The sequence below is a fragment of the Numenius arquata genome, chromosome 12, assembly GCF_964106895.1.
Source record: "Numenius arquata chromosome 12, bNumArq3.hap1.1, whole genome shotgun sequence".
Taxonomy (NCBI): domain Eukaryota; kingdom Metazoa; phylum Chordata; class Aves; order Charadriiformes; family Scolopacidae; genus Numenius; species Numenius arquata.
The window spans coordinates 5,912,900-5,984,007 of NC_133587.1; the positions used below are offsets into that span (position 1 = coordinate 5,912,900).

The window sequence follows — 71,108 nt, forward strand, 5'->3', positions numbered from 1 at the left end:
TAAACCTTCTCCAAGGATAGAAAACACTGTCTGTGGCTAAACTAAAAGGACAAACCCAATGACAAGCCCAGGATGTGTCAGGCTTTGGGAGACTTTATCAGTTACCTATCAATGATATAATTGATTTTTTTTCCAAGGGGAACAGATAAGGAGCTGCACGAGCCAGCGTGGCCTGAGAAGCTGCCTGAGGGTGTTGCTCAAAACGCTGCTCAATTTACCCCGGGGGAAGGCAGCAGGCTGGGAAAGCACAGGGAACCGAGTGCTTTCCTCCAGCATCACCTGCAGCCCGAGGAGCAATGGCACATCCCGCCGGCCTCCTCCTGACCTGCCTCTCAAAACCAGAGACTTCATGCAAAGGTGGCCCTGCTGCAGGAGCTTGTGCAGGTTTCTTGTAGGGCACTGTGCCTGGGTGGGGACACTCCAGGTACCCTGAGGTGTCACGGATCCACTGCCCAGCCTGTGCAGCAGTGCCAGAAGGATCTGGCCTCACTAACATGTCCTGGAGATGGCTTTTCTATTGCCAATGGTGATGCTTTGCTGGGCGTAAGCAGGAATTATCCCCCCAAACCACGGTGCTGGGGTTCTCTCATGCCCTATATCGTGGTCCTCTAGCCAGGACACAGCTCTCCCCCACCACTCAAGGCCAGGATGTATGGATGTCCTCCCTTCTGCCCTGCATAGCCTATGCTAGAGCTTGGCTGAGAGCCCTGCAGACCCAGGCCCAGCCTGCCCAGAGGGGCTAGCAGAGCCAACCTGGGGACTACAACTCCACACACCCCTCCAGCATCGCTCCCCAGCACCGCGGCTGCTCCATGGCTCAGGCCACAGCACCGTGCCTTGGCAGCAGGCGGGATGTCCCCGTCCATCGCCAGGGCCATGGGGCACATCAGGACCTCGCAGACAACATCTACCATGCAGGGAGGGAGAGTCCCTTCAAATCACAAGCATCTCTGATAACCACAAGAAAGGTCCAAGAACTGAGAAGTGAAGCAATTGCAGCTTAGAGGTGAGGTGTGTTTTGAAGGGAACTCTAGCGCAGCGGTCCCTCCACGCAGGATGTGACCCCGGAGCCCGCATCCAGCAGGCGCATCCCCACCGCCAATGCCACCGAGGAGCCCACGCGCAGAGAGAAGAAGGACTCCATAAAGCAAGCAAACCTAAGGGAGAAAAAGCTGAACAGAAGTTAAAAGCTTGTTTCCCTCTGCAAGGAAAGCTCTTAAAGAAATCAAAGCACTTCAAATGCTCTGACTCAAGTGACAAAAACAATTTAGACGACAAAAGGCTCCCGGTTTGCTCTTCCTCTCCTGAACTGGGCTCACTGAACAGATCTATTTAAATGATAATTCATGGGGGAGAAACCCCCTCCAAACTCTCTTGAATTAGATTTTCTCTTTCTTAAATTAATGTGTAGTGCTTTAATGGAGACTGGTATTAAGGAGATGACGATGGCCACAGTGGCTCTTTTGGGCACCCCGGCCTCGCCGTGGGGGTGCTGAGGTGCCCCGAACAGGAGGCAGCTGCCAAGGACCACATTGCCTGGTGCTCCCTGGCCCCGTGACACAGCCCCTCTCCGGTGGCCATGGAGCCCGGCCGGAGGCACACACTGTCCCTATGTGGCACCTTGTGGCACCTGATGGCACAGAGCCCCGGTCCAGGAGGTGCCGGGAGCCTCGCGAGGGGTTGGTGGGATGGCTAGGACTCCTCGCTGTCCTCCTCGCCCCTGCGCCCAGCGTAGAGCGCTGCCAGCTGCCGGAAACGTGGCCCCCAGACCCCCAGGTAAGAGAAGTCCTGCTCCGAGCCACTGGACCAGGTGTTGATGGAGCTCAGGGAGGGCACGGGGGAGTCCGAGCCCTCAAAGGCGTAGGTCTGGAACGAGTCGTAGGGTGGCACTGAGAGGTCCTCGTCCGCCTGCTCCACCTTCTTGCAGATATAGTCTCTGAATACGGAGAAGTCCAGGTCTGGGCTCTGCACCCACTGTGGGAGGGCATGGAGCTCGGAGGCTGGGTTTCCACTCGGGACCCCCTCTCCCGGCCCCCCGCCTCCGTCGCCGCCTTTGATCTCACTGAAGTCGTAGAGGCTGCGAAGGGCTGACATGTCATAGGCCTCTGTGTCCTGCTCGCCACCTCCTTCGTCGTTGTATTTGATGACATTGTCCCTCATGTCCTCGTCATCCTCGGATGTCAGGTGGCTTTTGTGGTGCCGCTTCAGCGTGAGGATCAGAAGGACCAGCACTGGGAAAGGAAGAGGTGGTCAGATGGGTGTAGGGTCTTGGGCAAGCTGTGCTCCCATGGGGGCAAGGACCAAGACCACCAGCATGCCAGCCGGCTCCTATCAGCCGCTGAGACAGGAGGGACAGATGGATGAAGGCACAGCTGGACAGACAAACGGATGGATTCTGCAGAAGATGAGGAGGAAAAGGGGGTGCATGAATCACAGCAGCAGCCAAATGTTGGGAGGGTGAATGTGGAGCAGATGGCACAGAGCCTGAGCAACGAGCCGCATATGTGTCCGAGATCATCATCCATTCATCCCATCACCTTTAAAGCACCGATGTGCACTTTATTCGTTTGGGCAATTAGGCAGAAATTTGTTTGCTCTGCGTTGGAAAATGAAACCAGTGTAAAGTGCACCCTGTGGGAAAGGGTTTTCTAAACAGAGACACAGCAGGAGACGGGGAGCCAAGGAAAGGAGACTTCACTCAACAACGCGCTGGCTTCCACAGATGTCCGGACAGCCCTCGGGAGCCAGCTGTGAGCCCGCACCGGCGCCCGAGGACTTTCAGCAGCATCATCCATCAACTGCCCTATGCTAAACCTGAGGGCACTGCAACACCCCTCTCTCAGAGCCCCTTCCCATGCACACACAAGCCCACACCTCCCTTGCACCTTCAAACCGTGCCCCGGTGGCCCAGCACAAGCTTGTGGCTGTGTGTCAGTGGTGGATGAGGATGGAGAGGAGAAGAGACAGGACAGGAGGAGGCCGGGGGGCAGGTGGGCACTCACCAACCAGAATGAGGATGCAAACCAGCAGTGCGATGAGGGCACCGGGGCTCAGCGTGGCTGACACGACGTAGGCTGTGCTGTTGCAGGACTGGATGGCCCCGTTGCTGTCACAGCCACAGATGCGGATGGTCAGAGTCCCCGTGCTGCTGAGGGCCGGGGGGCCACTGTCCACCACCAAAATGGGGAGCAAGTACACGTCCTGCTCCTGGCGATTGAAGCCCACTCTCTGCGTGTGCACAGCAGCCGTGTTGTCTGCAGGGAACAAGTAAACCCACAGCAAAGTCACTCCCATACCACAACCAGCAAGACTCGCAGCGAGGTCCTCCATGCTCTAGACAAACAGGGGTTGATCGTGTTTCAACTCCAGCAACCACACAAAGAGGGAACGGGACCTCCCTCCTCTCCATCAGAGGGGAGCCAGGACCCAGCTCGTGGCTCCCCTGCACCGCAGCCCCACTGCCTGGAGGTGGCCAGCTCTGCTCCAGCACATGCCCCTTCACCAGGCACCTTGGGCTAGCCCGGCGTCTCCCCTGCCAGCTTGCCCAGGGCATGGTGAACCCGACCCAGGAGCAATTGCACATGAGTATCTGAGCTGTGCTGACAAACAACGCAGTTGGAACAGAGAGGAGAAAAAACCTTCCAGAAGACCCTCTGAGAGTGGCACAGAGCAGGAATCAGGATAAAAACCAGTTGCTGACATGGAGACCAGAGTGAATGGGGGTCTGCAGGTGGCACTGAACCTGCAAGAGCACTTACTGCTTCCAAACCCGAGAGCCGCAGGTAAAGGGTCCTGCCTCAGCCGGAGAGCCAAATACTCCCAGGACCCTCTGTAACTTCTGAAGGAGCAGTCAAGAGCTCCTTCCAAGCCTCCCAGCCATCCTCCTCCCCATCTGCTCAAACCCTGCTGTTTCAGGGGCTCAGCCGGCACAGCATAACCCATTACCATCCCATTAACGCGGCCACTTCATGGGCCCCTCCAGGGCCCCGGCGCCAGAGATGAACCCAAGCAGCAGCTGCGTCCAGGCGACCTGGAGGAGGGAGGGGAGGAACAGGGGCTGAAAATCAGCTTGGCTCCCTGCTCCTGTGGGCTACTCGCTGCCAGCCAGCAGCAGAGCCGGGAAGGGATTGAACAGTAGCTCAACGATTGCGGCCGGATGTCAGAAGTCGCTGCCGACTGTCTGCAGTCTTTATCTAATAAAACATAGATTGGCCCGCTCACAGCGAGGTGCTGCTGTCTACAGACTCTCTCCTTATTGCACCTGATTTATGCTGGACTGGCCCCTCTCTGTATCAATCAGCTCTTCGATCGGAAAAGACATCTATTCTAATTCTGGCTCTCGGGCTGCCTGCCACCACGGAAATTGCCGTATGGATCGGGTGCTGCATGGGAGCACACGGGGCACGGCGGGGACAGGAGATGAGCCAAGAGCAGAGCAGAGGGGCAGGCACACGCTGAGCCGCGGGACGGGGAAGATCCACCAGCCAGATAGGATAGGTGACAGATCCCGGAGATGCCACACAGCTGCTCAGGGCTGGGGGCAATGCAGTTGATCTCCCCCCGAGCTGCTCAGGGCTGGGGGCAATGCAGTTGGGACAGAGTCTGCCAGAATGCCAGTGCTTAGCCCTCGCCCAGCTCTGCCAGTACAAACGAGAGGCACAGAGGACATCAGGACTGCTGCAACTGACCCCAGCAAAGGCCAAGCAAGGGCAAGGCTGGTCTCTACTTCAGGGCAGACTGGAAGAGGAGCTGGGGCAGAGGTAAAGCCCATCCAGTGTATGCTGGTGCCAAGCAAGGCAAGGTGCAGCAAGAGCGAGGAAGATGGGCTGTCTGTCCCCAGAAGGGAGGCAGCAGTGCTCAGGCTTGTGCCCAGAAGAGCTCTCAGAGACCAGATTGCTCCTTCCTATCATCAGGTTTCCGGACTCAGCCCACCAGAGTTTTCTATGTTGTCTGAATACAGCCAGAATGGGGAGAACGGAGCCTTTGGCACCCTAGCTGGCGAGAGCTGGGATTCCAGCACAAAGGAGACAGGGAGAAAATCATCTCTCCCAGTTCACCTCAGAGCACAGGTCTGCCTTGAAGAGCTCAGGGCAGGAAAGGCAAGGACACCAGAGAGAAGACCACACCAGCCAGTATTCGGAGGCTGCACTGAATGCCACAAAGGCGATATTCAAAACTAGACCTTATACATCTACACAGAACTGTGCTGCAGGTCACTAGAAAAAAAAAAAAAAACAAACCCACCTCTTCTTTTGTATGTAGCATCTTTTATCCATTAAGGGAATTTTCCAGGTAACTTCACTCATCCCTGCTCACAGCAGCAGACTTCAGGCAGGCAACATCCTCAGGAGCTCAAAGCAAATGCTTGTACCAGTTGATCTGGGGACAGTTTGCCTCAGAAGGAAGATACTGCATGCAATGCCAGCGCTCTGCCTGCAAGGCTGCAGCGCTCAGCACCGACGCGTGCTTCGAGTCAGACGTGACCCGAGTGCCACGGTGTCACCAGCCCGTGGAGGGGGTTGCCCACAGCGGAGAGCACCATCCTTCTGCCCCACACGCGTCACCTGGCTTCTCTGTATGCGAAGCAGGGACCACCGACCCTCTGCCTGGGCAGCCACCCAGTCCTGCATGACATCTGCCACCACGGCTGAGACTTCTGGAGCGGCACGTGGCCCCAGCAGAGAGAAACTCAGTAGAGCTGTCAGGAGGAGCAGGGGAGCACCAGTCCCCTGGGAGGCAGAGTGGATGAAGCAAGTGTGGCAGCCTGCCGGCAGCAGGAGCTGCCTATTGCCTACCAAGGATGAGGTAGGAAAAAAAATAATATTGTTATGCTAATCCTTTGCACAAAGGTAACAAGATCTCATTTGGTGCTGCTCCCTCAGCTTGCTGCAGCATAGCAGGGAGATATAAATAACATTAATGGCACTGTCTCAGCAAGAGGCCAGGACTAACTCCTAGATAGCCCAGCTAAACATAAGCCTCGGGCATCTGGACGCAGTGGAGATGAAGCCACAGGACAAATGGGACAGACCCACTCGCTGTTGAGCACGCAAGGCTCTGGCCCTCAGCCCAGAAAGGTCGTCTTTGCTGGCACCATCACACCAGTCGAGTAACCAGCCTGAGGTCGTGGTCGGATCCTGGCTCGGAGGGTGCCCATGCACAGCCCTGTACCTCCACGGGCTGCTCAGCCCATCTCTGGCCCAGGTCTGATGAAACACAGTGCTTGGGAGCTCCCCCAGCCGCCCGGGCGAGCACCCCTTTAGTGCTACGTAAATACAGGCGTAGCCCCAGCTCCTCACCTCTCTGGAAATGCAGCAGAAGGCTGGCGATACCCTCCTGTTTACAGCCAGCTCCAGCTCCTCTTAGGGACCTGCCACAAGGCACGCTGTATTTTTAGAAGCAGTCTCTAGAAATCAAGGGGAAATACATGTCCAAGTCGCAGAGAGGCAGCCACTGACCTCAGCTCAGTGGAGACTGCTCAGCCAGCATGTCGCACCGCTGAGCCCCCTCACCGCCGAGTGCAGGAAGGAGAAGTATTTCCACTGCTGAACCCACAAAGTCAAAATAAAGCAGCCAGTACTTAAATATAACAGCAGCACGACAGCCAGCTCTGCTCTGAGAAACCTCAGCTCAGGAAGGGGCTGAGGTCTTGCTCTGTAACCCAAAACTCGGCGCTGGGGACAGAGACAAAAATCACAACTACAAAACACTCTTTCAAACATCAAGAAACTACATTTTCTCTCTCGAGCAGCGTGACGTGAGCACTTCCTACAGGAGGGAGATCCACAGGAATGTCATGACTACACCTATGACATTGCTCACCGGGGCTGGGCAGCCCAGACCCCTCTCTGGCAGAGATCAGCCCCCTCCCTGCTGCCCACCCGCTGTGCCCACGGCTCCCCAGGCACCCTGGACTGCTGGTTTCTCTGTCGGGTGTTTACGCCCCTGTTACTTGCAAACTTCTGTGTTCCCTTCTGAGATACTCCAGAAAAAGCAGTGCTGCTACCACGCAATGTACTCTGACCATAGAAGTGAAGAAAATTCTACCCGGATCCAGGAAATTGTATCCTGGAAAATGCATCCAAAGCAACTTCCTGCAAAACGACGTAATTTCTCTTGGTGCAGTTGTTTCTTTACACACAGCTGACCCAAGGCAGTTGCTTCAGGATGCGTGCCTTGGCGTAATGTGTTTGTATCGGCACAGCCTGAGTCGTAGCAAAGAAAAACCAGGCAGGCCTGGCCCTGCAGCCTCTCGTGCCTCTTCCTCTGTAGCAGCTTTCTGCTAAGTCCATTTTTGGGGTCACAATGGAGCAATGTTTCCCAGGAGGTGGTAAGGAAACTTGAGCAGACGTTAATCCACAGCTTTCCGGCACAGACGGGTTTGGATCTCCACACTTATCTTTTCCTGCCCAGTCCTCGCAAGGTTGCACTTCGTGCTGGGGTCACACCACTCTAAGGCTTGTGCCATGTGTTCTCTGAAGCCCCAAGCCAAACCATTTACCATCATTGCCGTCTTGCTACACAAACTGACATCTCCTCCGCAGGTTTCCTATGCCACCCTCTCCCTGACCACAGTGATGTTATCCTGTGTTGGATCATCCACCTTGTGTGTGTGATGGCCAGGAGACAGCACCTCTGCCTGCTTGAGGAGCAAGTCACCAGAAAAGGCAGAAAACAACGTGGAACCAGTCAATATTGCTCTAAGAGGAAAGTTTTGGAATGCAATATACTCTGGTAGCAGTGTAACATCACAAGGAATAAAAAAATAATTAAGTCTCAGACTCCCTCTCCAAAGAGGATCTTGGCAGCTTCAAAGACAGAACTAATAAATCCTTCTCATAACTCAATCTTGAACAGTGCTAGGAGAGCAGAAGGGAGGAAGCTACCTCCAGTTTGGATTTTGACATCCCTGCCCTCTCCCACACTCCCAGGGCTACACAAGCATCTGCTTTTCCCTTCTCTGGCAGTTGTTCTGCAGCCCCGGTGCCCAGGCACACCAGCTCTGGGGAGGTGCAGATGGTTCCTGGCCAGGCCAGTGGCCATGCTGCTGCTAGAGCTGCCCAAAAGGAGCAGACGGGCCCCAGACGGGTGCAGCTGGTAGGAGAATAATCCCATTTTTCCCTTTTTCCTCTTCCTTCTCCCAAGTTCTCTGGGTCCCAGGCCATGGCACCACTGCTGCTCATTTACCTTTCGCTCAGCCCCCGCGGAGATTTGATGCTCTTTTTCACCCCCTGTCAGATCAGCATCTGGGCTGCTTGTGCTGAGAACGGCATCTCCCTGTGGGGCTGGAGGAGGCTTCCTCTTATCCTGAGGCAATCCTCAAATCCTAACATTTTGCTTTTGATTGTTACGATTTTCAGATCTTCTATCACCCATTACATGCTCTTAATGAGACCTGCAGAGAGTTCAGACATCTGCTTGCCTAGCCCTTGAGCTCTGGAGTCAGTAGCTCCATGTGTCGCTCCATATTATCTAGCACCCCTTCCAGGTTGCTGGGCTTGGATGCTTTCTACCATCCCTTCCAACACAATTAGCATTTATTGGAGAACATGGTTTCAGGCTTTAATTGCCTTTGATCCTTCTGTAATCAATTTTCTCAGGCCAGAAAGACCCACAAAAAGGTGAGTTAGGAGGCAGAGGATGGTGAATGCCTTTGGAATGGCACCAATTGGACCTGGGTGAGATCAGCTTTTCCAATTCTATCTCTTCCTTTAGGCACTTCATTTGCTGGGCATCTCCCTTCTGGATGGGGGTCGTCGTTACCACACATGACATTTATTCCTTGTCTGATGAATTAGGAAGTGCTTGAGCACTCCCTTGGACAGAACAAAAGCAAGGCAAGAGAGATGCCAGTAGGAAACAGCGCTGTTTCCAAAATCCCAACTCCTGCAAAGTAGCTATAATTCAGCTAATGCAAGGTCTCCTGCAGCGTCACCTTTTGCTCTTGTAGCTCTGACCCAGAGCATCAGAGCCCGGGCAGCGCTGTGTGCCGCTGGGAGCTGCCGAGCAGGGCTGCAGGTGTTAACTGCAGGCCCTTGGCAAGGGCCAGCCCCACGCCGTGCAGTTTTGGCTGCGAAGGGCGCTGACCCAGCAGCGTTTGGGCAAGCGGCAGCCTCCTGACTGTGTCCTGGCAGAATTCGGCTGCAGCAGACCTGCCCTGTCACCATACGTCCACTTACTAGGAGGTACTCACTCCACAAGCTCTTCATCTGATGGACGGGCTGCCCCATCGAGCACCCTGGGCTTTCCCTAAAACCCTCACAGGCTTCCTCCATGCTGCCCAGGAGGAGCCCTGGAAGAGCCTGGGAAGCACTCGATGTCCTCTCCTGCCTGGCTGTGCTCCCACCCGTGCAGCAGGGCTCTGTACTTTAACACTTATCCCACTTTCCTTCTGCTTCTCCAGCCTCCAGCAGGGTCAGTTTTGCCATCATGGTGCCTGCTCAAGCATCCGAGCCCTCGGACATCTCATCCATCTCCGTAGCCACCAGGCACCCCACCTACCAGCCCTGCCGCAGCCGGGTGCTCTTGTCCTGCCTGATGAACTCTAACGGGGGCATTCCCGAGGAGATGCTGGTCCCTGCCATGCTGAGGACAAGTCTCCCTCCTGAGGTGGCTTTCTCCTGCCTTGCAGGAGCCGAGGGAAGTAGGTGCGAAGCAAAAGAGAGAAGAAGGATTTAAGCAAGAGCTTAGTGAATCCATCTGTGCTGACATCCATCAGTGTCACTCCTTGGCTGCAAAAGCAATATTTATAAATCACGTTTCAAAACTGGCTACAAATTTGTACAAAGAAACAGATGGGCTGGTGGTAGCAGTTTGTCACCACTGATATTTATATGGAGGAGTAGAGACAAGTGTGAGAGGGGTGAACGCACGTGAGGGAGGCAAGGGGGGGACAAAGGAGGATGCAGCAAGGGAACCCAGGGGAGCAGGGGGCGAAGGTGAGCCCACCCAGGGTGCTCAGTGGGCTGGAGAAACCGTTGGGAGGGAGAAATCAAAGGAAGGGAGATGACACCAAAACGCACACCTATATTAGAAATGAGGGGTGCCTCCATCTGCACAGGCAGCCGCCTCCTCTCGCTGTGGAAGACAGCACTGCTTGGCAATTGGGAGGGTCTCCAAACACCCTGGGAATAACCCTGCAGGAACAGCATTTGTTTTCCCGAGAACAGAAGGCGGGAGGGTGATGCCAGCTTCTACTCATTTTATGCAGTGTTGCACCACATGCAAAGTTTGCGAGATCGTTTAGCAGGAAGGATTACCCCGTGCAACGGGAGCCTCGGCCCACTCAAGAGAGCAGCAGCTCTGGAAGAGATGGCGGTGTGTGAGGCTACGTCCTGCACCCTCCTGCAACCCCAGCTCTCGGGTTGCTGCTGGTGAACCCCGGCTGAACAACCAGGGGGTGACCCCCACACAGCGCCGGGCAGCGAAGCAGCCCCCCCTGAGCTCCAGCCACCCTTGCCAGACAGGAGGAGGAGCAGTGATGGCTCTGGGATCACAGCCCAGCCGTAGAAGACATCCCGGCTCAGAGCAGGGACGGCCACAGGGCCCTCGGAGCTTCTGGAGAGGACAGACACTGGGGTGTAACTCAGCACGTTCTTATTGGGTCCTTCAGAGGAAGCGAAGGAAGTTAATCGCTGGGCGTGGGGCAAAATCTTGCAGAGGATTAAAGCTTGCTTACATGGTAAGAAGCAAAGGTCTTGTGAACAGCTGCCCCATGAGTGCAGGGGGGGGACTCGGGTCAGGGACAGCTGCACTTTTTAGGACACACAGCAATATCCGTCCTTCTACGGTTATATCTGAAGCTTATTGCTGCAAGGTGCATCCTGACTATCCCTAATAACGCTGAAACAAACTGAGCAAGCAGGATCTTACATCAGCAGAGGGTTCCTCTGATAAGCTCAGAACAAACTCAATCAGACTTTTGACAGATGAAACTGCAAAAGCAGAGAAAAAAATGATTTAAAAAACCCCAGAAAATAAAGCTAAGAAGCATTTCAATGTGGTCTGCTGGCTTCCATCTGTGCTGGCCCCTTTGATAACACATCTGGCTGGAGAAGATTCCAGTATCTGCAAGGGTCCCTGCTGTACATACCACTGCAATTAGCCCCTAAATTCACCCAAAGCACCAGTCAAAAATAGGAAGCAGCCTGATAACTATCTCTCTGGGTTGTTAGTGCCCACACAAATGCAGCGTGACCTTCCAGTCCGCAAAACCTGCACCCTGGTTAGAGCAGCAGGTGGGGACCGAGTCCTCGGGAGCTGCTCAGCCCAGAGGTACAAAGAACCCCAGAGCTTCCCAGAGGAACAGACAGGCCCTGCCCAGCTGCATTTCCCAAAGGATAGGATGAGCCTCAGGAAGCACAGAGGGATCCAGCTCTGCTGGCCACGTCCCAGGTAACCCTTACTGGCTGCTGAGTGGCTCTGCCCACCCACACGGCAGCTCCAGGATTTACCTTGGAGAGGGATAAATCCTAATGCTCAAAATGGGAGCGTGTTCATCTGTAAATCCACATCATCTCCTTGCCTGCGGGCAGGTTGAAGATTTCACATCAAGAAAGAGACCGAGAGCCCTGAAAACATCAAAGGCTAACCAGACAGCATGAGAGGAGCTTTGGACCTGTCTGCAGCAGAGAAGAAAGCTGGCAGAGCCTCCTTGAGGAAATCCAAACTGCTAGCTGACCAATTCCACCATTTCAGGTTGACGAGGAGCCTTGCAGGGTGCCCAAAGCATCCTGAGCTCCATCCAGCACAGATGGACCGTAAGCCCACAGCCCCATCTGCCTCCCCAGGACCAGCTGTGCAGCTCAGCCTGGAGGCTGCAGGACTTACCCTTAATATCCAGCAGAGAAAAATGGTGGTTGTTGGTGGCTTCAGGTGCCAGCGTGAAGTAGAAACGATGGCCACTCTGAGGCTCATCACGGTCCACAACGCTTATTGTCTGGATCAGCTGTAGGGAGAAAGGAGAGGTGAGAATCAGTCGTGCCTCTGCAGCTCCTTCACAGAGTCTGGGCCAGCAGAGCATCACCACCTTCTGCCACAGTGAGGGATGAGCCTTTGCCCCTGTAGACAGGCTTAGCTGTAGGACACCGGCAAAGTGGCTCCCAGTGTGATGGCAGCTGCGTGGGAAGGTGTTCGGGCAGAAGGGGAAGGTCAGGCAGGCTGGCACTGGTCCAGAGCACTGCTCGCAGCACGAGACGGCTGCAGGTGCTGATGGACACTCACAAGAAGGGCTGGGGGACACCCGCTACCTGGCCTGGCTTGGCATCCTCACACACAGCAGCTTCGTAGGGGGTGGCAAGCTCGGGTGGGTTGTCGTTCACATCCAGGATACGGATACGGAGAGAAGCTCTCGATACCTGTGAGTGATTATCTGAAACAAAAAAAGAAGCAGAGCCTCAGCAGGAAGTGCCATCTGCTGCTAGCAGGGAGCAAACCCTCCTTGACTTTGCTTGTCCAGAGGCCACCGCAGCTCCACACCTCTGCCCACCTGTGGCACACACCGTCTGTGGGCCTGTGGCACCCACAGAGCATCGCTCAGCCTCAACACTCTTGTTTTCCAGTAAAGAAACCCAACTGCTGGGCTGCGTACCAAGGACTCCCAAAACACTGCTGTTGGTCTGATCTACCCCTGGGAAAGCTGAGCAGCCCCGAGCAAGTCCCCATGATCAGGGTCAGTCACCACCGACGAGCATCCATGCTACAGCTAGAGAGCATCAAGAGGGGACAAGCAAATTCAGATGCAAGAACATCCCACCCTGGCTCAGATCCTGACCCTTACACCCCAGGGGCTACCAGCAACAGCTGAGAGGCGAGCCAGCAGAGCCAGGGGGTGAAAGAGCTGGGACCAACTAAGAGCACAGGGTGGTGGAGAAATCTGCCACCTGCACCTCCACTGCACCCAGGTGAGGTGGGGCTGAACGCTCCCTTGTCAAGGCAGGAAGATCTAGGGCAGCTCCATCAACCCCGCACTCGCCAGGGGGGCTCGCAGTGGTCCAGGGGGCTTGCAGCCCACTCCCCTCCTTCAGGGGCACGTGGAGCCGCTGGTGATGCTCCAGGCTTGCTCTGCACATGGGACGGAGATTGCATTTACAGCTCCGCTCACTGCAGTGCCGCTCTACCCCACAGCACGCACCGCAAAGGTACATTGAGCTCTCGCTATAAGATTATAAATCGCTCTGGAGGGCCTAATGTTTTCTGAAGCACCTCGTGTGCTTCCAGCAATGAGAACTCCCTCGTACTCCATCTCCTTTGTTTTACCCAGAGGTTGCAACTGTGACAGACCCGATGCCTCTCTCCTCGCTCGGGCAGGAGCTCTGCTGCCTGTTTGTCTATAAAATTAATGCTGGCCCCCGCAGATCAGGTGGGGGAGGACCCAGGGGAGAGGAGATTTAGCGTTCCTCCATAATTAGCTAGGAACCTAAGTCCCCTCCCCAGAGCTGCCTTCACCCCATTCTCGCGTTATCACTCCTTCTCACCCAGACCAGCTGCTCTGGTGATTAGATGGTTGTTTTCGGGGGAGGGAGGCAGAAGTCGTGACTAAAAGCCTAGAACGATGTGTTATTTTAAAAGGCATGTTGGTGCAGTGAAATAAACTGCAATTGCTTTCGGGGAGAGAGGAAAGGGGAGGTAGCAGGGAGCCCAAGGGAGATGGAGGGGTGTGCTTGATGCCCACTGGGGCCACAAACAGGAGGAAAAAGGGTTCAATTCCAGCAAGAAGGAGGACGACAGCATCTCATTACCCCCTCCTCAGCCCACAGAAAGATGGATAACCACCCCTGCTGCTCAGCTCTGAAGCAAGCTGGCATTGCCCTGGAGGCACTGCCAGAGAAAGGGAGAAAAAGAAGGGAGGAAGAAGCAGCCAGGACCCCATCTCTTCCCCTTCCTAACTGTGACCTGGAGGAGTGGTTCCTTTCCCAATGCCTGAGCCGGCTGTGAGCAGGAGCCGATCCCAGCGCTGCCGAACTCTCCCCAGGACCTGTCAGCACAGCACATGCCATGGTGGCTCCGCGGGGTCAGGTCAGGACACCTGGGTGAGCCTGAGCACGGAAGCTTCCCTTCAAGATCAGCTCCCACAGCCTCACCAGGAGGAATGTGATGAGTGTATTTAGGGCTGGGCATAGCCATAGATTTGTCCTATTCCACAGCACCAGCGAGAAGCTGCCAGGAGTGTTTTATGCTGCACACGCAAGTGGGGTCATCCATGCACCGTGGCACAGTGCTGAGGACCCCCGCTGACCCCTCTGCCAGAGCCATAACTAACACCCTGCTCCCCTGAGCACAGCTCAAAGCACAGTTGTCCTTTCTAAATGCACCCTGTCATAAAAAAGCTCTCCTTTTGCCCCTTCCAAAATTGCTGAAGCCTGAGGCTCACGCTTACTCCTGGCTCAGTGACAGGGTTAAAATTTGACATCAAGGTTAGAAATGCAACCATTGTGTTGTTGTCTACTCTTCCAGCGAGGCACACATTGGTTTCTTTTTATTTTGGCTGTACCGTGATCTATTTGAAGGTTCCTCAAATGCTTTCTTTATCAACCTCTCTCTTCCCTTGAGCCAGTACCTGGATTAATAGGTGGAAAATATGAAAAATGGTTGGATGTATCTGAAAAAAAAACAAAGAAAAATCTCCAAAACATCTCTGAAATACGCTTTCTGTAAGTTGCGTGGCATAAACTGAATTTATGATGGGCAGAAGCGCAAATAAGATTGTCGGAGTACATCTGTGCTGAAAGGCAGGATGCACCTAGCTAAGGCAGACTTCACACCTGCAAGGCCAAAACCCTTGACCTGTGGTTCCTCCACGTACACAGACACATACGCAGGTGCCCCTACACAGGCTCCAGTGCGCAGAAGGGAACGCTCAGCAGGCGTGTACCACAGGCCAGGGGGATGAGGGCTGCGGGAAGGCACAGGAACGTGCCCTGGAAGGTCTCTGCCAAGCAGCACCTGGCCAGTGGAGGGGGCGGAAGGTGGCAAGTGCCAGGCTGAGAGCGACCGGAGAGGGAAAAAAAAAAGTCATCTTCCATTGCAGCATCTCTCCTCGGTATTCCAGCTCAGCTGACTGACATGCAAATTAGTTTAATTATTTCTTCTTCTAAAATAAATTATATTTTGCAGTGGCTGCAATATGTTGTGTCAGGCAAAATTACATTCAATATTTTTAAACTAATTGATGTCAGCCTTGAGAAAACCTGATTGACAGCAGCGAGGAAACTAGGCTGCTACCTAAACGCTTTCCTAAATTAAAATTAAACATGCCGTTTTTCTGCATTTCCTCCAGGAGTTGGAATGCTATTAATCTGAAAAGACTGAGGAAAGAGACATGGAAAACACACAGAACAAGGGGGAGATGCTGGGAACACAGCAGTGCAGTACAGGAGCTCCAGGCTGATGACTGGCAGCTGCCTTTGCCAACATGGGCTGAATTATTTGGGAGCTGCTGGAGCCTGCTGGGGGTGGGAGACAGAGTTCTGCCCACGCTGCAGCGTCTGTACTTTCCTCAATATTATGAACAGCACAGCTCGGGCTGAGTAGCGAACGTGGCCCAGATCCCCGGTGCTGAGGTGCTACTTGGTGGGCAGAACTGGGATGGGATGGGCAGCACCCTGGCTCTGGAGCAGGATGTAGCCATGGTCTTACCGTACAGTGACACTGAGGACAAGCCTCAAATGCTCCAGCTCAATCTTCACCCGCATCACAAAGTATTTTTTCTTAATTTAACTAACTGTGAAAGTAACTGAGCAGTACTATATTCTTGTCTTAAGCATTCAGATGCATAATGCCAATGCCTTGCCCTCTCCCTGGGTTCTGGACAGACGATTGCCTCCAGGACTGACACCGAGAAGCTCTGGGCAACTGCTCTCAAATGCTGGAAGCTTTGCAGGGGAAGCTCACAGTGATGGGAAGGGACTATCGAGATGCTCGGCCACCCCTGCTATGGCAGGAAAGGAGGGGATCCGTGGTTGCCGCTGTGCTGGGATCCAGTCCTTACCCCGTTGGACCCTCCCACAAACTCACAATAAAGCGCTTTCCATTTTTACACCCAAACCTCTACTGTGAAGCTCCAAACCCAGCCATTGCTGAAGCACGCACAGCATTTTCACTCCTTCCTGCACACACAGCCACGCTGTGATACCAAACGCAGAAAGGTGCTCTGCAGCCTTCCCGGGGGCTGAAGCAGAGGCTGAGGGAAGCCCAGAGGACCCTGGGCTGCTCTTTGTGGCTGCAGCACCCTGGGAAACACGGCTCACAAACGCTGTTGGGCGCAGTGTACGACCCACTCTCCTCTGCCTCAAGACCGGATTGGTACAGTACTGAATTCAACATTTTTACTTTAGTAGGGAAGCCAGAAAGAGGCAAGAGCGGACTTTAATCCTCATTATCTCGGCAAATTGGGAGAACAAAATGCAGATTAGAAGACTGGGATGGGCCACGCCGCTTTCCAGCACCCGTGCCACGGCTGTGAAGCACAGGGTGGTTTTGTGGCCGTCAGGGCAGCTGCCCGGCTGCAAAGCGGAGCGCTGATGGCAAGGACAAGGCAGGGGCATGCCAGGGGTACAGCTCGTCGCACACAGGTGGCTACAGCAGAGGCTGGAGCTGAAAATGTGGCTCCCAGCTGAGGGGAAGCAAAGTGGAAGCAGCAGTTAAGCCAAGTAACATATAAATGGCTCTCACCTCTCTTGAGTCCTGCCCGGACTCAGCAGCATGAGAGTCATTAAATCGCATCCAAACACAATGCTCTGATTAAAGCCAGTCTCCAGCAGGAAGATTTATCATCTCAATTACCAGCAGTGGACACAGCAGTCAAGGCCTCATCATTTTACATGAGCAAAGAGGAAAACAGGAAGAGAATCACTAATATTAGCCCAAGGAAGGTAAACAGCTTGTGAGTGAGATGAAGATTTATCTCTGGAAACGCTTGGCCTGGTCCCAGGCCAGATTTGCTGAACAGCCCCCATGCTTCCTGCTGGCTGCCAGGTTGCAAGGCCAAATATTCTGCTGGACACCAGCTGGCCGAGGTGGCTCCCGACGGGAAGTGCCTGTTCTGGGGGGAGACCTGCTCCTCCTCTCTCTTCCCACCAGTAGCACGCAGCCCAGCCAACCTCAGGTGCAGCCAGGTGCCTTCTGCGGCTTTTCTTACTGCTCCTCAGATGCAAATCCACTCTCTTTGGTTATCCCTAGGTAGAACATACACCCCTGGGCACGGTCTCTGCTGCAACAGCAGCGGGTCCCAGATGGGGCTCCCAAAGGTGGGGGGACAGCTCTTGTATGGAGCTGCTCAAACCTGACAGGCTGCCTGCGGGAAAACAAGTGCTGTCACAGGCAAGCTTTCCTTCAGCTGCCGTTCGTTAAACCCATCTCAGGACAGTCCTACCAGCAGGCAGGGAGGGCAGCTCCAGGATGCTATGGGGAGGCAAGACCTTGGTGTGATGTGCTCCAGGCCACGTGCCCATACGCCGCGGGAATCAAGTGGCCACAGCTTCCCACCAGCCCCAACGGGCACCAGGCATGAGTCCGGGCAGCAGAACGATGCCTGGTGGGCTCGCTCCATTCCTTCTGCAAAGTTTGCATCTCACTGGGGAAAGAGGAAGAATATTTTACCACTTGTCTCCGCCAGAGTCGGTAACGTCCTGCCTGGTGGTGCAGCAGACCCTGCGTCAGCCAGATACAACCTGCATCGTCACCGCAAACACCACAGAGCCCTGCCAGCTCCTCCTGGGTTCGGCCACCGGTGTGCTGGGAACTGCCATGTGCTGGACACACCAACAACATCACAGAGGCTCCCAGACGTCCCGTGCTCCAACACTGATCCCACTGCGCCGGGCACGATGTGACAGATGCTGCACAGCCCTGCTCTGAAACCCCTCTATCACTCAGAAGGCTGTACCTTTACAACTGCCCTTTCCGCCAGAGGATTCAGACATAAATTGTACTTTAAATTCAATATCAGTCATTAATATTTCATGATTACAAAACGTTAAGGATAATGTCACTGGGAGGAATGTCTGGGCAGTTAAAACGGATGAGTCAGAGCTCACCACGGGAGAAGTCAGAGCGCTGAAGAGTCTCCCCAGGTTTTGAAGCGATCCAGCCTGACAGGCTTCTCTGCCGGAGGGGAGCCGCAGCATTTACTGACTTGTTCTGAAATCCAAGCCGCTGCGTGTAAATATTGTCCTTCTGATTCTTGTCACCTCAAGTTTCCTCTGGATGCTGAGTTGTGCTGCATCGCCGTGATCCCCTCCTCCCCGTTGGCAGAGCCCCCAGACATGCTGTGGCTCAGCAGTGGGCTACCCTCCCTCTGGTGTGACCAGGCAGTGCTGGCACGCCTGCCCATCACCGCCTGATGCCGGTCAGGGCTCGTGACAGCACCTCAGCCAGACAGCACAGAGGTCACCCCAGCTGGCAGGCACAAAGCATCATCAGAGAGAGGGGCTTGGGACACATGGAGAGGTCAGAGATGTCCCCCCGGGGCAGTGTGGATCTGGCCAGGGATGCTGCTCCCTCCTCTCCTGGCCCTGCCAGAGCATATGGCTGTCACCACAGTGGGGTGACCCCACAGCAGGAACCCAACTCAGGCCCTGGCACAGCTCCTTGAATGTGAACGGCAGCTTCCTGCTCAAGAATGAGCAAAGAAACGAGAACCAGAACTCCTGAGGAGTCTGTGGGAATGAAGCCCAGGGAAGGCTCCTGCCCATGACGGACAGGTCTTGGCACACGTCTGCAGATGTCAGAAGGTGCTGTGCAGCCAAAGCAGCTCCCTGCTACCAGTTTCCATAGGGTGGCAGAGCACAGCAGGTCCCAGGCTACTCTGGTGACTTGCGCATCCAAAATGTGGAAAACTGAAGAATATGGCAATGCCTTTCTGCTTCCCAGCACGGTGCCTGGCATTAAAGCCCCTTCTCCGTCTTCAAGCTCAGAAAAAGGAAGAACATAGAGCACTCCCTGGGGCCCACAGGACCAGATCCACCACGGTGCACAGGGACTTGCGGAGCCCAGGAGCCGAGGCACTGTGCAAACACGATGGAGGGCAGCAGGATCTGCCCAGGGCAGTTCCTACCTGCAGCGGAGCACCGGCAGAGAAGCAAAGCCTGCCCTTTGCTGTTATTATTTTCTTTTCATTCCTCAAGAGGAGTTTATTCAGAGCTCCTTTGAGCAGCAGGATCCAGGTTTGTTCTTTTTTTTTCCTTGACTGGAGAAGAAAAGACAAACAGAACTTCTGCTGGAAGCATCCGCACCAGGCTCCGCCGCCCCCATCACATGGAGGGAAGATAAACTAACAAAACCTGCACAGCCACTAAGCTGTTCCCTCCCAGCTCTCCCAGCTGGGTGTGAGCAGATTTGGCAGTTACTGTAAGCACAGGTTAAAGGATTGCACAGCCATAAGGGAAGGAAGAGACCATCACCAGGGCTCTCGTGGGAGGGTCAGGAAGGAGCTAATTTCAGGAGCAGATGAAAGGGCTTCACCTCATCCTCTGCCTGAGACTTCCTGGTGGGCTGCAGAGTGAGGCCAAGCACTGTGGCCAGAACCGAAGCAGCCTGGTGGTACTAGCCCTGGCAGCGTCACCTCCCCCTGTCCCCAGCACGGAGGCTCAGGGACACTCTGTCCCCGCAGCCCCTTCCCACTGCTGCAGTGCTGGGACCTCCCATCCACTGCTTGCTGTGCCTTGCCAAGCCTGCGGCCGCACCAAGGGCAGGGAGACCAAGGAGGAAGGGCACGGGAGGCATCCAGAGCCACTAAACCCCTGTGCAGGTAACAGTCTGCAAATCCCAACCGCTGGCAGCCATCTGTACCACAGGGCTCCAGCTGATGGGGCACCCACCCACAGCACACGGCTGGACCAGGGGGATGCAGGTGACGTGAACACAGACCCCCCCCGGAGCCCCCAGAGCCACTTGCAGGTGCAAATGCAGGGAGCGAGCTGCAGAGGGATGACTGGCAGAGCTGGCGCATAGATAACAAATTTGATTAGTGTTCATCAAATATACTATTCGACCATGCTCCCTTAATAATGTTCGAGTCAGGAAGAGTATTTTTAGGTTGTCTAGGGAGATGTCAGACGCAGTGCTGCTACCTTTTTTTTTTTAATAACTTCAGTGTTAATTAACACTTGCATCTTGGTCACCTCTGCAGTGAATGCACCCATATTTCCCCCTCTGCCCCATACCGGTCCAGCACACTCTCTGCTCCACACAGCACTCCTCCATCTCACCTGCTTCCATCGCCAGGACAGTGATGTTGTGCCACCCTGCTGTCTCCCGGTCCAGGACCTTTCCTGTCACAATGGCACCTGTGTTGGCATCGATGTCAAAGATCCTCTCCGTGTCTGTGCTGCGGTCGATGGCGTACCTGGGACCAGGCAAAAAGGGAAACTGTGAACGGCTGGATGTGCCAAGCCCAACCTCACCATCAGCCCCAGGAATGTAGGGATCTAACTCAACAGGCCCTATATCACCATTCTCGCTTTTCCTCTGCTGCAGCATGGTACACAAATGCCACGTTTCTACCAGGCTGCCAGCTCAGAGCCCTCAAGTAAAATTAAAGTGTGGCTTTTGGTGCATAAAGTGGAACTAAGCACAGACTGTGGACAAGGGAAAAAACCTGCTCTGATGGGAACCTTATGCCAAGGATAGACAGAGCAATATAGAAATCATGGGCTGTGACTCCACTCTTGAGCCTGGAAAGCTTCTGAGCTATAAAATCAGGAAAAACACCAACCCAAACTGAAGGAGAGTACTCCTGCTTGAGGAGCCCACCTCACCTACCACCCTCTCTCCTGATCCTGCTACAGCCCCCACCCAAGTGAGAGACCCGGAGAACAGTGCAGCAGGACACGGGCAGGCTGTGACCTGGACCTGCAGAACACCTGAACTGCAGCTACAGCAGCTATGAATGACAAAGTCTCCCCTGAATCCAGATTGAACCTGTGCAACTGGAGCCAGAACCCTGGCAGCAAAGGTGGGCAACCGCCAGCATCCCCACAATCACCACAGCACACCGTCCCCAGCAGCCCTGAGATTCGGGCTTCCCAGTTTCACAGGAGCAGGCTGAAGAGCTCCTCCAGCTCTGACCAGCTCCAGCTGCTCAGCAGAGATCCTTCACATGCAGCTCTCACTCTTCTCCTTCAGCTGCTCCAGTGCTTCCCCAAACAGCCCCCTCCTGGGGCATCCCACCAACAGCCCTCCCGCTCCCCATGCCACCTCTGGAGAGAACGACTCCCACCTCTTCCCAAAGGGCAACACCACAGCTCATGAGAGGAGTCAGAGAGGAGTCAGACACCTGGGTTTAGCCCCGCGCCTTAGCCACAACATCACGAGCCCACGCAACCAGTCCCAGCGACATGTCCTGCATTTCCAACCGTTACACACGGAATAAAGCAAGCAAACATTAAATCAGGGCACATTTAGATATCTGCTCCTTGGGGAGGGGACTGGAAGGGAAGCCCGATCCAGCTGAGGCCCTTGAGCACAGCCGTAACACAAATAACAAACACCACCACCGCAATCAGAATTAGAAATCCAGAAGGCCTACAAATCACAAACAATACAGCATAATGTTATTGTGTACAGCATCTTTCATACCCACTGCATCCCAGAGTGCTTTACAGAATTAAATAATACAAGACAGCAAAGAGTACAAAGGATAAATTACCGAAAGGAGGGCTGTGAATAAATTAAAACCTTCAGTCACATGTCCAACAACAGAAGGAAGATAAATGTAGGCACAAAACAAGCTGGAAAGCTGATGAGACAGGACAGTGCTGAGGGGCTATGTCAAACAAGAGGAGCAGAGCAGGACAGGCTTTAGGCTAGAAGCTCATTCTGGATGGTGGAGGTGCTCCGCACACTGTGGGGTGGCTTTCCCAAGTGCTTGCATCTTGCCTGGCACAGCCCAGCTGTGGTGGATGGGTCCATCATCCACATGGCTCGCAGCTGAGGAACAGCAGCTCACCTTCTGCATGCACGGATGGTCACTCTGCACAGAGGCATCCATGGCCTCCACGTGTCTCATGCCCTGGGCGGGGGGACCAGCTGCAGATGAGAGTGCCTCCTGAGGGGCACCTCTCCACACAGCCTGGCAGCTCTGTCTTTGATGGAGGCACATACAAAGTCATTTCTACACTGTTTAAAGTGTTATATAGTACCAGATTTTGTTTCCTAGCTCCCTTTCAGACAGAAGGATGGGGGAGAAAGGCACAACAGCACTTACTTGCAGTTAAGAAAAAACATTCAAAAATCACTATTGAAGTTCCACCTGCGCACATGCATGATCTAGCATGTTCCACACCTATGTGGCTGGCTTTCTCCCCCCTCCTTGCATCTAGAGGTGATGGGGATCTGTCACACAAAGCCAGATACGAGCTTAGGCATCTCTGAACCAGCTGCCAGGGACTTCCTAGCCTTCCTGCATTTTCTGCCCCAACTCCCAGCTGGAAACAGAGCCTCTACAGGCGTGTAGCCAGCTCCAGAAGGGACAGTGACACTGTCTTGGCATGTACTGCAGCTTCACATCCACTCATCTTTGCAGCTCGCTCACTGCAAAGGGAAAGGAGAAGTCTGGCCACTGACTCGGACGCATCAGTCCAATGTACTGCTTGAAGGAGGAACAGAAAACGGGATGACAACACCTAATATCTTTCCAGTAGCATAATTGATGCATTTGCATAACTGCTTCCATTGTTCTCCCACATCACCTGACCTCAAACACGTCCTGTTCCTCCATCCCACTTCTGAATACAGTTAGAGTTCAAGTTCAAGATGGTACTTCACTCTCCATATGCCTTCCCTGCTTCTCGGGTAAGCACACGCCTGTTTTGTTCACACTCATGTCACTGCTGCATAAACAAAGATGTCTGCAAAAAAATAGCTACACAGAAAAAACCCATTTAATGATGGGAGACATCACTGAGCCTGGAAACACCTAATACCGGCTGCCTGCGTGGCCAGAAGGCAGGAGGCTGGTAGGGGAGCTCTCTGCCTGATGGCGCTGGTAACCTTTTCTTATGCTTCTAATTGTTTTGCTGCTAAGGTTGTCTTCTGTTACATCCGAATTGTCTGCTGAGGACTGACTGCCCATACCCTGTGGCAGGGCACAAGTCAAACCAGAAATCTGATCCTTTTGTCACCACCGCTCCGCAGAGAGATGCCACCGTCTCAGCGCTGCACCAGGGCAAGGAGATAAAGCTCTGAGCGTTGCTTGCATTAGCCATGAAAGCAGGGCTGAGCCTGCTTCTGCACACTGGATTTTTGGAGGCAACCAGTCCAGGTAGGTCTGCAGCTCTCCATCTGCACAAAGTGCTCTGGAGGCTCTGGAGCACTAGGCTGGCACTGGAGCTGGGGACTGAAAGGGCACAGGGATGTCCATTTGCCCCCCCCAAACACAGCCATAACCCACTCAGACCTGCAGATCAACCCGCTACACACAGTCCTCCCCTTCCCAGAGCTTATGGCTAACCCCAGCTAGAGCAGCTAGAACAAGAAGCTGTCTGCTCTGTGCAGTTTACATCATTTTGTGTGATACGATCTTCACCAACCAAAGTCTGCGCTGACCATCACAAGCTTCTCCACCTCAGGTAGTCCAGCTTCATGTTCATCCGTCCCACAGAAGTCAAACAGTGCTTCTCACCTGGCAGGGCGCAACAATTAATACCTGGGTCCTCCAGGTACTCAGAGATAGGACATAACGCTCGTTCTTCCTAAAGCTGCTGGTGCTCCGTATCTGGAACTGCAGTCCCCAGCTCTGATTGGGATGCGGACCTTGTAATCCATTTTCCTCTCTTCCTGCTGGCACTGCCTGTTGGTTTGGATGTTACAAGTGACTGTTTAATTTAGACAGCTTTCTTGGTGCTCATCTTTCTCGTGAATGCATTTCTCAAGCAGTTTGTTTCACTTCTCCCCCTGAATGCAACAAGGAGCACATTTTATGCCATGTGTTTTGTTAATAGGGAGCTTTTCAAACACTGTGTGAAAAGCTTTTTGTTGTGTTTGTTTTTTCCTCCTCTCCCTTTTGTGTTGAAGCAGGTTGTAGTTCTTGCTGTGCTGCTGGAGTCTATAAAATGCCCATGTCCAACACCTGTCTCCGGATCTGGTGAATGCCAAACAAGAATATCTTTGAGAACCTTAAATCCCAAGCAACATCTTCCCAATGCTGATAAAGCCTGGCATGCACACATTCAGAGCACAGGCTCCCACTGCAGAGAGAAAAACAAAAGGCTCCCATACAAACAGCCTCACGTACACAGACAGTCTATCACTGTATTACCTCATACAATGGCTCAGCTGAGAAAAATTGCACTATGCCCAGGAAATGTACAGCTAAAGCCAAAAAGCCAACTGGAAACTTAATTCTTTCTGAAAAAGACTGGTTCCAGCTTTTGTTAGGCAACAAACAGGGATGGAACAAAATAAAAAGCACCCGTCCTTTAGAAAGGCATTTCTTGCCTGTACCATGGTGGGTTTTCATGTTCTCCCTGAGGATGCACGCAGCCCCTCAGCTGGGGTGAACTTCAGCATGATGTCCTGCTTCACAGCATTGACACCAGAGGGAGGATGTCCTGCTGAGCAGCCACAAGCTGGGAGGGTGAGATGGGGTGCTCTTCAGGCACCCTATGCCCCAACTCCCCTCCCACCCGGGCAAGTGGCTGCCAGGAGCTCTACATCCATGTGCAGCTGGGAGGTGAGCAGCAAGCAGTGTCTCAGGGATGCCCCTCAGAGGAGTTGGACACCCCTTCAACCCTCATGTCTTCATAACAGGTCACTTTGCGACCCAGCCCGGCTCATCTGGAAGGGGCTTGTTCTCAACACCAAGTGGCTTCTTCCTTGTGGGACAAGCGGATGACCAGGAGGGCAGGGGAGCTCCAGGCTGAAACGTGCCTCCAGCAGCTGCTTTGAGCTGGATGGCACAGCAGGAGCCACACACCCTTGTTTGCGCTGGCCTGGGGATGAAAACAAAGAGCCAAGGGCATCTCCTTTCCCATTTGGCTAAAAATACTTCCCAAACCTCGTTATTGGCAGCCTGGTGTCAGCAGGACCTGGAAACGCTGACAGAGCTGATTTTTGCTCTGCTGTCTCTGGCAATCCTTGTTCTTTCCTGCCTCAAGGGGAGAGTGCATCTCATCATGACAGGAGGTTGTGGCTCTCCCCTATTTACAGCACGGAGCCAACCCACGGACCAGAGTCCAGGAGACCGCAGCCACCGCAGAAACACAGCCACCTCTTTGCTCCCACCTCCGGCAGACAAGGATCAGGAAGTTAAAGGGATCCACTGAACTGCAGCGACTTGAAAGGGTTCATACCAACTTCAAGGAGCCGAAGATCAAATACTGGTCATGCTGTCAGGACCAGTTGCTCTCTAATGTATCCAAGGTGAAGTACAAGTGCTGGCTTCTTGTGACTGTACTTTGGAGTAGCACACTTGAAGTGCGAGGTGACTTACTGCCGTCTCCTGCTGACAGGTTAGTGTCACATCCTGGCAGGGTGCTGCAGGATGCTTGCATTAATGTTTGTGCACCACTTTGAAGCTGTGAACAGTTGCCTACGTGGCAAAGTATTTTATTAAATTACCTGGAGATCCAGAGGAGAGGAAAACAGGAGAGATCCACCACCACCTTCCTCCTGCATTGGTGCCACGTCGGCGTGACCAATACAAACCTGCATCTCCACTTGGTGCAGGTTAAGATGGCAGAGAAGGCTCACCCGCCCACGCTCCTCAGGCAAGTGCCAAGGGAGCATCACAAAAGGACAAACTGCCACTGCTCACGACAGCAGGCACTGCAAGAACAGAGGGGAGTGGAGAGATGGACAGATAGAGACTGAGTGCCACAGGGGAGCACAGGGGACGCAGGATGAGCTACCTGCCCGGGGATAGCTGGAGGGAGGACACGTATCTGAATGCATCAGGCCTGACAAGGGAAAACACATGGCAATTCCCAAGCTGCAGCAGATGCCTGGGAGTCCTGTTGGCTGGGACCTCGTGTCTGAGCACGAGTCATTGCCTTGTCTGGCACTAAGCTTGCTATAAGAGAGACAATCACATAGCAAAGTTTGGGCTCTAACCCTCTTTCTCCTGCTGAGTACTTGAATCTGCTTCTCTCTGCTCCAAGTCCCCATCACCTTCTGCACAGCAGTAGAAAGCCTCCCTCCTCTGCTTTCTTTTGTTCTGTCTGCAAACAATGCAACAAGCTCCACGGGGAAGCAGCACAAAGAACAAGAAAAAATGAGAAAAAGAATAGTTCTGTCCCCAAGGCCCTTTTCCTACAATTACAGATGAGAAAATAAAATCTATGTTCTATAGCACTGCTAGAAACAGCCAAGTGAAAAAGCACATGCACACACGTACACACACACGCAGATGTGTAGAAAAACTGCATGCACCCGAAGAGTGCGAGCTAACAGCCACGTGCTCAGGGTGGTCCACAAAGAAAGAAATCAGATGTGTAGCCATATGACAAGATGAGCAAAGAAACTTTGAGAATACGTCCAACAGACAGCACCAACTGGTGCAAGTGGTGCAATGCTCACATCGATAGTTCCTGGCACGCCAAGGCTGATTTCATTCACTTTCATCCCAAAGACAACGTTCAGCATCCAGCTTTGTGACACAACACTCTCTGCTAGCTGCCAGGCATCTGTAGATGGCAGCTTTCCACATGTAAATTCCTTTCTGAGCTTTCGAAACATCTCAATCTTAATTTCCATGAAGATGTGGAGATACCCCTCACCCCACATTGAACCACTGCGTTCCCTGTGGCTGCACAGCACTGGAGCTCAGCACCCCAAGCAGCCACATGGGGACATCATCGAACCGGATCAATATTGTAATTGAACTCTCCCTGGCCACATCCTCCTCCATCCCACGTCCCTGACCCTGCTGTGTCCCAGTTTATCGCTGACTGGGATGGGGTCCCTCCAGAGCTCTCAAATGCAAAGCCACCACTGCCCGTTTGAAGCGAGCGGCTGCGCACAAGGTGCCTGCAGCCCTGCTGTCACCTGGCAGGACAACACACATTTCAAGGAAATTTTCCACACATCGAGGATGTTTTCTGAACACCAGCTTTCCATCCCAACTGCTCGTGACTCAGGCCAGTTGGCAGAGCCAGAAAGCTGCTTTGTGCCTTAGGTAATAACAATTTAACAAGGTAACAATCTCTTTAGCCACAAATTAAATGGAAATGGGAAATGTCCTGTGCAGATAAGCTGCTGCCTGGATTATGTCCTCTGCCCAAATATAAACTCCTCTGATCTTCGGTCCCTGTGCACGCACACACACACAGCCAAGCTGTGGCTCTGCACCTCCCGAGTCCCACCTCGTTTGTCGTCCTTCGTCGCTGCCCCCCTGTCATTTCTGGTGGCTCGCCTGGCCTGTGTCAGGCACCACTGCAGATGCCTCGCTGTCAGCAGTGGGGACATGCAAGCATCACCCAGCCACCTTCCCCGACACTCTCTTGCCATTCACCCATCACTTGCCAGTGATGTCTCTGTCACCTGTGAGATGGCTTCTGCTGTTTGCCAGTTGCTTGTGCACAAGCTGCCACTCACCTGCCAGCCACCTGTCCCACAGGACATGCTCACACGCTTGGCCACACATGCAGCATTTGTCACCTCCACCTGCACTGTCTCTCCTCCTCTGCCACCACCTCCCTTTTGCCCCAGTCATGGCCACGAGAACTCCCCCAGCCACGTGTGTCCCTTGCAGGTGACCCCACACCCACCACTAGAAGGAAGATGACGCGAGGTTTCAGTGGCTGCTTTACCGGACAGGATGGTTTGCGGTGTCCGGGTCAAGGGCAGTGACAATCCCCACGACAGAACCAACGTGCGCGTCCTCCTGGACCTCCATCAGGTTGGAGGGGGGCCGGAATTCAGGGGGCTCGTCGACATCCAGCACCGAGACCCGCACAATGGTCTGGTCCCGGAAGGTGCCCAGGTCCACGAACCGTGGGTCCACGAACTTGTTGAGGGCTTCCACCACGACAGTGTGCACTTTTTTTGACTCGTAGTCGAGAGGCTGAGACAACAGGAGAGGATTAGCCATATCCAGCCCGAGGAGCCCCCCTGCTGCCTCTTCCTTCACCAGAGACATTGAGGCTGGGACTAAAGCCACCTGCTCCCCAGGCAGCACCTCTATGTGGGGCTGGGACCTCTCCTGCCCTCCCAGCAGCAGCACCCACACCAAGGGGAGCAGGAGGAAGAGGAAGCCTCCAGCCCACTCCCCCAGGATGCCCAGGGCACAGGCAGCCAGGATTCACTGGGAAGACAGGACACTGCGTGCTGCAAGTGAGCAGGTTTTGATCATTAATCACCCTGCTATTATTTCTACAGGGGAGGTGAGCAGAATTCAGTGGCCTTAGTGAACAATCATTCTTTCTTGCCTGTGTCAAGTGTTTGCTTGATTGTTTTTACCACCAAAAGCAGATATGGTCAAAGGGCTGCTGGTCAGATATAGGAATTAGGTGGGGATATTTTTCCCCTAACAGGCGCTATTAATAAGGGCTGTAAGCACTCATCTCCGTAGCCCTGTGCACGGCTTCGCCCATGCAGAGCTCACTGCTCTGCTGCCACCAAGAGAGCCCTGTGAGGCTCCAGCAGGCACCATACTGCTGCTCCTTTCCAGCCTCTCCTCCCAGACACAGAGGCAGGTCTGTCCCTGCACCTGCAGGCACAAAAATGCGACTGATACCGCTCAGAGGAGCACTGATTTCAACTCAAATGCAGCAGCAGGAGTCCCCAAAGGAAAGGGCCCTCCTAGAGATCTGTACCCTCCCTACCCAAGCAGCTTTCCTCATCTCTCACCTTCTGTACGGAGATGACAGCCTCTTGGGTATTGCTGTCCGTGGTGACTTTGAACATCTCCACCCCTTCCTCATCCTTCACCTGATATGTCATGTCCGTGTTCTCCCCGACGTCAGAGTCCTCTGCCTTCACCCTCCCGATGGCAGTGCCCACGGGGGCAGTTTCAACAATGCTGAACTGATACATCTCTGGAGGAAAAAAAGGTACTAGGGTCACTGCTTCTCCCTTAGAACTCCCTCCAGCCTGAAATGGCCCTTTGCATACCTTCCTGGGGGCACCCTTGGGCTACCAGGGATGCCCAAACTCTAGCAGTGTCTATAGTCCAGAACATCCTACCAGGAAGAACACATACCCCAGCCAAAAATAAGGGCAGAGGGAAGATAATTGGGGAGCACTGATGTTTCAAGGCACCAGATGAAATAAGGGCTGATTTCTCTATATGGACACTGCCCTACAATCAGTGTTCTCTGATTCTTTGCAAACTTTACCATTTCCTCGTTTGGGGAGCACGCTAGAGAGGACACAAGCTTGAGCCACAGGCCACTAGCAGTGACTTGGAGAACAGAGCTGTGGTGTGTCCAGGCTGCTATCCATGAGACAGGCAGCTTCACGGTGGAGCAGAGTGTGCCAAGCCCTGATGCAGCATCCAGGAGGGGCCAAGCCAGCAGCCGAGTCCTTGCCCAAGCTCCCAGGAGACAGACCAGGCTGCCTTCTCCCCCAGCACTGCTCAGAGAGGGACCAGGAAAGGGCCAGCTCTGCTCTACCCACCACGCAGCCCTGCTCACTCCGAGATCTAGCATCGGGAGCAGGGGTCTTGTCCAGAGCTCTAGACGGGCTGAGACAAAGCTGCTGCCCCTCCATCACGCTGCCAGGCAGGGACACATTCAGACCCAGCAAGGAGCTGTGTGTGCTACAGGACCTTGGTCCTGCTACCCTGCAGACATGTGCCAGGCTGTGCTGGGAGCTGAGCCTCTGTCCCACCACCCACAAGGGGCCAGGACCCTACAAGGGCCAATGCTCACCTCCCACCGCTGTCAGGACTTACTCTGAGGGAAGCGTGGTGGGTTGTCGTTGACATCAGTGACTACAATGGTGACTGTGGTGGATCCAGACAGGCCACCCAGCTGTCCCGCCATGTCTGTTGCACGGATCACCACCTCATACCGGTCCTGTGTCTCACGGTCGAGGTCAGCCACAGCTGTCCGGATCACACCTGGAAACCAGCAGGACAGCGTGAGCACAGGCAGGTCACAGAACATCCAGAGTCACGGATCAGGTAAGGCTGGAAGGGGCCACTGTAAATGACCTCATCCAAGCCCAGCTCTAAACAGGATCAGCTACATCTCCCAGCCTCTCCACATATGGCAGAGGCTCCAATACTTCGATCTTCATGGCCCTTCCCTGGACTCATTCTATTACGCTCGTGTCTCTCATATTTGGCAGCCCAGAACCAAACATAGCACTAACATCATCTCACCAGGGCTGAGTAGATGGGCTAGGTCATCTCTCTCCACCACTGGCTCCTAAGGCAGCCCTAGGTGCTGCTGGCTGCCTTTGTCTCAGAAGAACCTTGCTAGCTTCAACCACCACCATCTGCTGGGTGCTGGTGCAAAGGGGAGCAAACCCTTTTGCAGCTTTCACAGAGATCACATAAGAAAAAGCTGCCTGAAGGGAGAAAAGGGCTCTAGAGAGAAGAACAAGCCCAGGGGGTTGCCAGACATGTAGAAACATCCTGAAAATCCCAGGAACGGCCACAGGCCCAACCTGATCCCAGCAAGTCTCTGTGGCTGATCCACAGGTGTGTTTCATGAAAGGTTCCTGACTGCTGCTCCTGCCGTAGGCTGCCAGTAGCTCTGACAGGGTTCACCCCCAGCTCAGACGAGGTTCGCTCTTCTCTGCAGGGAGGCTGGAGCCTGGGTGAAGGACTGACAGGGGCCAGAGGACTCACCCAGATGCGGGGGCTGTGCTGGGGCCAGCCTTAAGCTTTGCACAGAAAACTGTGTAAAAGCCCAGGCTGAGTCACGAAACCCCTTTGGCATGAATCTGCAACAGCCCACTTATCCTTATCTGCTCAGGCAGGAGCCGGGCTCGCCACAGCATTCCCAAAAGAACAACCCACAGTGCCAACCTCCATTTCACAGGTGCCTGGTGGCCCAAGCATGCCTGGAGGGCCCCCTATTTGATTTGGAGAATGAGGAGGGGGCAGTGTATTTCCAAAGTCTGTGTGCACAAATCCCCTCGTTTTCAAGTGTCTCTTTAAGTTAAAGAGACCAGAGATGATGTACACACTCTGTGTCAGGGGCTGAGAATGCTCTAGAGACCATAAAGCTTAACAAAATGTATGGTTGTTAGTACTTTTTATGAAATGAAGTCTCTTAAAGTGTTTCTAGGTCTTCAGTAGTCATCTGGGCTTTGGGGAAATGACCAAAACTAAAGTATAAAGGAATGTAAAACAAGAAAACAGAGTAGTAAAACCCAGAAAATGTAGTGAATGGCAGAAGTTATGACTTCCTATGTCACGCAGGAGTCTTTTATTTACATGGAAACAAAGCAGAGAAGAAATATTTTGAGAATGAAAGAAAGAAATGACTCTGCCCTGAGGTGGCACCAGGGGCACGTGTGAGTGCATACATGGATACAAGGTCATTAGCAGCACACTCCCAGTCCCACTACACCAGCAACACCCCAGAACAGCTAAGAATCAGCTTAAAATCCCCTCCAGCTCAGTTTCTTAACATTCTCACAGATTTAGACATTGCTTTCTGTTTCTGTAATTGCTCTCTCTTCCAGGCTTTTCTGTTTAACTATTAGCTTTACCTCCTCCTACTGTGAGCTGCAAAATCCATCTTTGCTTTGTCTCACCAGCAATCCTGCCTGGTGGCAGGGAAGATGCTGGAGGGGGGTTGCCCGGCTGGGTGGTGTGGGTCTCCAGCGAGGGAGCTCCTCCCTTGCCAAGCGAACTGCAGAGAATCATCCAGATGCTCTCGGCGACATGCAAGACATTTGCTGATGTGCAACCAAGCGAGCAATGGCAGAGCATCGCAGCCGTCCAAGCCACCTGGCTCAAGGCAGACGCTTCTGGGAAGGCTTCAGCACAACCTGAGCGCAGTGGAGGGGAGAGGTGGGTGCCAGAAGGCTGCAAGGAGACACGATGTGGCTTCACTGACATACCCCGAGGCTTCTGGGCATCAGCCCTCCACAGCCAGTGGGTTGCCGCTGCTTCCCCCTTCCTGAGAAAGGCTGTGGATGGATGGCTCCCACCAAGGAGCCGCTGGTGGGGTAGGCCAAAGGCAGTCAGAAACGTCACTGAGCTGGGAGGATGAAATCTCCCCCCACCTTTGTGTGACATTACAGGTGCAGCAGGAGCTGGCAACACTTCTTGGAGACATTTATCTCTCCTTGCTTTCTGAAACTAGCAATTATTCCAACAATTATCATAGTTAGGATTTATTACAAAGGCATAACCACCGTTTCAGATCCTTGTAGCTCCCCAGCACTTATGGATAGGCACAATTTCATCCAGCTTCCCTTGTCCCTCTGTCATTTCGGTTCTGTAATTACCTGCACTCCCACTGTCTTCAGCCCCATGAATCAAGAGAAGGCGCTGTCTCACCATCTCTCAAGCACTTCCAGCATCTGCCTGTTTTACACACGTGGGTAACTCTCAGCCCTTCTATCACTCCATCACCAAGGTCCATGCTCCCAGCCAGCATGCAGGTGAGATGCAGCACAGAGCACCACAGAATTTCTGCCAGGGAGCATCCCAAGCCCTCCACAGGAAGACCCCGTGATGGTGCCCAGGGTCTGCACTGGAATCCTTGTTCCTCCTGGGTCTGTTCAGAAGAAGCTGTTTGACCAGGAGTCCCAACCCACCTCATCCAGAGGGGCCGAGGGAGCACCAAATGCATGTCCCAGCGAGACCTGCAGCCTCCCGACCAAGAGCAGACAGGACTGGCCTTGCACAGGCACCATTTCCCCAGGGCTGCACGGGACTGGCCTCAGCCGGTCGTGCTTATAGGCCTCTCCTGCCTCTCCACTATGAATACAAAGCCGTTATTTCTGGGCAAGCACTATCTCATTGAAATTTAAGCAATTCTGTTAATTAACAGGGTCTGAAGCATTTTATAATGAAAATGATTCATGTCAGCACAATAGTGATGAATTGGGATGAGAGGGAAAAAGCTCATGCATTCACCAAAGCTGTAATGACTTAACTGAGCTGCTCGTAATGATATAGCTCATAATATGCCATGCAAGATGGGAGGAAAGTGCTCAGGCACTTCCCAGAACAACTCCAAGGTCACCCGTCCCAGCAAGGAGCAAGTCCAGGCCATTTGGCACGTGCAGGGCAGACAAACAGCCCCAGCCGGCTCCGATTCTTCCCGTGGCACGAGGCAGACAAAATCCTTGTCTTTGTCGGGGGTGCAGACTGTGAGCAGAAACCACCTCCTGCCAAGATGCGTTGCTGCTTGTCCGGTCCATCCTGGAAAAGCAGGGGGCTGATGCAGAGGAACTGCCCCCTTGCCCCAGGCCTCCAAGAGCCCCAGTGGGATTGTCACCAAGAAAGCTGTTCCCCCTGAAGCCGCGTGGTCCACACCAGGCTCCTACCCCAGGTGCCAGGCTGGTTTTGTCCTTTAGGCTGAAGTACCACTTACCATTTGCTAGTGGCCCTCACAAATCAGGCTCTCCAAACACACTCCACGCCAGTTCCTTCAATATGGCACTTTGAGTGCTGCCATAAACACCCACCAGCAGCAAACTTGCATGGTTCCATCTCCTAGAGTCAGGACAGCCCCTGCTCCCAAAACCTGACCCCCAGGGACTCTGTAAAAGCAGCAGCAAGTGATGGTGGCAAACCTGTTCTCAGGGCACAGAGACCTCTGCCGCTGCACGTAGAACATTGAAAACTCCTCACTATCGTCTCCCAAGATTCACCTTCTTTCCATCCAGAAAAACTGCCAAACTTTGTCCTTCTGCTAACAAAGCAAGAACAACCTCTAGCTTGGACTCATCTCCCTAGTTCTTGTCAGCATCTGTTAAAGTTGAATAATACAGATGCATGGTGGCATACCCTCTGGTACAAGGCACATGTGGCTTTCCAGCATGATCCAGATTAATCAGTATAATTACCAGACAAGGGGACACTTTCAGCATCACATAAATACCATCAAATCTGCTCAAACAGCAGACATTCTTTAGGTGATAAAAGCAAAGCAGGACAAAGCACTCAGCAGGTAACTGCCTTCCGGGAATCCCATCATTATGGGCTTTGCTCTGCTCGTAGATACTTCCAGCTCAGATGTCCACATCCTCAGAGACCCTTCTGGACAAGGCACCTTCCAGCTGAGGGCAGTCAGAAGCACCACTCTCCCTGCCACAAAGTGCAAAGCCAGAAAGTCATGGAGTTATGTACATGGATGTATCCTCAGGAGGTCCCTGGTACAACCAGAGCTCAAAGCAGCTGGTCTTCAAAGGGAGATGAGATTACTCAGGAACATGTCCAGTCAGATTTTGAGTATCTCCAAGGATGGAAATGCCACCTTCATGGTGACAAGTTTTCTCTTCCTGACATTTGTGTCCTTTTACTGTGCATGCCTGAGAAGAGTCTGGATCTGTCTTCTCTATCCCCTCCTACTTAGCTGGATAAAACAGATTCACTCCTCTCAGCAGCTTGGTCAGTTAAAGCAAACAGATCTCTGCCTCAGCCCAGGGGTAGCAAGGCATCTGCCAACTAGACTGCAGATTCCTCACCCACATTCCCGTGCCCACACCTGCCTGCAGCGTCCTAGAAATACCGATACATCTGCCAAGACACAAGTGCTGCTTGAGTCATACATCCTGGAGGAGGTCAGCCTGCTGCAGGTGGGGTCTTTGCTCCAAGAACCGGCATTTCATCTGTCCTATATGCACTTCATCTGTGCTACATGCACAGCATCCCCTTCAGTCCTTCAGCTCAGGACAATTTGGGAGGCAGAAGCTACAGGCAGCCTGAGCAAGATGCTAACCACAGGTTCAGGAGGTTCATGGCTCTTCAGCAAATAAGGTACAGAGCTGAGATCCAGAAATGGAAACATTATGGTTGCATCAGCATAACCAAGCTGAAGTTAATTGGAAGGGTGCAGAGTCACACAACTATTGTGGCTGAGGGATGCTGCAGCCTGTGGATTTCTAACGCGGTACCTTTCATAGTGTGTGGCCAAGTCCTTTTCAAACCAGTGTGCTCCATAGCTCCTAGGGCAGCACCCACAGAGACAGAGCTAAGGGGGAATGCCCAGCAGGGGCTTGTTCCTAGATGGAATCAGCCTTGGCTGTGCCAGTGCAGAGGCAGCAATGCCCTGGAAGGAGGCAGTGAGCTCCAACAGAGCGGCCAGCACGGTTACCCTTCCTTTGTCCCTTCTTCTAGCAGCTAAGTCCCTCAGTATTTAATATTAATTCCCACTGCATATTAGTGGATATACCCTAATTTCCTCAAGATGACCAAACATGCAATTTGGTCCCAAACCAAAGCTCCTGCACCAGCCTCTGAAAAGGACTGTCAACATATAATCTTGCTAATAAGAGCAACCACCCTTAAATAAGAGTGGCTTCTCTGCAGACTCTCATCACCCATGCTCAGAGTCCCTTGTCCCTGTACGTAGCTTTGGTGAATAAGCTTCTGGGCTGGGGCACAGACCTGCATAAACCCACGTGCACACAAAAACATGCACATATTGATATCTGTGCTTCCAGGCACTCAGAAGCATTTTTAACAAACTGGCAAGAGCTGCGGAGAAACACGTTCTGCCTCCCACCACCGCATCACACAATCCAACAGTTCATCAGCCCCATTCAGCGTGCAGTATGTTCCCAGCAACAACTCCTCTCCCAGTCTACCCCTGCTACCCCGGGACCAGGGCTTCGGTCGGTCTCCAAACTGGGCAAGGCTGACAGGTAAGGATGAAACAACTAATGACCGCACACAAATGACCACCAGCTTCATCCCAACAGGCCAGTATTTCTTGTCCTGTTCTCCCTGGCACAAGCACGCCTAAGCCCTCACCGGCTAAGTCTCCAAATCAGGAGACAGGCTCTAGAAGTCAGGAGCTGTTTTAAGTAATCACAAATGCCAGACTGCATTTCAATTAGCCTTCTGAATCCTTCTGCCTTTTCCCTGCATAGAGTAGAATGACAGATTTTAAGAACAAGCTCTTCCTTTCGGTAAAAAGCAAGATTTCCATGCACTCTCCCAAACCGACAAGGTGGGCTTTTAGGAAAGCAGCAAATATCATGATGCCTATGATGTTACCTGCTGTGATTGTTCTGTAGCAGTCAATACCCCTGCGAAGGGATGCACAAGACTGCTGGAGCCAAGGGCACCAGGTTATGTCTCCCTTCTGGGTGTCCAGTATTTCCAGGTTTCCTCCTGAGGCTGTGGGCAGGGATTGCAGGCAGCTGCGACTCTCCAGCCACGCTGGCCAGAGATAAGAAAGGGCATGGCAAAGAACACAGGAACAGACACGAACAGGCAGGCACAGGTGGCTGACGAGGAAAAGCTTCGCCCCATAAAGGTGAATAATCTGCAAAGGCGCAGAGCGTGCAGGATGATATAAAGCAACATGAAAATTTGGCCTGCAAATTTAAACACACACTGAATTCCCCTCTCACGGAAATGCACTGGGAGTCGCACACTCTCCGTGCTCATCTCAGCATCTGAAAAGTGTAAGTTAGAAGGATCCTGGTGAGGATAGGTTTCCTCACCTCACCTCCTAGAGCTATAACAGGAACTAGCATTAAACCTCCTGACCTGTGTCCTGCTGGGCAAAGCTGGGCTTGTGGCCCCTGCAGTCACCAGCCTGCCCCAGAGCCTGCTGCAGGGGGAGAGGGGCTTCTGCAATCGGACTAAAGCACACTCACCCCGACAGCAGAAGTGGCTGTTTCCCAACACAAGCAACAAAGCACACGTACATGCTGATACCGTAAAAGCCACGAAACAGTGCAATGTTACAAAGAGCAGCCAAAGATCAGCTGCACCCTGTCTGCGAATGGAGAATGAGTGAGGAAGGCAGCACAAAGCCCGAATATGACTGTTGCCCGCAGGCTCTTGCAAGGAGCCTAGGGGATATTATCATAGCTGGCACAGAAAATCATGCTTCCAAAGTTTATGTATACAAAGCTCCCCACTCACGCACGAAAAAAGTCAGCCTAGACCTTCAACACATGCAGGGTAAGTTCTGGGATCTGATTTGAGGTCCAGAACACAAACCAATGGACAGTTTCAGTGTCTGAAATTTAGTTCTCAAAGCACAGGAGGTAGTGGCTGGTGTATATGAAAGAAGGAAAAGCTCATACGTATCAGCTGTGCTTTTTCTCTACCATCACTCAACACTGTGGAAACCGTAATCATTCTCCACAGCTTTGTGAACACCAGCAAATGCCATACTGCAGCTCCCACTGTTCCAGTGGGGCCACTTAGTTGCCTTCGAAAGGTCCATCGAATCCAAACCCCCAGCCAAACACTACAGCCAATAGCATCCAAGAACAGGAGACAAAATAAGCAACCTACACATGGTCCACATCCTGTCCTACAGTGTGCAAACCACACTTGTACATGTAACACCTATACTGTGAAGGACAGTGCGAAAACAGCTGGTTGTAAAGGCAAGGAAGGGAGAACCCGCGCTGGAAGGAGTCAAGGGCTGGTGTGCAAGGGAACATGAGCAAGTGTGGACCTGCAAGAAAAGGTGAAGGAGGAGGTCAAAACCAAAAAGGGAAAACAAATTGTTCTTCATTACCATATATTATAAAAAATGTATCACGCCAGGTTTTTATGGTTCTTTTTACGGCCATTAATAACAATGGTGGCTCTGAGAGTTATGCTGCTGCTATGGATAATTAAATCTTATGCTCAGGGCAGAAGCTGGGCCACCCAGGGCAGTCAGTCCAAGATTCCCATGTGGAGCACGAAAAACCTATTCAAGTGCAGAGTGGGAGCAGGGTGGGATTTGCTTGGGTGGATGTGCTGGATCCTGGCCAGTACCAAAGAGACATCTTAAGCGGCTGACGGGGCAGAGCTGCTCACCGCATTCCTGGAGCCCAGGCGAGCCAGCTACAAAAGGCTATTCACAGCTCAGACATCACCAAAGAGTCAGCCCCCAGCACCAGCTTGAGTGAGCGAGCAGATATTCTGGAAACAGACATGCTCAAGAAGGGCTGAGGACTCTTCTGCAGACTGTCAGCAGTTTTGCTTTTATGAATCACAAGGAGGTAGAACAGCAAATCAACCCCCCCAGTATATGAAACAACCAGCTTGAGAATTAAAACACAAAAAGTCAAGGAATCAAGAAGCTTGGATTCCCAGAGTGACATTAATTCTCACCACAGTCCCACAGGGCACATTTTAGTTTATGCCTTAATACAGAGCATTAATGTTGTTGCAGAAAGCTGAGCCTCTGCACGTCCTGGCTTGTGCGTTTTGCTCCCAGTGGTCCCTCTTCATTCCAGCAGCCAAGGCTTCCACTCCCACAAAGCTGACTCAGACTAACAGGATCTCACACACACCTAAGTTTTCAGTGTTTAGCCCCTTGTTCATCCATCTTCTCCCTTTTACCTGCTCCCCCTCCTCAAGTAAAACAAGGCAAATCTGGGAGAGAAGAAAGCCCAGGTGCAGCAGCTCCTGGGCCAGGAGTGGGTACAGCCCCCAGCTGCTGCTTGTGCACTCTCCCCACCACACCAGCCTCTCTCCAGGCAGTGGCATTTTTCACCACACACCCCAGTCCTGCTGTCAGGTGTGCTTCAGAGCTACCAAATTTGAGGTTTCCTCCAATGGTATCAGGGCTGGTGGCACAGTCAGGGCTGTGACTGCCTTGCCCACACAGACCAGACGGGTTCTCAGGAGGTGCGTGGTTTCACACGGATGCTGAGGCTCAGGCACTCCTTACACTCTCCTTACGCCAGAGCCTCCGAACCAATTTCTACTCTGACTTGCATAAAAACAGCCTTAGAAAATGAGCCTGACAGAGACTTGGCACTTCAGCCCCGGGGCTGAGCTCAGCCTGTGTCCCTGCGGTTCAGCAAGAGGGTGGGGGGGGGAAATTTGCTGTCCAGCTTTCCAACAGAGCTGCAGCTACCCAGCCTGCTTGTCCTTTGACAATTTTTCATTATGCTGTGGGTACTTTACTGCATGCTTTGTGCCTTAAATACCTCTTATTAGCATTTGAGTGTCTTCCCTCCTTAGAAAGCTTGCAAGGCTCCCATTAAGGGTAATGAGAGTCACACTCCTGGGAGGCAAGGAGAATATATACCCCAACATCTCCTGGTTATGGTCTACTCTAACCAGTATGTCAGAGCATCATCTGCTAGGGATTTATTACAGAGGCATTTTACAACAGGCTCTATTATAAGTTATTAAGGAATGGAGCAGCTTCTACTGTTCTTTCATTAAATATTAATAGAACATTTATAAACCGATCCTTAATTTAAAGTGTTACCTTTAATCAAAGCCCTGGTGATAACAATGCAGCCTTTGGTAAGGCCCCTCTGGTAGTACTTAAACCTTTCACACTGAGATTTTATGTGCCTGGGGCTGCACTCGTGCTCTGGGCATAGAGCACAGGGGAGCTCTGGCTGGTGCAGGCGCAGGCAGGGCACTGGGCTGGCAACTGCAGGGCTTGCTCCACACCACTGCGGGCACTGCGGGGAGCCGGGCAGCAGCCCGCAGGGCTGCCCAGCTTCCTCTCCAACACCCAGCAATGCCCATGGGATGGGGACCCCAGCACAGGACAGATTGGGGGGGACACGTGGCCACGGTCTGGTCTCCTGATGTCCCAACACAGAGGTCCCAGCCCATCTGGGTGCTGCTCACCTGTTTTACTGTCCACAGTGAAGTGCTGCTCGCCCTCCAGCACGCTGTAGACTACCCGGGCACTGCTCCCATACGTGGGGTCATCAGCGTCAGATGCCATCACCTGCATCACGGAGGTGCCTGCAGCAGGGACAGGGAGAGAAACAAGAAGTCAGGGAGGAGGCGAGAAGAGCAACACAAACCTCAGGGCCAAGGGCTAGCAGAACGGGAGAGCAAGAGCCAACGCTGGTCTTGCACATGCCGATGGGAATGAGAACAGTAGGGTGCAAATGCAGCATTGACTCCCCTCAAAGGCCTGAGCCAGGACTCCAGACCCTGCTGCCAGTGCCCCTTTTTGTCCTGCAGAGTGGCAGGAGAGACTGGACCTTGGGTCACCTCGGGGCTGCTGTCTAGGCAGGACCTGCTCTCCAGCAGATCACTGGTCTGAACAGCTGGGAACTTTTCTCCCAGCAGACCATCCGCTGGACCATCTGGGAAGGAGCTGGGGATGAGATGTTATCAACCACAGCTGCCCCTTTCCTGTCACCACCGAGCAACACAGTCGCTTCCAGCCCGTAGAGGGACCTCCCAGCCAGGGCCTGATCCACACTGCAGCACATCTCTGCAGCTGACAGACCTGCAAAGGGATGACAGCCATGGGAGAAGAAAGGCTTTTTGCTTGCCCGTAGCCAGACACAGCACCACGTCCTCATGCCCTACACGTAGCAGGGCAGGAGGACTATAAATTGGATAAAAGTCCATCAAATGTCTGCAATTAAGTTATTGATTTTCAACACTGCCTCATTAAACTGGGTGCTTCACTCCAACTGTCCCTGTGATGGCTTTAATTTGACATCATGTTCAATTTGACAAAAGCAGGACCCAGGACATGAGAACAGGCCCGGGAGCAAAGGGGCTGAGATCTACAGAGACAACAGGAGGGGGAAGGAGGGGAAGCCTAATGCTACCTACAGACACCTCTGAGAAAGGAGACGGTGTGACCAGAGACCTGTGAGGACAGGCTACCCAGTTCCACTTCTGGCACCAGACTCAGAGCATCTCTGCGCTGGAGGTCAAGCACCGGTCACCTCTCTGGTTCCCACGACACAGTGGGCAAAAATGGACCTGGTGTCTTCCTCTTCCCTTGTCAAGAGACCTCAAGTCCAGCCTGGAGTTCTGCACCAGCCCAGCCTGAACTTGGGCAGGAAACAATAGAGTGGAGACAATGCTGCTGCAAGCCACTGGGATGCACACATTCCCTCCTATAGTCCAGTTCATGTCAGTTCTCCTGGAAAGGGTGTTCACTGAAGAAAATGAGCAGTTACCATGGTTGCTTTTCATTCTCCTATGCCATCTCCTCAGAGCTGCAGCTCTGCTGATAACATGAGATTCCCCCTCATCGGTCTTCAGCAGCAAGCCAGTTCCGGTTGACTTGTTTATGCTTCGCTGTCTCCAGTGAAGTTATGGTGCATCCCTGCCAGGCACGTCCAGATTACACCACAGCAACACTAGCTCCCTGACTTGCAAACAACTGTTTAAGATATACTATTGCTTCATTTCCTTGGAAGGGTCTGTCCTGCCTCCTCCTCCTCTTTCTCCTGCCTGCCATCACACAACTCCTTCACCAGGAATGAGCCAAGGCACATCACCTCCACTCCAAGACCTGCTTGCTCTTGCCTGGGCACCTCAGAGGCAAAGGGTTAGGAGATCCAAAACTCACCCACGAGTACACGAGGCCCATCAGAGTTTATTGGTCTGCACTTGCCCTGTGTCCAGTACAACCTGCGTCAGGACTGCATGCAGACAGAGCAAGTGCCCCACAACCCTCTATCGCAGCTATTTCAGTGCTGTCACTCCACAGGTGCCAGCCCAGTGATCATTAAAGAGGGGAGCTACCCACTAAAATTTGCATCAGGCCCTGCATCTCATGCTGCTTCTCCCCAGATGTGTTCACTCAATCACATAATTCACCTCCTAATCCATCCCTGTCAGACAAACAGCTCCACTCCTTGTGTTCCAGTATTTACCCAAACACTGCAAAACCGCATCAGTGCCAGAGTCCAGCGGGAAGGCAGGATCCATGCCCACCCAGAGGTGGGTTTTGGTTCTCTGTTTTAGCCATGCTCTGGGCAATCCAGACACATTGCTGCTCACGGTTTTCTTGTGCCAGCACAGAAGGCTCCTGGCCATGGGGTTACCTCCGGCTCCTGAGCACTTCCAAGTGCTGGATCAGCAGGGCTGCAGCGTGGCAGATCCAGGCTGCCAGGTCCCAGGTGTGAGCCCCACGTTTGGGACCAGCACTTTCCACTCTAGTGCAAGGGACATCAAGCAGCATGAGGAGCATCGCAGCAAGACCTTCAGCTCAGAGGCAGCAGGACCACGCTGAAGGCAGCAAACCTGAAGGTGATGAAGGCTCTGCCTTCCCTACCTGCTCTCACAGCATCTCATTTACAGATGAGCAACAACAGGCAAGTGAGGAACATGAACCCTACTTTGTGCCTTGACTTCTAGTCTTCAAAGATGCAGTGCAGCCTGCTCAAGGTCACCTATAGGACACCAGGAATCTAAGAGTCCAACTTTCCAGCATCCTCTCTTAACCTCCACTTGTCCCTTTTCCACCCTTCCCTCTTCCTCTCCTTCAATCTGAAGAACAAACATCTGGAATTCCAGTTTAACCTGATCCCCTCCTTCCTGCGGAGCCAAGCCTCGGAACAGGAACACTGGCTCCCACCCCTGCTCTGATATTAGTGCCTGCTCTCCGAGCACAGCACTGCCCACAGCAAGTACAGCACGTACAACTTTTATTTAGTTTTCTGGCATGTGCCTTAGCCATAAAAGATGCGATAAATAACACCTAAACATCCATCATGTACCATATAACCCACCTCCCATAACTAGGAAGCCTCAATTCATATTCAGAGAGATAATTAGACGTGTAAAATGAGATAAAGACCTCGTTCCTCCCCTGGCCAACTCACCCCACAGAACCAGAGGAAACCAACAATTTTACATAAAAATTAATGACTCGGAGTCCATCTCCTGCTCTCCTGCTGCAGAGGTGTGATCCGTCACAGCAGGCCAAACCAACTGTGTTTCCCCCCAGAGGAAAGTGGGGCCAAGACCCCGACTTCCAGAGCAATCCTCCCCCACAGCCTGTGCGGGGGCCGCAGGAGGAGACACAGCCCCTAGCCACCAGCCACCCTCCAGCTTTATAGGCCCTGCCTAGGCTGTCCCCGTTCCTCACCCTGAGCCATCCTGGAGATGTGCCAGGGACATCAGCCAGCCCTTGACTCCGCAAGGCCAGGGAGATTAATCCCGTCTCTGCTGCGCCCAGCCGAGATCAGCAGCTCAGAGAGTGGCTGCCAGCTCCCAGCACCAAAAGGCACCTGGCGATGTCCCCCAGGAGCTGGTGGGATCAAGGAGGGGTTTGCTGTGGCCATGAGCATCCCCGCTCAGCTGGGGTCAGTGTCCTGCCACGCAGAGCAGCCCTCGAGGACAGAGCTCCACAGGTCCTGGGGTCTGCAGAGCATCTTTGAAATACCAACGCAGACCTCTCCTAGCATCCATCACCACCTTCCCCGCGGGACCCAGAGCCCCCAGGGACAGTTTCAGCCATGCAGGGAGATGCCATCCGCCCACGCACAGAAGGCTAATGGCTCCAGACCACTTACTATGCCACTCACTCCAAACACGTTTAGCTAAAATAAATGTCGACAGGCAAACTCCAAACACATCCAAGAGTAAAGAGGCCCTGCACTGAATCCACAAGCAAGGCGTCAGGACTTGTCACTTCCCCAGGGACAGAAATGCAGCCAGGATCCAGGCCTGCAGAGACGCAAAGAGCAGGAAAAGCCAACACTTGCTAAATTTGATCCCCCCCTCCTCATGGCAGCCTTCATCCCTTCCCCACTGCAGCCAGGAACCTCCAGCAGCTCTCCAGACCAGCTCCAGGGCTGCATCCAACACCTTCAGCTCAGGCTGAGCCCAAAGGAGAACCTTCTCCCCATGCTCAGAGCACCTTTCTGTGGAGATGTGGTGAGCTCCGGGACAGCACACGGTCCTCTCAGCCCTGCAGAATATAAAGGACCCCCAGAGGAGTGCTTTGTCATGCAAAGCCACAAGCCCTGGACCGATGCCAGGGTGCAGCACTCCCACCGCAGGGACCTGGCTGCTGTGGGGGCAGGGGAGGGGGGCAGCTGAGATTTTTATAAACGATGCAATTTACAGCTTTCCTCTTGCCCCAGCACGTGCAGTGGCTGATGCACCCCAGAAGCAAGCAGGCAGGGCACCAGGGAAGTAAATAAACCAGAGGAGCTTAAAAATTACTGGAGCAGAAGTGACTTCCTTGCAATCTCAGGAACATCCTTACTTGGTAGGAAGCCAAATCCCACCCAGAGGAGATTCACTGCAGAGCCCTCGCCTCCCTCAGGACAAGCCCGAGGGAGCCAACCTGGCCGTGGTGGAATGGCTCAGAAATACAACTCTGGAAACATCCTTTGGGGTGTCTGGCCAGAAGGCACCCCAGCCCCTGGCACCAAGCAAATAAACGTGGTGTCTTGGGGTGTAACCCAAAGCATTAAATCAAGGGGGAACAGGCTCCCCAAAGGGCTTGGCACAGGTAGATGGGATGTAGAGAGGGTGCAGCAGATGCTCAGCTGCGCAGGGCAGAGGGCTCAGAGCCTGCACCGTGACCAAGAGTGCAGTGTGAAGGTGTAATCCCACTGAGGACCAAGAGGCAGGACCAGCCCCAGCTCCCAGCTACTTGCTGCCCCAGCACCTTCCAGATGCACACATGTGTTTTGAGCACTTCGTTATCAAGGAAAAAAAATAAATTAAAAAAAAAAAAAATCAGACTGCCTGCAAGTGTTCTGGCTGCATGTTAAACAACGTATTTTTCTCTGCTTCCAGCACACAGATTAAACCATTTCTCTTCACAATAATCACTTCTGCATTCAGCCAGCTTTGTGCTAGAGTCAGGGCTTGACCCCAAGTTTCTGTCTGCGCAGCCAAATCGTCTCTAATCTGGACTTGGTGCTACACAGAGAAATAAGGAGAGCAAGGGAGGAGTGATGTTCTGATGAAAGGATGCACATTTCCTTGCGTGTCTCTCACTCCAGGCTCTTCATGCTCCCCAGACAGCCCAGAAGCGAGCTCTGGGCTGCAACACCCGCTCCGTGCAACCCGCAGAGCCGTCTGGCAAGAGGCAAGGTGTGCTGGATTTGGGCTCGTGCCCGTGTGCGGCAGACGGCTGTTCGGCAGACCCCAGGGAGCTCAGGAAGGGAGCCCAAAACACAGCTAATTTTAGCATCTCCTCTTACAAGGTGAAGCTCCTGCAGTTCCCAGGCAGTTGGCTGGGTCCCATTCTACCTTCTTCTGCAGCTCCAGGTCTCTTCCCTTGGTACTAGACCCTGCTCAACTTGGTCATTTCAGAGTGATTTTCTCTGGGGTACCCAGGCAGATGCAGAGCCTCGGGTGCCAGCAGAGAGCATCTGCAAGCTCTTAGGCCACAGCTTCTTCTTGAGGTGACAGGACAGCAGTGGGGCTGTAGGGGGTTCTGCAGCTCAGGCCCCATCCTGCAGACAGACTGGTCCTTGGATGCTGAGCAGGGATAGCCCCACCATGGCTCTAGCTGCCTTTCCTGCCAGGGTCACCCGGCATCAGGTCAGACCTGCCTCCCGATGGCCACATTGGATGGCTCTGCGCCCTGCTCTCTGCAAAATGCTCCTCAGCAGCTGCAATAGTTCTCCCGATGCCCCAGCAGCACCAAGCAGATGAGGTTTCTGGAGACAAGCCATTTGAAGCCTGTTCTTGCAGCTGGTCCTGCCATGCCAAGGGAGCCCAGGTAAAACTTCCATTTTGGATGTGTTTCCTCCATGTGCAGGAGCTTGGTGCCAGCCTCAGGTCTGTGCTCTGTGTGTAGAAAACACTGACTTCTCCAGGGCCACAGTGCGTGCTCAGCCTGGCTCTACGGGCTGGGGTTAGCTCCAAGCACCGCCTCTGCCCCTTACAAATCCCAAATTCCAGCCTTACCTTCCTGACCATCTTGCATCTGCCATTTTTAATCCACCAGCTAGCAATAGCAACCCCTTTTCCTTTCTCTTTGCAGAGCTTTACAGTAAGCTTGGATGAGTTCATGGAAGACAGACAATGAAGTTGACTAAACCCTCGGAAACCACCCACAGCTGCAGAAATCCCCAAGCTGAAACTGGCTGCTGTCTGGGAGAGTACTAAGAGGAGCATCACACGTGTGCTGTTCCTCCTTCTCCATAAGCATCTGCTTCATCCCCTGTCAGGACAAGATCCTGGAACAAAGAGACCTTCAGTCCACCCTGACTTCGTGTTACTGTCCCCAGCAGCACGTATGCTGTCACCACCAAAAGGTGCTGCCCCAGCCCCAGCGCAGAGCAAGGGGCAGTTGTGTCGCAAAGCCCTCTCAGCTACTCAGTGAGAGCCTGTGCAGTTCTCTCATTTGTTATTCCCTCTTTGACACTAGGAAATCAAATGACTTTCCCTCCCAATTAGTACTCCTTCATTATGCAAATAATGTCCTTTGATCTGCTCCTGCTGTCAGAGAGCGGATCTGACCGTATTTGTTTTATTCCTCTTTATGCCCCAGGAAGGTACCCACCTCTGGGAGCTGGGACTATGCTTTTGGCAGGGAACGGGGAGCTGTGGCGATGGCTGCCATGAGTGAGAAGAAAAACCACCCACTTAGGCAGCCCCAAGCACAAACCCCAGCGAGGTCTGGGAAGGCAAGAGGGTGAGAGGAGGAAGAAGAGGGTCATCCTTCACTTTTCAGGCTGAGCCACAGAGCAAAGGCTGTCAAGAGCAGCAGAGACAGGGAATGAACAGGTCCCTACAAACAGGCTCCAAGCTGGAGAACATCCCTGCCCCCTGGGGTGGGCCCATCCCAGCCCTTTCCCCAGCAGAGAGCACAGCTGAACTGGTGATCCAGGAAAACATGTGCACCCAAATGGAGCTGAGACCAGGCATGTTCCCCAGCAGGTCCCCAGGCTGACCTTGATCTGGATGTATTAACCCCAGGCTGCCCAGCCTTCCTACCCCTGCTTGGCCAGGACAGAATGTCACCTCCATCCCCATTCAGGAAGGCAGCAAGACAGGCTCCCCATTCACTCATACAAGAATACCCCTCAGGCCTAGGGAAGATTATCTGTCCAGCTCAGACACATCACTACCAATACCAGCCACAAAACCAAACAGGGTCTGGTAGGGTATTTCCCACAAGAAAGTCCTGAACTTTACCTCCCAGGCCCAGACAGCATCTCATGTCCTGCATCCTCAGCCGTTCCTATAGCAGCTGGAGATGAACTTCACACGCCAGGCCCATGACCAGCCCCATCTCCCTCTGTGTCCATACTAGGGGCACACTGGAGGAACAGGGCAGCTGCTGAACCACAGAGGGTGGAGGAGAAAGCTGTTTCTCAGGCTGGCTTGTTTATGCTTTCACAGGACGTGTCCATCCTGTCCTTTGTGCTACCTGTTCCTGGCCAAAGCACTGGGAAGCTGAGGGAGAACCAGGAGGGAGCTGGGGACTTGCAGCGGCAGCTGGGCCATCTCCAGGGCTCCACTGCTACAGAGGAGCCCTTATGCTCCCCAGCATGGCCAGGCTACTGAAAGCTCCAAGATTGTCACAGGCAGAGGGACATCAGCTGGGTAAACAGAACAGGCTCTTTGCTCCAGCTCCCCTCTCTGTGCATGCAGCTTGGAAGCACAGCCCACGCCGTTCACAGCACTCCTCTTTACTTTTAACTTCTGAGTATTTTAATTTGCAGGAATCGCCTCCTTTCATGTTGTGAAACCGTGTTTCTTTCTCCCTCTGATCTCCAATTTCGCATAGAAACTGTCTCCTTTGATATGCCTTGTTCACATCAGTCTGATCAGGCAGCTCCATAATTGTTAGTGATTTTCAAAGAATTGGGATCCTTGTCTAATACTCAGAGTTGAGAATTCCTTCCTTTTTAAATGTTGTTCAAGCAAAATAGATTAATTTAATTTCTTTCTTCCCTTTGGGAACAGGATGCCTCCTGCTTTGCTGCCCACATGCTGCCTTTCATTTCTCCTGGAGCACATGGCTGTAGTTCAAGGGGTCACTCTCTGACTCAGGAAAGGATTTGTGCAGGTAAATGGAAGAGGAAGGAGAGCCCAGGATGACTCAGGAGAGCTTGTTCTCCATCCATCAACAGAAATCCAGGCAGCAGCAGCTCCTCTGGTGCAGGCAATTCCTGCACATCTGTACCTGCTGGAGGCCATGCACTGGTCTCACAATATGCTGCACATTAACCACGCAGAGAGCGAGCTGTGTCCTGAGGCAGCACAGAACCGAGCACTCGGTTCCTGGATACCTTTTCAGCCAGACCTTCCTGCACACGCAGGACCCGGTGGTTCCCCGACCTGCTGAGCACCTTGCGTGGCTCAGCCCTGGACCCCCAGGTCCTCTCCCTCGCGGAGCTCACTGCCTTCCTGGCACTGTCACTCTCCCCGTTGCTGACTCATCCTTTGCTGACAGCGTTGGGGACCTGCCTTATCTTTGATGTCAGTCAGTCTTTTGCAGGCTGGCTTCTACCTGGATGCAGCCTTTGGAGAGCAGTGATTTATCATTCCCTGCCCGCAGCACACGCCAGCACGTGCAGTCTGCTACACGCTCTGGGCTAGTCAATGGGGGATAACTGATAGCCCGACGTGGACGAGGGACTGGTGTGACATTCTGGGCACTGCAGCAAGCCAGCTGCTCTGCCTAGACTCGAGCTGTGCTCAGCAGCACGGGAACCCACCGTCAGGCCAGCACAGGGGGCAAGGGCAGCTCATGCATCACCTCCCTCCACCCCTCCCGATGCTCAGGGGAGCACAAAGCTCTCTGTCCCCCTCCACCATCCCCAGGGGATGGACTCACATGGCCTCATGGCACACGTCCCACAGCGAGGCTGATTGCCAATGGACTTAGAGATGCCTGGTGGGAAGGGGATGGGCAGGCTGACAGTAACATGGGGAAGTCACACTCCTGTCACTGGGGACATGAATTCCTTAATCTCAGCCAAAATCTGGTCGCTCGGAGCAAGGTCAGAAGTCAGCGGAGGGGCTCAGCAGCGCTGCATGGGGGTGCACAAGGGGATGGCCGGGCAGCCGCAGGGCTCTGGAGAGCAGCAGCACACAGAGGATGGCCTGAGGAGGGGCTGGGGGACAGGCAGGCAGAGAGGGAGGAACCCCACTCAGGTTAATCTGAACCACAGGCAGCTATGAGCCCCTTGGCGTGCAAGGGCTCAGTCTGTCCCCCCCGGTCCCCCACAGTATTTGGGAGAGAGGGGGCTGATCGAAACCAGGGTCAATGCAGAGCAGGCAGCTGGCACCGCCACGACCTGTCTCCAGGGCACAGCTTAGGGCTGAGACTGAGCGCTCAGCCACGGGCTGGCAATCAGCTCAGAGGATTTATTCACTTGTTTTCCTTAAGCCACCTTATTTATTTTTCCCTTTTGGCTCCCTAGCTCTGGTCTCAGCTGGAATCCCTGGGATTTGCAGGCGGTTTTGCAGGGTACAGCGGGCTCAAGGTTTAGATGGGAGAGAGGCACGGGTTTCCCAACCCACCTCCTCCCACCCAGGAGACCTACCGATGGGGGACAGCTCGGCCACGCTGCCGATGTAGGGCCCCTCCAAGAAGCGTGGCTCACTGTCATTGATGTCCTGCACCTTGATGATGAACTCTGACTCAGGCTCCAGGAGCTGGTCCGTCTGCCGGTCACGGGCCTGAGCCCGCAGGGTGTAGAAGGTCTTCTGCTCCCGGTCCAGGCGCTCGGTGGCGTGGATGTCACCTGTGATCTCATCGATGAGGAAGATAGTCCCTGCGCCCTCCCCGGAGATAGTGTACTTGATGGAGCCGTCCCCCTCATCCGAGTCCGAGTGGATCTGCCAGGGAAAGAGGGAGAGGGTGGGAGCAGGCTGGGGTCATGCCTGTGCCCCCACAGCCCAGACCGCATGGGTATGGAGCCCCCGGTCCCCGGCTGATGCCCATCTGTTCCCTCTGCTGCTGCTGGACCAGAGGGCAGCACAGAACACCACCAAACGATACCTGTGCATGCAGGAAGGCCCAATAAACTGGAGCTTCAGTCCTCTCTCTGCCACCATATGCTTGGCAGATCACAAATCCTGCCAGTACCCACCCACACCACAAACCAAGGGCCAAACCTCCAGCCCTATGAGGTTAGGAGATGCTGGAAAAGGGAAGGAAAATTCACCAGCATTCCAAAAAAAGAGAGGCTTCCCTGTGGGCAAGGACCCAGAACCCTGGCAGTGTGCCCAAGCTGCCCAGCAGACCCGGGTGTAAAGGCAGCTCACCAGCATCTGTCCCCATCCACCCAAAGCCCACCCTCACCTGGCAGCTCCGCTCCAGCCACAGCCACCCTCTGTTTTCTGGACAGTCAGTGCTGACAAGTCTCCCTGGCTGAGAACTCACACACTCGCTGCACAATCTCTATTGCCTTTACGTGGCAAGTAGCAGGAGTGTGTGTGTGTGTGTGTGTGTGTGTGTGTGTGTGTGTGTGTGTGTGTGTGTGTCAGCCCTTCACATCATCATGCACAGAACCCCCACCTGAGAAAAACCCACAGGAAAATGTGGCAAATCCAGCTGTGTTCAGGATGAAATACAGACCCTGGGGAAGACGCTTTTGTAGCCAATCCCCGCTTCATTTTCTAATTAAGACAACGTTTGAAATTAGGAAAAGAAAGGGTAAACAGCAGCTCCCCATGGACCAGGAGCTGACTGGAATCCAGGCCAGACGTCCAGAGATAATTTTATTGGTGGCATTAAACTGAGTTATGAGGTTTTTACAATCCAGCCACTTATGAGAAATCTATTAACAGTAACTGGACAGGCAGAATGCATCTTGACAGAGAACAGCATGGGCATTAATTGGGACAATCCATAACGGGACAGGCCCCCAGAAAGGTTTCATCAGCTGCTTTCATTTGCTTCCCACAATTTCTGCTTAGAATCAACAGAGTCATATCCTCCCCCCCCCCCCAAAAAAAAAAAAGAAAGAAAGAAAAAAGCCGTCCATTAATCGGCTAATGAAATATGAAAATGTTTATGGGCCATTCAATCTTCCAAACTGCAGTTCTATAATCCACCTTTCAGACACACAGCTCTACCAGCAAGAATTTATACCAGAGCTGCCTCTTTTTTATGACGCCTTCATTATATTTGTCTTGTTAGATACAGTTTATATATTTATTCCAGGAGTGAGGGGCCCACGCATTAGACAATTCAATGCATTTTACACAACATTCACATATTACTGCCCATGTTGAAACATCTCCCAAGGCTTGCCTGGGAAGGAGACCTTTGCTTAGCTGGGAAACAGGGCTGTGAGCCCAGCAGTATGCTGGGACCACTGTGGCCACTTAGCCACAGACCTGCAGCATCTCTCAGCAAGTGCCTGCAGGGATGGTCTGCCCCTCTCTGCAGGAGCATCCTGCCCTGGTGATCCTGCTCTGCCCCTCCCCAGTGGCTGTGGGAGACCTTGTTGTCCCCTCCACTTTATCATCCTCTCCCTAATGTTCGCTACTACTCCTCTAGAGACCAAGCTTTTCAGAAAGAAAAAGGTGCGCTTGGTCTGTACAGTGCAGGTAACAGAAATCTGAAATTTTCTGCTGAACACCAGGCTCATGATTAATAATTAGGCCAGAGATAAACCACCCAGCACCTCTTCCCAGAACCACACTGAGCTCTCAGCACATCCTCTTTACATATTTGCTCACTGCTGACTGCTCGGAGTAGGCACCAGCATCCCTATAAACTGGAACGCTAAGGAAGAAAAATGGAGCCTGGGCTCAAGGGGCTGTAGTGATTGATTTACAAGGGAAGATTAAAAGAGCTAAATCTGTGCTGCTTGACTAAACAACAACTAATGGGGGAGGGCCGGATAACAGAGTACAGACATCTGAGGGGAGATGCCACAGGCCCAGACTGCATCCCAGGGATGCTTTCTCCTGCCTAGTCTCTCCAGTACAGTAGGCAGGCTCAGGGAGCACCATGCCTTGGGTACCGCCACCGGGCACGGCAGGCAAGCATGGGCAGCCCTGGCATGGCACAGACCCGCACCAACCTGGGGACCCCCACTGTACCTTCCCCCAAACTCCCTCCAGCTCAGCTCTGCACCCCAGGAACAGAGGGAATCCCCTGCTCAGATCCTCCAGCCAAGGGTAAGAGCATCCACAGCAGCTATTCAGGAGGTGGACAAAAGGCTCATCAGTTTATTAAACAGGAAAATAGTTTCCTTGTCCTAAAAGGCTACAATCAGGATTTTTACGAAGCCGGTAATTACTAACTAATAATTAAATCAAAATTAAATGTGCACATTCCTTATTAAAAGCAATTAAACAGAAAGCAAAAATACACAAATAAAAGATGACTCTGGGGCTGGAAAAGAAAGAAAATCAAATAAAAACTAGCCCGTAATAAAGGCGCACTCTGTTTGCTCCAACTCATAAAGCCTGAGTTCATCAATTTTCTTTAAATATTAGCAACTTAATTAAATCTGCTTTTTTTCCCTTTAATCCTCTCCTCTATCTAAAATAGATCTGTCCACATGCAGAAGTTTGTAACTAGTGCTGACCCCATAATTCTATTTAAAAAACCCAAAGAAATCCACATCAAACTGACAGCAGCCTCAGGGGAAATTACAGTTCAGAAGAAGGATTAGCCAGAGAACCCAGATTTTATGGAAATGGTATCGGCCCTTGGAAAAGCACACGTAGGTGTGCAAGAGGTGCCCAGGGAGGGCAAGCCCTAGCTATACTGCATGGAGCCGTGGGTCCCCCCATGCAGGAAGGCTCCCAGACCCACAGGCTGGGCCCGGGGAGGGCTGGCGCCACTGCCTTGGGAAGCTGGGGGCCACCCCACCCTGGCTGCCCCAGGTGGACCCCCCAGTTTCCCCCAATCCCAGGGAAAAGCCCAGCCCCGGGTTGCCTTCAGCTCTTGGGAGCAATATTCACAGGGAATGGCTTTCAGCGCAGGCCAGCTGTTTCTTCAGAGCGGGGTGGGCGATGCGGTGAGTGAAGTGGAAAGGGGCTGTAAAATGGGTTAGTTGTAGGTTCCCGGGTTCGTTTTGGAGATGAGGCGGTTGCTAGGCTACCTCCGGAGTTTGACAGGGCCTGATGCTTCGAGTCGCTTCCCAGGGGAGCTGTGAATTAGCTGTAACTGCACCGAGCGTCGTGGCAGAGGAGTGCGCCTTTCGAGTGTCTGCCGAAATGGACACAAATCACCACTGAAACCCCAGCTGGCCCCTAGCCAAGGAGCCCATTTTCAGGCCTCCTGCAGACTCACGACCAGGCGGGCTGAGGCCATCAGACAGCCCCGCTGCATGAGCTCTTGTGCACTTTCCCTTGGGGAGAGCCCATGCCCCCCCCCAGGGGCAGCTCTGGCTTGCAGCACGCTCCTCTGACTGGTCCCAACAGCTGGCACTGCCTTCATTAACATAGCACATCCTCCCAACAAATAGGAGCCACAGGGCAGCTTCTCCACAGCTCCCAGAGAAGGGCAAAGCCCAGCAACCCCAAGGCAAAATGCTCCTTCAGCCTCAGGACACCAGGAGTGGAGGGAGCAGAGGTTCATGTCCAGCATCCCCACGGCCCAGGAGGTCACGCACCAGAGAAGCGGCAAGTTCCTAAGGACAGACCCAGTCCTGCCTAGCAAGCTCCAGGTTTGCTGGCACTCCGCTCCGTAGGGCGTGCAAGAGCCAGGACAACAAAAATAGCCACCCCCTTGCAGAGAAGGGAGACTGCCAGAGGGAGATCAGGGCTTTTCCAGCACGGAGAGACCAGCATGCTCCAGTGATGGTTATCACACCTTCTCACAGCAGAGCAGGATGTGCTGGTTACAAGCCTGAAACCTCCCAGTTCCTCCCTGGAAGTTCATGGATGCCACTGCCTGTGCACAACCCAGGGAGGGTCTGGCCCTGGGAGCAGCACAGTAACATGGTGCAGCTCCCCACCAGCATCCAGGGGTGCCCACTGTACAGACATAGCTCCCGGCAACCTCCAGGAGAGCTCCATCACCGGTGCTGGCCCTCGGGGTCCCTCTAAGCCCTGCACACCCACACTAAGCATCTTCCACACCACGCTGTGCAGGCCAGTCTGAGATACATAAATCCTGAAACAACCTCACTCTGGGCACAAACAAGAGCAGGATTGCCACACCACAATGAGAGTGGGACATCTCCTCCGCCAGCCACAGTTTTCTGAGATAATTAGCTAGGAAACAGCTGCTGTAGCCTGCAGGTCCAGGAGGTCCTTCCAGGACCAGGAGGGGCCACGAAACAAAACCCAGCACATGATCCCCATGCTGAAAGGGCTACAGGACCAGGGATGGACCATCTTCAGGAAGCCAGGGTTGCACCTGCAGCAGCAACCGCTGGGGCAGGCGGGCCCTTGGTGCTACAGCAGCACTTCAGCTCCCAAGATAGAACAGGGACCAGCATGAGCAGATGACCGTCCTGCCTGGTCTACATATCTGCTCCAGCCCAGCAGGTCCACCCCCAGAGATGGGGCTGAGCCTTCTCCACTGCCCCCACAACAGCCCCCAGAGCTGCACCCCTTCTTGCACCTACCCCAAACACCACGGGAACCCAGCACACAACTGGAAGACCATAGATGTGAATTTTGGTGTGCTCCTGCCCTAGAGTTTCTGGGAGCACATTAACCTCACCACCACCACCCCCCTGCAGGGACCAGGCTCCTGCCATCCCAGTCCATAGAGCTAACCAGGCCATCCACAAGCAACCTTCACACAGGCCCTCTCCCCCCTTCCAGGCTTGACCATGCCGCCAGCATGCCCTGCTCTGCCACTGGCTTGGTCAGCCCCATGAAGACATAGGGTTACCTTACCTTCCCCACGTACAGTGGCTCTGTGCCTGTGTATTCCTCCACCACAAAGAATTGATTCCAGACCCAGCCACGCTTCACTCGCCCACTGGCCAGCAGCGCAGGGTCCCCCGGTTGCCCGAGGCCAGGGCTCTCCACTGCAGTGTGCATGGCCCAGGCCCCCAGCTCCTGGATGGCGCAGAACAGCAGCAGCATGGTCCACGAGAAGCCCTGCAGACCCTTCGCCATTGCACTCTAGGAGGCTGCATGAGCAGTAGCTTTCGGACGGGCAATTAGCATCCTTTAGGGAAGAGGAGGAGGAGGAGGAAAGTCCACACAAGCAGCGTGGGGCTCACCGGTCAGTGCAGAGCATCCCCATCCCTGCTGCATGCCGTGTCCTGCAGCTGGAGCACTCCTGTCCCAGCAGGCTGGAGTCACATCTGTGACAACAAGCGTCCTGGACCGCCCGCTGCTAGTGCGGGAGCTGTCAGCGCTGGTGCCTCGCAGGCTGCTCCTGGGTCTCCAGAGAAGAGTCTGGCAGCTGGCATTTGTCCCCGGGGACAGAGCTGCAGGGCTCCGTGCTCGGCCGCCGCCGGTCTCGCTGGGGAGCGGGGTCCCACAGAGCCCACCGCCCACCCCACCAGCGGGCAGGGAGCTCCGCAGCCACGTGCGGGGCACGGGCACCCACCACCGTCATTCACGGGAAGCGAAGGGAAGCTTTTCCACACGGTTTCACAGAGAAGTCAACAGGATGAGCTGCTGCTGCCAACGTCTTGCCTGTCCCGCGGTGGCCGTGAACTACTGTGCCAAGGATCCAGCAGTGCAGGCGCCTGTGCCACACGTGCAGTTCACAAGCCCATTTGTAACTCCCATCTTCAGGGGGATGATATCCCAGCACCCGGTGAAGGGTCCTTTGCCCAGCTGATGCCGGTTGCTTCCATCCTCTGCCGGATCACACAGGGAGGCGCAGGGCAGCCGGCAGCATCTCCAGGAGCCTGGAAAAGGCCAAGATGTCAGTGCTGGTGTGACAGTGGAGCTCCGTGTGTGTGTCCCCCTGTGCTGCCCCTGCAGCCTTGGTCAGTATCTTATGTCCCACCCTGCCCTGCCCCAGGTGTCCCACCACAAAGCCCAGCCCCACAGGTCCTGCTGGAGCAGGTACACGGGAAGGGAAGGCAGCAAGCTACAGAGCTCTCATCACAATGGGCATTTGCTCCAGCAGGGACTCCAAAACCAAAAGGTCCCACTGTTGAGGGCCCATCCTCACCACACTGCCCTGGTTGCCAAGGGGGGTGAGATCTACTGCACCATCTCCTCCCACACTGCTGGGGAGACCTGTAGACAGCACCCCCAGGGCCAGACCACACCAGTCCTGCACACACTGACCAGGCGGACACCAGGGGATGCCAGCACCTGACAGTGGGAGGTGCTGGCTGTCCAGGCACTGCTGCTATTTTTCCCACCACCTCACTTCTGCAGCCATGGGCTAGGAGAAAAGCATGTCTTCAAGGACTGGCCACCTGGATGATTTTAAAGCTAACAGTTTAAGAAAGAGCTCTGCAGTAATCTTCAAGCCACTCCTGTGGCCAAGAGTAGACAACATGCAGTGAGCACCTGGGGAGAAGAGGCCTGACCGGGAGACGGGGATGGATATGCAGCATCCATCCGTCCCTGCACCATCACCCTGAGCTTCCACCAGAGCTCTGCGACACCAGCCACAGCCAGAACTACTCAAGAAACATGCATACCTTCACGGGTTTGCAGAATTAATCTCCTGTCATCTGTTACTTTAAATGGGAGGGGGAAAGAGACTGAATGGAAAGGGGGATGATCCCAGACTAGGTAGCCATCTACTCCCCATAGAAGGGGAACTGGACTGTGCCCTGCACAACCCCCTGTGCGACTCTAAACAGCCCTAGCAGTTCAGAGCAGGAGCAGCTCACAAGTATTTCCCTAGCTCCTCCTTGCCCTTGCCGTCCCCCTAGTGTGACAGCACCAACAGGGCAGTTTCCTGAAGCATCCAGTGAGCTGCACTGTCATTTCTGCATTTGCCTGCCTGGACAAACACTGGGAAAGTGGGGCATTAGTGCCAGGCATCGTTCCTCACTGCCTCTTCATCATTCACAAGTAGTGTGCCACGCAACATGTGCAAATCTATTCCCACACAAGGGCTCACACTCACGTTCCATCCCATGCACAGCTAAGAGCACTCACACACACTGGCGCTCTCCTTTGACCATATTTGTGCCTCATTTGGATGTACACAGGTGTTTTCCCCTCCATGTACACATGCTAAACTCCACGTACGCATGCTATACTGCACGCACACATGCACATCAGCTCTCACACGTACAAGCCCTGTGCACCTCATGCTCCAACAAGCACAGGGTCTCCAGTGTATTTTTTTGTTAGCAATCACTGTAGAGAAACACCAACATTCCTTCCCACCCCTATTCCCTGCCGGATCGGTTGTTATTAAGACCTCCCCACACCATGCACAGAAGGTTGCTGGCAATGGCATGACTCCCTCTTGCAGCGAGGCCTCACCACGCAGGAGCCATTCCTGCCACCGCTTCTGAAGGGCCAGCTACTCTTGCCAATCTGGTGAGAACCCCTGTCAAACATCGAAATATTTAACATCGGAGACTATACCTAGGAGAGTGAGATGACCTGGAGATGGGTGATGGACTGAGTCGTTCCTTCCCACCGTTAGAAGTCTCATAGGATAAAATCACCGCAGACTTCATTGATCAAACACAGAAATAAAGGTCCCTGCTCTGGAGCAACGGAGCTGAGGGTGCCCCACCTGAAGCAGACTTCAGAGCAAGACACTCACAAAGACAATAACAGGACACGTACAAACCTGTTTTATCATGGATATATAGAAGATACACATAACAAGATATAGTGTACCACTGCCACAAACAGCATCTCTCCAATTTCTCACATCTGGGAAATTTGTGGCTGTGTTGGAATAAGTTCCCCAGACAGTGAGAGATGTCAATAAACTGAACGGCACAAGCTGTGCCAGAGAAAGAGCTTCAGGCCAGCACTCAGGGCAAGCAGTAAGTGTGGGAAGAACACCCCATGCAGCATCTCTGCCCTCACCACCCTGCAGCACTCTGGCAAGCAATGCCTCCAGAGGTGTCCAAAGCCCGAGTACAAATGGGTTGGTACCCGGTAAATGCAACTGCCAGAAAGAGAACTTAATAGTCCATCTGCGCATCTTCTCAAGGACTACTATGTAAGCAGAGCCTTGGGGAGAGGCAGTCACCAGCTGATGAAGTCTCCCCCTCTGCCCAACCTGACACCCTCCTCTTGCCACCCAGGCTACCCCACGCTGGTTTATAAAGCCCTGCCAGAAGCCTGACAAGGCAGCAATGTCACCGCCAGAGAGCAGTTCTGCAGCCACTGAAAACCTCCTGAACGCGTGGGGAGGCTGAAAGTCAGCTCAATGGTGCAAATGCAGGCACTACGAGGAATGCCAGCATCCAAGGGCCCCGAGCCGACAGGGAGGCAGCACGCTGCCCTGGCTGCCTCCAGCACGCAGTGCTCAGGGCGCACAGCATCAGCACTGGCTCCGTGAGGGCAGTAAGAGCCATCCTCATTCCCCTCCTCGCATCATTTCACACCTGAGTGGCATCTGCAAGCTGCCCATTTCCAGCATGACCTGACTACTGGAGCCAGCCCTGTAGGCACACAGGGACGGCACAGCTACTCATTTGGAAACAGGCACCGGTGCCTTTTCTTTCAGCCTTGCCAAAGCTACAGCGTATAAATGGAAGCGGCCACATGCTAAACAGCATCAATAAACCAGCAAAAGCAACAATTTAAATGCGCGCACTAAAGCAAGGCAGAAGAGGAGGAAGTGAGGGCAAAAGATGCCGCAGTGGGTGAGCGCGGCTCCGGCAGAGCTGTTCCCCGGCTGGTGGACAAGCTGGCCCACAGTTCCCAAGGCAACTTGCTCAGCCCTGTTGCATCCGAGCACGCCACAGAGCAGGGAGAGGAGAGTCCCGCTGAGCCTGCATGGGCTGGGCTGCCGTTGCTGTGGGAACCACAACCTCGTGTTTGGAGCCTCAGCCATTATGCCGCTTTTTACATTTAGCGGATTTCTCCTCTCACGGCTACGTCTGAACTAATGTGGTCTGCTGGCGGCTGCCTCACGTGTCCAAAGTTCAGCCACACTCGGCTGAGCTGTTTGCACGCTCTTCCCACGCGCAGCAATGCAGGTGGTGTAAGACAATTTGCCTCAGTGCAGCTCCAAGACACTGCGAAGCCCATCTGTACGACCTATTGCCAGCTCCAGCCACCTAGAAACCCTGACCCAGAGACATCTGTGGCAAGGCTCATATTGCCACAAACCGGGTTCTTCTTCTCCACCCATAAATTCCCAGTCTGCTTCTCTTCTGGCACAGCGTCAGGCCACAGCTAGGGTCACTGTCACATCTCTTCTTAGTGAGCACACCTTTCTTTCTGGCTGTCACATCACAGACCGCTTCCAGAGGCGGCGGACCCAAAAGCCCCAAGTCCTGCTTGTGCCCTTGCAGCACACAAGCTGCTGCAGGATTCAAAGTACCCCGGGGCTGCAGAGCACCACAGAAAGTCCCACGCACAGGAGCCAGGACCAGCACGACATTTATTTCCCCCCGTTATTGAAGACCTTTCACCAACAGCTGGAAGTGCCACTTCTCTCTGCCACACGTGAGCAGCGGAGCCATAAATAACACCGGTGGGAGCTGCTGCTGGTGCAGGCAGAGCCAGCCGCAGCGCAGCATCCCGAGCAGGCGGCAGGATGCGGATGGCTGCAGGCGCAGGGCACGCGTGCGGCCGCAGGGCAGTGTGCCCAGGCACCGGCAGTGCCAGGGGGGCTTCCGTGCATGCCGTGAAGCACCGGACCCTCACACCACCCCAGGTCCAGGGCGATGTCCTCTCCCCTGCTGCTCTGTCATTCCCGCTTCCCAATTATCAGCGCAACCCACCCCCCCCACACACACAAGAGCTTGTGTAGTTTGTCGGTGTGTATTTGGCACAGCCGTACTGTACATCATGTTGACAGCAGAAATTACATCCTGAGCTTATGTTTTACACTGTGCTCTGTCAGAACTCACCGCAGCCCAGTGATCAGGACAAATTGAATAGCATCCCGTCCGTGTCAATATTTATTTCATTTTACAAATGCAGGCTGATGCAGGGGAAAGCAGGCAGGGGGAGGGGGGAGACACAGGCAGGCAGCAGCACACAAAGATCGCACTGCCCAGTACGGCACAGCTCTACACTTCCAGACTGCACTATTGCCCAACACGGCTGTAGTCCCGGAACCAGGGCAGTAGTGCCCAAGGAGCCCAGGGAGGAGTGATGCCAACCAGAGGCCAAGCAAGCACCCTGGGACCTCATAGAATCATCTAGGGTGGAAGGGACCTTTAAGATCATCATGTCCAACCATCAGCCTAGCACTGCCAAAACCACCACTAAACCATATCACTAAGCACCATATTTACACCTCTTTTAAATACCTCCAGGGATGACAATTCCACCACCTTCCTGGGCAGCCTGTTCCAATGCTTAATAACCCTTTAGGTGAAGAAATTTTTCCCAGTATCCAATCTAAACCTCCCCTGGCCTAACTTGAGGCCATTTCCTCCTGCAGCGCTTCCTGTGCCCGCAGCTCGATGGGAAGGACTGCCACACCAGTGCCATTCCTCTGAGACAAGCCCTTACAATCAGCAGAAAACGCAGAGCTCCCCAGCAGCTGGGTAAGATCCAACAGAGCGGAAGGAGATTCCTCCCTCCCCGACCCCAGCTTGCTGCCTGAGCTAACGCAGGGCTGGATGCACTGCCTTGGCTCCTCAGCACCTCCCGGCAGAGTCACTCAAACTGCCTGCACGAGCATCAGGACCACTCCGTCTTCAGAATGGCCACAATGATGCTGCAAAAGCTGCTGGAGCCACCCTTGGGAAGGCAGAGCCACAGAATTAATACCAAGCACAAGACAGGAGCTCCCTAAAGCTTGGGCCTTCTCCTGCTTTTCCATGGCATACCCACACCCCAAAGGACGCAAAGAAATGGAGATGGCAGCAGGAAGGTGGCTGGTCAGAGACAACAGCTCAGTCCTGATGCCCATGGCCCTGGGCATGGCCCTCATTGCTCAATTAGCCATCTGCAGATGAGTTCAGACTGGGAGTATCGGTTCCACGGCTCCAGCCCCGTTACCCAACAAAAACAAGGAAGGAGTACACAGCAGCACACCAGGGACAGTCTCCAGGCTAGCAGTTGTTTCCAGCACTTGCATGCAGAAACCCAACCTCACAGCTGAAAACTGGGAGCCTGCGGACATTCGTGCTGCTCCTCACACTGTGCTCTCCACTAGCTTCCCAACGGCAGGCCACGCAATGACAAAGGGGGACAGGGAAGAGCTGCGGCGTGTCTGCATCCCAAGGTCTGCCCTGCTGGTCTGGAGCTGGTATCTCTCACCACAGACATGAGGAAGCCACATTGGTCCAGCTCTGTTCTGTCAACTTTGGCACCGAGCATGGCTACTACACAGGGAGGGTGGAGAGAAGAACACGGGGAGATGCAAGAGGCAGGTTGGAGATGGATGTGGAGCACAGACACAGCCTTGTTGGCAGTTTGCAACGCTGCTTCCAACAGGCAGGACTACAGCACCTTTGGAGACAAGCCAGGACACGAGTCGGACAAAAGCTCCTGCTAGGCTCCCAGCGAGCAGCCAGACATGCCTCACTGTTGGAGAAGCAAGAGCAGCACAGCTTCACACCAACTCCTTCCCCAAACACACAAGTCTATCTGCAGATCTTCTCCAAATACCAGGGCAGACCTCCAGCACCTACCGGGCCCCTCTGTTCTCTGCCCAGCACCTCCTGACCCCAGTGTGCCTTTACCCGAGAGCTCAGAGGGCAAGCCCAAGGACAGCTCTGCCAACTCCAATAACAGCAGAGACCAGGGAGCCCAGCCTAGGGTCCACCATCCACACGTGCCAGCTGTGACAGCCGTAAGGCAACAGCTGAGGCCACCTGCAAACACAACAGCATCTCTGGGGACCAGCTCGGAGTCTGCACCCACAGGGATCCCCCACCTGCCTCACACCCGAGAGTGTGGGCAGCATGACAGCCCAGCCTCGGGTGGACCTTGCTCGGAGAAGGGGCAGCAAAAAGCCTGCAATTACTTCAACAGCGATTCTTCTCTAGTACTGCCTACAGTGCAGCACACGGTGTGTAGCACCACGTCTCCTCCTGTTAAACAGAATTCAAATCCACTTAATGCTCCCCTTCCTGGGAAAAGGAACAGGCTGGCTAGAACATGCTTCCAGTATCTGTCGTATGGAGGTAATACAAGCATGGCAAAGCTGCTGCAAAGCTTTAAGACGGTTCATAATCTCCAGGCCTAGGGCTACGACATGAACTCAGGCTCTCTGGAGCTCACTTTCTCTACTGGATATTGTAAGACAAGATGAGGCAAAGATACTTTTTTTTTTTCCCCTTTTACAAACTTCTCGAAATCTAGGGAGGAGGCAATCTTGCCAGATGTAAGATACTATCAACTCCAGACTTGGCCACATGGCAAGCCTAATGCATGTAAGCATCCAGCACCCCACATGCTGCCTCTGACAACGCATACCAGCCCTGGACCACTGCGCCACGGCCAAGCACCCATCTATACCCCCATAACTTCCCACAGCTCCTTCCTAGCATCCAAAAGGCATTTTACAATGTAACCCTTTGGGCTGGACAATGGAATAGTCAGGGCATCCATCCCCCAGCCCTACAGGGAGTGCTCTGCAGATTTAAAACACTAGGGACCAACACCACAGCCTGGCTGCTGCTCCAATGCCTTCTGCACCACTGCGGTACCCACAGCCACCACAAACAAGTGTCTTTGGCTGGAATACATTAACATGCATCGCTAATTCCGTAAGGAACATCAGCACTGGTGAGAGCAAAGGTGTGGGACGCGCACTCACATCAAGACAGATTATGATCATGGCCACTGCACTGCAAAGTTCCCCTTCCACAGCAGATCTCATCAGTGGTGTGGCATTTAAGGCCCAATGTTAAGATAAAACAAAGCTGGATGATGCGTCAGAATACTGCGGTGCCACAGAAAGCAACTGCAAACTAGACAGGCTTTCACCCCTGCAAGCTCTGGAAGCCCCACAGCATCCCTCTGCTGAAATACACTCTGCAGAAGGCATACTCTAATTCAGTGTCCTTTCCAGAATCTCAATGTATTTTGCCAGTCGAGAGAGATGGCTAGAGATACTGATCTGGATGGCACAGAGCATCACAGTGTGTACAAATGCTGGAGATAAGCGGCCAAGGGATTCAAAACTGTAGAGGCTTTTGAAGAGGATATTTAAATTACTTCTACTTTTACTTACGCAGTGAAAGGCTTGTGTAACCACAGTTACTGGATGAACATATCCCAAGTGCAAGTCCAGACTGTGCAAAGCAATGTTTGATAGCAATCTGCCTTTCAGCAAGTCTTCAGCCCTGATACAGAGCACGGAAGACAGGCAGATAATGATAAAATCAAGTTTTCTCACTAATGTCACCCTAGCCTCAGCTTTGGCAACAGGGCAGAAAGCCCATTATACTTAGTGAAACTTTAGTCATGCTTGTTCTTGAAGTAGATGTCTGAGTTTCTTCTGTTTTCCTTGGAATTATTTTCCCAGCAGGGGACTTTTCCCTTTCCTTTTCTTCTTAGATAAACTTGCACACAGCCCAGGGAAAGTTGTTTTTCCAGAGGAACTTCTACCTACACAATGCTCAGGACTGTATGACTAAACATCCATTTTCTCCCTTCTTTTTAAGTTGCTTTAAGTTTAATTATTGTCCCCTTTGATGCTGCCTTGAGAAATTCTAATAGAAGAGTGCAGCAACCGTCAGAGCAGGAGCTATTCACAACCTTTTGGCTTCTCACGTTCAGTCACTTTCTGCTATCAGACACACTGGGAGGAACGGTATTTGTTAAAGCTCTCACACAAGCATTGTTTGGAAAAAAAAAAGTATTTTCAAAGTTCAGGAGATATTTTTTTTTCTTCCAAATCTTCTTTGGTCCAAGTTTCAAAGAAATTTTAATTGCAAAGAAAATCTCAAAGTCTGCCTTAGGGAAGAGGGTTTTACAGCCATAACGGTCTCGCTCTGCAGCAATTCTTTTCCAAATATGGAATTTTCATGCCTTGTCTACGTGAATACAATACTTTTAATTCGCCTTTAAAAACAATCTCTGAGAGGAGGTGGAAGCAAAGGCATCTTCCTGTGGCCCTGAATACATACATGGTGCCCTCTGCCCGGGCCTGGGAGAAACCCATCTCCAAACCAAGAAGGAGCAGAAGGCTCGGAGCCGCTCTGTGCTGAGCACATCTGCAGGCTGGAGTGAAGGTAGCCAGCTAGCCACAGCGGGCAAAGCGAGCTGAACCAGCACGGCCAGCACATCTGCACCAGTCCCCAGACCAGGAGCCAACTGACCACAGCTCTCGGGAGGTTCTGAGTAACCAGGCAGAGCAACCGGGCTCAGGACAAACTGCCGTCCCAGCTGAGCATGTAAATCTCAGCCTCCCAATGCCAAGGGGGCAAGTCAGACAGGAGAAAACACAGCCCCGGAGAGGATTGCCATCCACGACCAGAGCATAGGAACTGCTTGTCCCCAGAGACAGCAGCCACCACTCTGCTATGCCATTTGTGGTTTCCCCTTTCCAAATTTCACACTCCAAGCTCTTAAGCACACCAGGTCCCTTCCAGCCATTCAGCACAGGGACTGCAAGTGCTTCCATGGCCGACCTGTTACACGCCAGCTGTGATTGCCCCACGGCAGTCCCTCCTCCTCCTCCTCCTCGGACATTCCCGTGACTGCCCTCAGGATCCCCCTTGCTGCAGTTACGTATGCAACACTCGGCACAGCTTCAAAGGAACGGTGGCAGAAGGTGTTTCCCTCCCGATTCCCACAGGGGAGGTCACCCCGCTCCCACAAATCCCCAGAGGCAGGAGCCTGGGACACCCCAGTGACAGCACAGCACCAGCACTGGCCTCCTCATCCCTCTGCCGATTCGATGCAGTGCTAAATCCTGGGCATCCAGCAGCTCAGGATACACCTGACAGCACCAGCACAGCTGGACACACAGACACCGGCAGAGAGCAAAACACGAACGGTGCCAGCTCCTGCTGCCGCCCCACCGAGCCCCGTGCATCGGGAGCGCTGGCATTTCCCACCCGATGGGAGAGAGAAGGCTGATCCCAAGGGATGATTCAAGGGATCACAGGCGAGTCGCTCTTTCCCGCGAACCTGACAAACTGCCTGAAGTGCGAGCAAAAAAGCAAAACAAAGCACTTGAGCGCTCAGATCTGACAGGGCATGGCTAGTCGTCCCTTCACACAGGAAAGCTGTACGCTGCTAAGCGCCGTGCCATGCTCGGACCCACCGATTGCTTCAGCAAGGAAAGGAAATGCGACATATCTGTCCGGCTTCCCGAAGGTTTGTGAACAGAATCGTTAACAGAGGCAAGAAGAATCAGAGTTCTCAACAGCTGAGGGGAGAGAAAAAAAAAACCAAGAGGGGAGACACAAAAAAAACAACCAAGCGAAAAAGAAAAGCCCCATTGCTGTGAGCCCAAATCCGATATAAAAACTGACAGGCAAAAATAAAAAAAAAAAATTCAGTCTGAACTGGCAGAAAATGACAAGGGACCCCATGTAGGAAGCAAAATCCATAAATTACAGGAGATTATCTTAGTCAAGGCTACTGCAAGAAACTTCTGAAGAACAGGACTGAGCCAGGGGACTGGCCAAAGAGGAACTGAAATTCAGTGCCAAATTGGCATTAACACCCAAGTAAAGCTGACAAGGAGCACATGAAGGAGATTCTGTCTCTAGCTGGGCAGGAGGACAAGGTGACATTACTGCTCCTCCAATGGCTGCAGCAATGGCTACTGACCCAGCCACCACGCTTCCTGCACATCCTTGCCCTAGGCTCCCCACACAGCAGGGCAGAGAACCCCCACAAACCTCCCCCACCACCAGGACTGATCCCCGTGGCACAGCCCAAGGACACTCAGGAACCACCATCACTCCCCTCCTTGCCTCCTGCTGCCACTTCTTTGGGCCCTGGAGGCCAGCAGAAGGGACAAGAAGGAAAGGCACAGGCACTGCAGACTGCCCAAAACAGGGCGAGTGGAATCAAAGCTGATAGCCCAGACAAGCGGGCACCTGGATAGGATTTAAAGGACAGGTTAAAATATATATATAAAACCACCCACAAAAGGAATTCTTACACTTTGACAAATGTGGAGGGAATTGGGTTCTTTTAAGCAAATGTTTGGCAGATGCATGAATTATTTATCATTCAATATTGTGTGATTAAATGGAAAATTGAAGATGTTCACAGCTTTCTTGTCTGCAACTTTCCACCTCTGGTGAAAGTCTCCCCAGATTCCTACAGAGAATAACAAGTGGGTGTTATACTGAGCCGGAAGGGTTCAAAGAACCTTCCCTCAGTTTGGAGCTCAGGGTTCAAGGTCTGGCTCAGACTCAGTCCGGTGGTTAAATAAATAAAATGGCCGGCACACATTGCTTTCGGGAAGGTCTTGCTGCTGCTCGCTCTTCATCCCTATACATTTTAATCCTCTTGACAATTTCATCCCTGGAAATTTCTCAGTTTTTGTGATGGGAGACTTGTGGCCCCTCTTTACGGAACACACGAGACCAGGGAAGTCTCTTCCCGTGGCAGTGCACTCCTCCTGAGACTCAGACCAAGTCAGCACGGGATCACCCACACTGACGTGGGGAGGTCACGAGGGCAGTGAAAAGCAGAGAAGACCTGGGGCAGCTGCACCACAGGTCTCACACCTGCAGCTTCAGCAGCACTTTTCAGGTGTGACGGGATGATCAAGTTGTCCCCAGCCCAGATCAGAAGCAGGCACCAACTTTCTGCTGCAGGTGCCTTAGGCTGAAAGCAGCCTGAAGAGGCAAGTGGCTTCCTCAGCACCTCAGGACAAGGTCTGCAGCAATAAACAGCTGTCAGAAAGGTGGAAGAATGAGAGCAATTAGTCTCTTTAATGCCAATTTCAGCCTGATCTTTCACACTTAAGAAAACTGTTACAATGATTTTCTTATTTTCAGAGGACCTCATTAAATAAGAATTAGAAACAAGACAGTATAACAGATAAGAAAATTATTTCTGCAACAGCATCCTGCCAAAATCCACTGCTCTGCATCCACACTCCTCAGCCACCTGGGACCAGAGCACCACACCGGCACACCTCACCCCTCAATGCACCATCATCACCACCAACCACCCCCTGAGCAATACCCTCCTGCATAAACACAGGCTTTTCTGGCATGTGGAAGAAGAGACTCCAGCCTCAAACCTTCATGGTCTCCAGAAATTCCTGAGCAAACACGCTGGGGAGAAAGGAAGGAATCTTGGTACCGCAGAAATTCAGGAACCTGAAGGTAAATGTGGCACAGCCTCATCCCTCAAACAGGAGGCAAATGTGCTTTGCTAAGATGCAGCGTTGCTCAGAAAAATCCCCCACAGTTGGCAGAAATCCCTGGCAGCTGAGTCTCCTGCACAGGTAGCACATTTTGGCCAAATCGATTTGAAAGTCTGCATCTTCAAGAGGAGGCACAGCAAGAACTGAGCCACCACATACACCCTCGGGGCTGCCCCAGCCCATCAGAACCCTGCTACGTTCCTCCTTTGGTCCCTAAGGCTGCACTTTGAGCAGAATCAGGCCAGTAATGAGCAGATGTTCTTGACAAAGGGCACCAGAGCTTCACCGACCCAAAAGTGCTTCTGGATGGTCATCCAGGTAGAGACTCATTCAAAGCAAAGCTCACCTCCCCCTCACAAAACACAGCCAGGAGGAATTTGACCCTTTTGCTGGGCCAGGTCTCCAAGCAAGCAGTCCTCGCAGCACGCCAGGCACCAATGAGCTGTAGATAAAGGCTGTAGACCACAGGCTCCAGCCTGTGACAGACTAAAGGATTACAATCTCCTTGTAGGCAACTTGAAGACAACAGCAATACACTGAATTTTGCATTCAATCATTAATGACAGATGCATTATTTATTTGCAATCATTTGTTTCATTCTACTAATTACACCACCACTACTAGCTTCTGATGATAGACAGCACTTGGAGGCATGTCCCAGGAGTCTGACCCTGTCCAGAGCAACACAGACCCCAACTGCCAGCCCCACAGCTCAGCGGCGTAAAGTGCTATTTCACTTCCCCAGGAAAAGCAGACGGATTTTGCCAAAAGCTGCTCACTGCCTCATAGGTACCACAAGGTCACGTATGCTCTGGATGGCCAACACTCAGCACTCCTGCACTCTGCCAGATTTGCCAAGAAAGGTTGAACCAGTTGATCCTTGAAGTCCCTTCCAACCTGGTTTTCTGTGGCCAGAGGGAGCTGGTGAAACCAACTATTTTCCCCTAAGAGCTTGCTTGGCAGATCCAGAAGAAACTGGCACAGCTCTCTTGCATCCCAAGACCTTCTTGCACCCGCAACCCAACCTCCCTGCTGCAGGAAGAGGTAAACATCATGAGTTTGTGCCAATCCACCAGCCAGGTCAGTGCTGGCCCAGCGCTCATGGTCCCACCAAGCAGTCCTTGCTGATGCTGCCACAGCCAACAGCCATAAAGAGAATCCATGTGGAAACTGGTCTCTACCTGGAGCAGAGCAGCCCCTTCGCCCCCTCCTTGCCACAGCCCTGAACATTTCACCTCTGCTCCTCCAGGCACACAGAGGTATCCTGATACTACAGCTGTGCAAGCAAAAACCAAGCAACGGACAAGAGAGGGCAGAAACCGCTTTCCCTGGAGGGACCAGTCCCTCAGGACTGGGGCTGAGTCAGGATGGGAACCCCTGGAGACAAGGATGGGGAGGCTGACTCCCCTGGGACCTTGCACAGCATAACAGCCACACATGGCTGCACTACAGACAAAACTTCGCTTGAATGCAAAACCAGAAGCTTTTAGCATCCTGTCTGGTAGAATCAAATTTTTATATCCTTCCATGCCCGGTAAATTCTGTTCACAAAGAACAAGAAAAAAGGAAGTAAAAGCCTTAATAAATGCTGGAAGAGCGGGGAGCTCACACCAACTCCCAGCCCAGCATAGCTCCTGGATAATATAGGCAATAGTTTATTTTTCTCTCCAGTATCATTTTCCCAGCTTGATCTCTACTGTCGCAGTATGATGGTTTCACCCCATTAGCCTTGCTTAAAAAAGTGATCCCAGGACTGTGAGTGTTATTGCCCACATAAATCAGGAGGCTTTGAATACGGAGCACCTTTAAATAAACAGCTGATGGAAGTGAAGTTCCGGGATCATTATTAATAGCTTTTCATTTCTGTGTCCGCTGTGCTGTGACATTCTTTCCCAGCAGAAAGCCTCCGCTTCCTATCCCCAGTACATCTGATCCCATGAGTCCTCCAGTCAGAATGAATGACTGTACCTTTGTGTTAATTGCATAGCCCGTTCCACAAACTGAATACTAATACTAACTAGCGAGGGGAAGGGAGTTTGCAGAGCGGGAGCGATGGGACGGTTTGAGGAGAGGCTCGCCAGCCCCACTGCCTTCCCCTGTGGAGAGGTGAGGAGTCCTCTCACCTCCCCTTAAGGAAGGGCAGACCCAACACACACCAATAAAGGCTACAACAGGTGAGAGGGTCCTGCTCCGTTTCTGTCCTGTCTGCCCAGGGAGACTGGCCAGACAGATCCAGGCTTTCCCTGCTCCACCAGCTCCATCACACTCTCACATACCCCCTGCAAGCACAACAATGCCAGCCACTCTCCGCATCGCAAACAACCGGCTGAGTCCAAAGGGACACAGACCCTTGGGAGAGGCAGCCACCACAGAGCAGCCCCATCAGTACTTACACGTGCTGTCCAGGGATTTTACCTGGCTAGATCCAGTTTATTTTTCACTAGCATGCGTTGTCCATGGAAGAATCACTCTCTTCCTCTACCTTCAGCTACTAGGGGCTCTCCTGAGAGCTGCAGGCAGTACACAGCAGCCCATAGCTCTAAATGCCATGGGGCATATCCAAGGGCAGCAACAGCTAACACCAGACAAAGGCAAATCACCCATTCCCCTCTCCCAGGGTGACGAGCCTGGGATGGGACTAGACACCTCAGCAAGAGGGACCTTGGCCGCCTGTCTGGGAGCCCCCTGCTTCGCTGCCTGCTGCCAGCACTGACATACAGGCACTCCCAGTCTGGATTCCCAAAATCGTCATGCCTAGCACCCCTGCAGAGTTGCCAATGCTGCTGCTGTCTCAGCAGATGACACCATCCCCCAGGTGCATGCCTCAGATGGGATACCAAGTTTCTCCATTTTGTAGATACAGCAGGAAAGACCCTTCAAAGCTCAAAAGAGGAGCAGATGGTCCTGCTGGTGGCCAGTCCCAATACAGCCACCAATGTCAGTGCAAGCAAAAAGGCCCCACAGCAGCTGAAGAGGCTGGCACAGTCTTTACGGTCTCCTGCTCTTTCTGCCCTTTACTGCAGAGAGACAAGAACTAAGGGTCCTGCTGCTACACCCCACCCCCAGTTCCATTTTACTTTTCTTGAGTAATGACACCCCATACCGGTCATGCTGCTCAAAGAGAATACACAGGGTAAGAAAATATGCCAAAATGGCCTGTTGCTTCAGTGACCTTTGCTGTGTATAAATCAAAAGGGCTGCAGACAGCAGCAAACTCCAGGAACAGGTGATGGCTTTTGGTTTCACTGCCTGCTGCTCGCTCTTTCCCCAAATCCAGTTCTCAGCAAGGAAACTTAGGACACAAGCACCAACTCAGGCATAACCTATGAGAGTGCCAAAATGGAAGCAAGCATCAGAAACCTGTGGTGTGTGGCTCAACAAAGCTGAAAGAGACCACTACAGATAGGATGCACATTTCTTGGAGGACTTTCAAAGGAAAAAAATTAAAGTGTTAAACCTGTCCCTTGATTTCAGAGTCCTTCCCTAGCTAGAGTCTGAATCATTGCTATCAGGATGGACTAGCACAGCAGAGCCATGTCCTTACGACAAATCAACAAGAGTAGCCTAAGTTTCTGATTCTGCAAGCCAAACGTTGCACTAGCCTGCCCTCTGCAAGAAACTCCGACCACTTTGGCAGGTGGGAAAAAAATATAAAATTGATTCCTCCTCCAACTGCCTCCAGCATTGTGTTTGCAGATTGTGGCCCAGCACCCAGCAGCCACATAGGACCTTTAAGCAGAGGAAATGTAGTGGGCACCACAGAGGCAAAACCACCCAGCCTCAGCATGGCACTGGAAACGCTGCTTTCCAACCACCAGGCTTCAGCATCCCATTGAAGCATCAGCTCTCAGCAGAGGCCAAATGTGCAAACTGCAGTTGAAAAGGAGAACATTTCTGAAAGCTGGAAGCACGTGAACACAGCAGACTAGAACGGAATCCACAAGTAGCTTCACTTTAATGTCACTACCAAACCAACGGCACAATGAGGAAGGGACAGACTGGGAGCTCTGGGAACCACCACTCTGCTCAGCGCAAGTGACAAAGGGAAATTAATTGGCCAGTTCCTCAATCAGGCATAAGGGTTCAGGGCTTTGGTGTAAAACTCCATCAAAAAAAGACCAGCATCTTCACTTC

General features: G+C 53.2%; 1 protein-coding gene across 1 annotated transcript; it reads right to left on the reverse strand.

Annotated features, from left to right (window-relative positions):
- Positions 1-1,405: 1,405 nt before the first annotated feature.
- On the reverse strand, positions 1,406-54,724 carry CDH22 (cadherin 22). Its single transcript, XM_074157370.1, has 11 exons — positions 54,500-54,724; positions 49,228-49,522; positions 39,626-39,745; positions 29,831-29,998; positions 28,786-28,973; positions 27,747-28,000; positions 20,208-20,344; positions 12,249-12,370; positions 11,830-11,947; positions 3,003-3,254; positions 1,406-2,231 (listed from the first exon to the last, which is right to left on the reverse strand). The coding sequence occupies exons 1-11, from the start codon at positions 54,722-54,724 to the stop codon at positions 1,693-1,695; spliced, it is 2,418 nt and encodes an 805-aa protein (XP_074013471.1). The 3' UTR covers positions 1,406-1,692.
- Between the last annotated feature and the right edge of the window lie 16,384 nt (positions 54,725-71,108).

Excerpts from the sequence above, each read along its gene's own strand:
- CDH22 (XM_074157370.1), bottom strand. The coding sequence starts at position 54,724 with ATGGCGAAGGGTCTGCAGGGCTTCTCGTGGACCATGCTGCTGCTGTTC. Across the intron at positions 39,746-49,227 it reads GGCCGAGCTGTCCCCCATCG|GCACCTCCGTGATGCAGGTG; the intron begins GTAGGTCTCCTG and ends TCCCTGCTGCAG. Across the intron at positions 11,948-12,248 it reads AGGATGCCAAGCCAGGCCAG|CTGATCCAGACAATAAGCGT; the intron begins GTAGCGGGTGTC and ends TTCTCCCTACAG.